The sequence below is a fragment of the Hydra vulgaris genome, chromosome 14 (genome assembly GCF_038396675.1).
Source record: "Hydra vulgaris chromosome 14, alternate assembly HydraT2T_AEP".
NCBI lineage: Eukaryota > Metazoa > Cnidaria > Hydrozoa > Anthoathecata > Hydridae > Hydra > Hydra vulgaris.
In genome coordinates, this window is record NC_088933.1 from 40,681,472 (window position 1) to 40,753,560 (window position 72,089).

The 72,089-nt window shown below is 27.7% G+C and overlaps 1 protein-coding gene across 1 annotated transcript; it reads left to right on the forward strand.

Annotated features, from left to right (window-relative positions):
• Positions 1 to 17,182: 17,182 nt before the first annotated feature.
• On the forward strand, positions 17,183 to 46,144 carry LOC100206806 (eukaryotic translation initiation factor 4E type 3). Its single transcript, XM_065818380.1, has 8 exons — positions 17,183 to 17,439; positions 17,650 to 17,722; positions 35,232 to 35,323; positions 39,538 to 39,598; positions 39,860 to 39,926; positions 40,080 to 40,174; positions 42,430 to 42,490; positions 45,611 to 46,144. Exons 1-8 carry the CDS (start codon positions 17,246 to 17,248, stop codon positions 45,703 to 45,705), a joined length of 738 nt encoding a protein of 245 aa, XP_065674452.1. The 5' UTR covers positions 17,183 to 17,245; the 3' UTR covers positions 45,706 to 46,144.
• Positions 46,145 to 72,089: the final 25,945 nt, after the last annotated feature.

Sequence of the window (72,089 nt, forward strand, 5' to 3'; positions counted from 1 at the left end):
CATTAAAAGTGTACGATTGAGCCAAAGAGGTGTATTTTTATTTTTGCATATCACTTTTGGTACAAACGTATTTGTTATGTAGTTATAATGATTCAAAAATAAGTTGTAACTGTCATTTATATTTAAGTTGCTTAACTCTTTTAACCAATCTATATTTTGAAAATATTTAATGATAAAATTGAAATCACTTTTATGGTAATTTTACATGAATGTTAAATAATTAGTTTCATCTTCATTACATGATAAATTGTAATTAAAATTTAGTAACAAATGGCCTTGACTAACTAATCCAAGTGGTGGTAAATTTTCTATGTGTTTGATTCGGTCTGATGATTCATTTATGACAAGATACAATATATTCTTAGGCATTTTATTTTCTTGGATGAATGTTGGAAACATTAAATTTTGAATGATATTTATATTGTTAATAAGATCTACAACTCTAGCACCAATGCTGTTTTTATTACCATTAATTTAAACAGAACCATCTTCATACCATTTGATGTATGGAAAATTGAAATCACCACATGAATATACCGGTGTATATTTTTCTGCATAACTCATTTTTTGCTGTTTGTATACTTTGAATTATTTCATCATCAGCTTGGCTTGGCATTTCAAGGTTAGTGTTAATTGATTTTTTGGCATTGTAAATAGCTTTTGATTTTGACGGCGGACGATAAGTACAGTCAAGTTTAATAGTTTTAACTCCATACTTGATAAGGCACCGAATTTGTTCAGATTTTCTAATAACCATAGATGAGTTTTTAGTTTCAAATGATTATATATTGTCATTAACATTGCTACACCAACCGCTATTATTTCTGTTTGAAATGTTGTAATTTCTGTTAAATTTGTGTAAATAATAATTTTCAATATTCACTAAAGAATCTTCTTTGAACCAAGTTTCCGTGATAAATAAAATATGAGATTTGTATGTTGAAGCTAATAATGATAATTCAATTACTTCATCTGAATTTAATGAGGTAGCATTTGTATAAAGGCACTTTTAATTGGTTATTATTTTCTTCCTCAAATATTTGATTTGTTTGACATATATTCTTTTTATTACTTTTTGAAAATTTGAGATTTTGTTTTTTTGAGCTTAATATTAATCTGCTACTACTCTTATTGGGATGGGTGGTAATCAATTCGTCTAAGTTCTCCATTTCTGATTCCGTAGTAAAACTTATTTCCATTACTCTCTCCGAAGCGAAGCCTCCTTTCTGAACCATTAACTACATTAGAAAGTTCCTTATTTTTATTATTTCTTTCTTCTCTTAGTGTACGTTCAAATGCTTGCTCAGTTGGTGTCTTGTCCTTGTTTAAATATATTTATTGTACTTTTTAAATCGATTTTTTGCATTTATAAGGACACACTTTTTAGTTTCTTGATCGAGTAATTCTACCATAAGCAAATCACTAGATGGCAAAGATAGAATTATCATAAAGATGGAACTATCATGGGCTATCGTATAATTTATTGTTAATAATTATAGTATTTAGAGTTTTTCTTAAATTACCTTGAAATATGGTAGGCTTTACTAGAATTATTGTTCTCTCACACAGGTGCATACGAACTTACATATATACACATAAATATACACATAAATATACACATTCATACTCAATATATTTTACAAAGTATATTTCAGTAAACAATATATTACATTATTAAAGAAAAACTTTACAGAATTAGTACATAAGAACACAGTATATGTTTATAATATATAATAACTTTGATAATAAAGTATTTTTCTGGAAAACACGAAATAAGAAAACTCAAAATCAAAATTTTAAAAAAACATAGGTATTTCATCAATTGAAAATATAATATTTTTTAGTTTCAGTTCAAAGGAGGGATAACTAAATTTCTTAAAAACATTAAAATTTTTTGAAATTATTCCACAGAAAAGCTCCACGAAACGAGATGCAAAACTTTCCAAAATTTGTATGGTAAGAAGGTTGTCGAATAGCTTTATCATTTCTTAAGATATATTTGTTCTTTTATTTCAAAGTAAATAAACTTTGAAAGGGTTCAGGAGATAAACTGTTTTACATTTATACATGAAACAAAGAACATTGAAAATTTTCAGCTCGTATATAGTAAAAACATTCATGTCAATTAGGAGAGGCTTGGCATGAGTAAAACGATCCCTAAAATTAATAAGGCGTGCAACATGTTTTTGTTGACGATATAGAGGTTCAAGTTTACTTTTATTTGTACTACCCCACGCAACATTTGCATAATTTAGGTGGCAATGGATAAAATGAATGATATAGTCTTGTTTTATATAATATTCCGATACTTTTGGATACTTTATTACCCAAGTTTTCTATGTGTTTTTTCCATGAGAGTTTTTCATCAATATAAACGCCTAAATATTTGGTAAACCTTACTTGTTTTATTAGAGTATTGTCAATAAAAAGAAAAGGCATGTCATTTGGCAGTGAGTGTTTTTTAAAATGATGGTGGAAGAAAATCCATTTGGCTTTATCAATATTGAGAGATAATTTATTTGTCTTGAACCAATCAGAGATTTTAATTAGTTCGTTGTTCATGTTTTCAAATAGATAATTTATGTTGTTGTGAGATAAAAACAGATTAGTGTCATCTGCGAATATAATGGTCATTACGTTTGAGGCTTTATAGAGGTCATTGATGTAAATAAGAAATAGTAAGGGTCCTAGTATTGATCCCTGGGGTACTCCACATGTTATATCAAGCAAATTACTATGCCAATTTGAATCAACGTAGACATATTGCTTGGGATTATTTAGATTTTAATCCATTTTAGAACATTACCAGTTATTCCATAATATTGTAACTTTTTTATAAGAATTTCATGATCTACGGTATCAAATGCTTTTGCTAAATCTATGAAAACTCCCAAAGTATATTGGGAGTTTTCAAATGATTCAGTTATACTTCTTGAAAACTCGATAACTGCATGTTCCGTAGAATTATTTTTTTTAAAACCACATTGGTTGATATATATGAGATTATTATTTAATAGGTGATTATATATTCTATGATAAAAATTCTTTCTAAAACTTTTGAGAAAATGGAAAGAATGGATATAGGACGGTAATTGCTAATATTAGTTAAATCTCTTCCTTTAAATATTGGTATAACCTTTGCTATTTTTAATTGATTAGGAAAAATTCCTTGTCTGATGGGACATGAAAATATCCTAAAAATAATATTTCTTAAGACATCAAATGAATTAATAACAATGTTTCCATTGGTATCATCATCGCCAACGGCTTTGTTAGGTTTGAACTATAGCTTACCATATAACAGGTCGTGCCAACGCGCGGCTTGCGTGAAAAACTGGAGGCATGATTAAAAATATTACTTCGCAGCAATTTACATTTTCAGTAAGGTGATTTTCGCATAAATATAATATTTGTATGATATATCTACTAAAAGTAACTTATAAAAAATGAAAAGATGAATTTATCATTCTTTTTTTTTTTAATTTTTTTTATAACTAACATTGTAATATAACTAACAAAAAACATAACAATTTTGAATTAGCTTAAATGTATCTAAAACTAATTATGTTTAAACAATTTAGTATATATAGATTTATATTTTGCTATAATTTAATATGAGCATTTACGACAAAACTTGTTAATGGGCTTTTTAAGCATTAAAAATAAGTTTTTGAGAAAAAAGAGATAAAATCTTTAGAGAATAAAAAGTAAATACAAGCCTTTTAGATTTTTTACTGCACACTTTTTTACAGTTGTTGTTAAAAACATTGCAAACATTTTTACTTTGCGCTGAGTTTTATCAACTTCTGCTCTGGCTCCTTGTGTAAACGAGGTAAATAGAGTCGATAATTATTATTAAATAAAATATTTGTCATTGTTATTCCATGATGCCTTTGCATATCTAATGAATGAAATTCTGATAGAATCATAAGGACGTTACACAGTGATGACCGACAAGTGTCATTATATACTTCATAAAAAAGAATGTAACAGTAAGTTGCCCATTGACTAATTTGTCACCAGGAATTGTTAAACCTCCTCAATTTATGTTCTTTACAAAATTTTCATACGCTTCATAGAAATAAAAGGTGTCATATGGATTTTCATCTTCACGATAATGTACCCAGCAATATAAACTAATGACATTTTAATATCAACAGTCAATGAATCACACAGAGCAAGTAAATTAAATAAAGTGGCAAATACCCTCGCTTGGTAAAAATTTATATTTTGGACAAGAGTGATCTGAACCTAGATTGGCTAACACATCTGAACTTTTCTCAAACTTTAATAGCAACTTTGTACAATATATAGTTACTTTTTCAAGAACTTGTTGAACGGAAATAAAGCAAGCTTTTCTAATGGATCTGTTCTAAAGTTGCCTAATAATACATACTGATGAGTTGTATCTAAAAGATATTTTGACAATTAAAATTCAACAGATTTAGAGATAAAAATAATCGTCCCTTCATTTTCATGTAGGTCTGGATGACATTTTAACGGGTGATGCGGAAGTTATCGGACAAATCCTAATTTCATTAATTGAGCATAATAATTTGTTTTTGTGGTTTTATGCGTAGACATAAACGTTCTATAAAGTATAAACTTTATTATTTGAAACACAATTATTTAAAATGAGGTTAAATGCAGCTAAACGAGAATCTTTTCGAAAGCGACTAAAAATATTTTTTGTAATAAACCTAATATAAAAAAAAAAAATCGTAAATCATTTTGAAAAGGAAGGATTTGCTCGAAGTACAATACAGTCGTCCCCCGGTTAACGAACCCCCCTGTTAGCGAACTTTCGGTTAACGAACCGAAAGTTTGCCTAAAATCCTCCCCCGGTTAAGAACCGGAACTCGGTTAACGAACCAATTTTCTTGTTGAGTTTTCTTTCAAGTTCAATTTTCAATTTTTTGGTAAAAAATTTGACAAGGATTTTTCATGTTCAATTTTCAATTTTTTCGTAAAATTTTGACAAGCATTTTTCAAGTTCAATTCCCAATTTTTTGGTAAAAATTTGACAAGCAATTTTCATGCACAATTTCAATTTGTTTCAATTTTTAAAAGTGCATAAATCTTAGGTTTCAATCATTTCACCTTTGCCTATTTTATTTATCAAGTTGGACAATTTTTTGAATTTTTTCCCCCATTATTTCGGCAAAATCCACCAATTAAAAATTTTTTAATGGCGGCCTATGGGAAAACGCGTTTCGGTTAACGAACTTTTCGGTTAACGAACTAGTTCGTACTCCGAATTAAGTTCGTTAACCGGGGGACGACTGTATATGATAACCTAAAAAGACTTGAAACTGTTCAATCGTTTTCTGATAGAAAGCACCCTGGTCGTCCGACATCCTGGACTAGAGAAAAGAAAGCCGAATTAACGAGACTTGTCAACAATCGAAAAGGGGTCAGTCAGAGAAAAACAGGTTTTAAATTCGGTGTAAATCAATCGACAATTGGTCGTCATTTAAAAAAAATGAATATTAAATATAAAAAACGTGAAAAGACTTCAAAATACATTATAGAACAACAAATAAAGGCAAAGAAAAGAAGCAGGAAACTACTTTACCAACTCTATAACACAAAATCGCTTCTAGTCATCGATGACGAAAAATACTTTTGTTTTGCAGGGGACAACATGCCTGGAAATTCTGGATACTACACAAACAACAAAAAGACATGCCCAGAAAGTGTTCGTTTTGTAGGAAAACAGAAATTTCAAAAAAAAATAATTAATGTGGATAGCCATATCTGATCTTGGTATGTCCGAGCCATTGTTTCGCACTTCCAAGGCTGTAGCGATCAATTCATCAATCTATATTAATGAATGTTTAGAAAAACGACTTCTTCCATTTATTCACAAGTATCATGGAGACTTTAACTATTTATTTTGGCCAAAAAATTTAGCAAGTTCTCATTATTCTAAAGATTCTCTAAATTCGATGGACCAATATGTCTATTACGTTGATAAAGAATCCAATCCCCCAAATGTACCTCAAGCACGACCAATTGAAAATTTTTGGGGACATTTGGCTCAGAAGGTTTACGAGGGAGATTGGCAAGCTTCAACAGAGCAAGTTTTGATTGATCGCATTAAACTAAAACTACAAGAAATTGATTTAAACTTTTTACAGTTGCATATGAAAGGCGTCAGAGCAAAATTGAGATCAATTGCAGATGGTGGTGTTTTTTCATATAAAAAATAATATATTTTTATTAAAAGATAAATGCTTTATTTAAAAAAAATATAAAAGTAGTTTGTTTTTATATTTATAAATTAGTTATTGACGTTTTTATTTTGTTCGATAACTTCCGCATCACCCGTTAATGCTGACAATGTTTCATCACAAAACACTTTCAGACAAGTGATAACTTTTTGTCTTTCAATTGGCTTTGGATAAACAGAAACTTCCGTTAATTTAGACATTTTAACAATGTTTTTTGTTTCAAGCTTGTACAAATTAATAATATCAACCCACCATGCTATTTGTTTTTCTCTATCAATACAAAATTCAAGTTCTTGAGTTTTTTCTGTGATCCAGTTATTACGTATACTTTTTAATAAATGCCCCCATTATTTTTAATTGCAACAAGAATCAGGGTTGTCTGTTCAAAAAGAAATTCAGCATCAAGTTCTCTGACTGGTAACATTTTGTAAAGAGATTTTGGTCATTTAAACAATTTTACAACCAAAAAGCTCAGTACTGTGTTTGCTAATAGATGAGGTTTGTTTACTGATTTACCAAATACTATGCCACCATAATACTGCAACATTGGTTTAACATAAATCCGGAGAAGTAAAATGCCTGTTTTTTGTCTATCATCTCTAAGATTAGAGAAAATATGTCTAATATAAGTGGGAACATCTAAAGATTTATGTTTAGATGTAATTCTTCCTAAAGTGCGTAAACTTGGAAGTTCAAAATCTTCTCTGATGCGATTGAAGGCTGATCGCGAAAAAGAAAAATACTTAAATGCTCGCACAAATGTGTCAATTGGATACTTTTTTTCCCCAATACATGTTTTATTCATTCACAAAATTTGTTGATATACAACTTCTTTTTTGGGTGTTATTTCACAACAATTTAAAAATCTTAATGCTTCTTGGATATGAGAAAATTTGTTCATAATATAAACTAGGTTAGATGATAAAGTCATAACACTAATTTTAACTCCACAATGAAATGCTTCAAAAGTGAGATCTTTATTTATGCAAAGAAGAAAGAAAAAGCACTTTCCTTTAAAAAGTATGAAGACTGAATATATAATATATCATTGCATAAATAATTAATAATAGCAAAATTAAATTCATTAGTTTTTAACTTTTCATATAAAACATTAATACTTTCTATTTTTTCTTGTGAATTAAATATTGCTAACTCATCCTCTTCTTGCCAGCGGACACTATTAAGACTTTTTGATGTTTTTCTAAGTTCATGGGTACAGTTGGAACTAAGCTTGGCTTTATGCAATCAAATACTGACGGAGCATCACGAGGTCTCAGCTTCCCATAATCAGTAACAGTCGAATAATATTTTGGCCAATGTCTTTCACATACTATTGTGTTATTAGTATCGGAAACATTATCTCTTGGTGTTATAACAGTCCAACGTTTTCGTTCTTCCATGTTTCTTGGAAGTCTAAATGTTTTAACTCTATTTTGAGGATTATAATTGCCATTGCAATTTATTACACAACATCGACGAATCATTTTCTAAATACTAAATTAAACCTTTGCTTTATCCTTCACCTCTCAACTAACTTTTTTTTTTAATTTGGAAGTTAGTTAAAATAATGACGGGTGTTTGATTACTGTAAATTTTATTCAAATATTAAACTTATGCATATATATATATATATATATATATATATATATATATATATATATATATATAGATATATATATAGTCAGTTTAAATTAATTTTATCGAATAAAACTTTAAATGAAAATTATTTTGTTAATTTTATAATAATTATTTATTAATGTTATATAATTATTATTATTACAAAAAAACCACCCCCGTATTTATTTTGTAAAACTGCTATCTAGTTAATCAAATATAAAACTATCTTTCCTCCAGTTTTTTACGCAAGCCGCGCGTTGGCAAGGCCTGTTATATAGTAAGCTATGGTTTGAGCATTTTAAATGTACATTCAAATTCATCAAAAGTATGCTCAAACAAGTTAAGATGTGATGTTAGGGGGAAAGAAAGATATTTTTCAAAAGTATTAGTTGGTTGAATTTTTTTAGCCTGGTTTTGGCCAACAGGTACAAAATATTTATTTAGTTTAGCAGCTATCTTTTCTTGATTAATCAAGAACTCTTCGTTTATTTTAATCGTTTTAGGCAAATATATTTTTGTTTTGTTACTGCCTGTAATTTCCCAAGTGCTTTTTGAACTTAGTTTATATTTTTCTAGCAAATTAGTATAGTATTTATATTTAAGATTTTTTCTTTGTCGTTCAAAGATTTTACCGTAATTTTCATAAATAGTTTCTACTTATATAAATACTTATATACTTACTTATATAAATACTTTCTACTGATTTTGATTTTAAATATTTAATACATAGTTTTCGTTTAACTTTTGAAGATTTTCTTAGTTCCTTGGTAATCCATGGGGATTTGTTGTTTTTTGTTTTAAGATTAATTTTTATTTGTGGGAAATTTGATTTGTATATTTCAAAGAATATTAAAAAAAAATTGTCGTAGACTAAGTTTACATTATCTAGAATAATAAAATGTTCCCAATGTAGTAAAGATAGTTGTTACTTAAATGATGTTAAATTTGCTTCACTAAAAATACGTTTAGTGCGATATTGGTTTGAATGTGGCAATATTTTATTATTAGTATTAATCAAAAAGAATATCGGAAAATGATCCGAGAAATCGTTTTTAATTATGCCCTTTTGAATAGTTTCATTAAATAAATCATTGGTTATTATATTATCTATAAGAGATGTTATATTATATTATCTATAAGAGTGATTCTAGTTGGTTTATTAATTAAGGGAATGGATCAGACATGAAATAAAGCATCATAAAACGTATTGTAAAATAGAAATGTACTAAAATTTTCAATTACGCCAGATGGTGGCCGATAGTAACACACGGTGTCATAATTCGACCTTCAGGTTGAACTTTATCCTACTTAAAAAAAAAATATGCCATCAAATAGATATTTAGTAGAATATTAAAAATTGAACATTTTAAAAATCCAAGGGTGCATTTTTGGACTGGGGGGGGTCCAAAATCCTATGGAAAATATTAATAACAAGAGGGCAGAGGGGCCTTGACCCTCCAATTGCCAAATTTTTAATATAAAATATAAATCTAGCATAAAATATAGAAATAACTTTAAATTTTTTGTTTACATCCCTCTCCCTTCCATCTTCCCCATAAAAAAGCATGCACTGCAATCCTTGCATGCAATGTACCAAAACTCGTATTTTATGGGGCATTGTATGGCTCTTTCGAATAATAATTATAATATATGATGACTTTATTCACCAAAATATACTTTATTTTTTTAATAACTTTATGCTAAATTTATATATCTTTTATCTTTATTTTTTTCAAACATTGATTTTAGTGAACCTAAATCCGGCCTCTCGGTCATTTGTAGGCAGAAGACAAATTTTATAGATAATTATATAAAGGTAAATACTTTTACAGATCTTTATTTAATTAAGTTACTGCATAATATTTATTAAGTTAATTAATATTGTCTTTAAGTTACTATCTTCGTCTTGATAAGAAGTCTGAAACTGCCTTATGCATGTTCTCTCCGTGGTCTTGGTGACTTACATTTCTTTTATATCTTGCCCAAGTTGGTTTAAACTTAGAGTAAATAGTTTCTCCTATTTGTTCTGCAATCTGGCTAGACCACATTGATTTTCTTCACAAAAAGGAATAATATGCGCTAACATGATGTGGACCTTCCATGTTATGGGTAAGGTGTAATTATAGCCTTTTGAAAACTCTATTAGGTAATTGTATGAGTCTTTTAATCTAGCAATAGAATGCTTTACATTGGGACTAAGGAAATCACAGAAAAGGTCATTCACGACACACTTTAAATCTTTGAAACATGTAATTATAGGTATTAGCTGTCGACAATCATTTAGGAATGCCTCTTCTAGATCATGAAGATTATTCAATACCTTGTTACAGTTTACTCCATCAAACCCTCCTCCATGATAGCCATATCTGAGAATGTATTTTCCAGACAGCCACTGATTAAAGTTTGGCCATAGAGTAAAAACTAGGTCGCTGAGAACATTTATAAAACCCATAAATATATGTAACGATGATGGAGGAATTTTGTTTATCACTTTAACTTCTAAATCTTCATCAAGATGAATAAGCCTTTTTTGTATAACATTTTTATACAACTGTGCTGTTTCTTTTTTTACTCCTGCTGCTTGAAACTCTGAAAGATGAAGATCAAGGCTTCCAAACGTTCTTAGATTTCCTACATTTATAGTCTTCTCACTTTCACAATATAAACATGCATGGATGCCACCATGCTCAGATAAATCCATAATCATGTTAGCCAACTTTAAATCCCATGCAATATGAAAACCCAGGCTGTCTAGCTGGATAATATCTAAAATTTGTTTTATCTTCTGATATGCTATAGGAACATCTTCAGCAATAGCAATGAACTGTATACGTTGCACACCAGACCCAATATATTTATCAGATCCCCGACGTTTACTTCTGTTTTTTATATTATTACTGTTAACTTTAAGTTCATCTGCATCAAAGATGTTAACACATATTTTCAATGAAACTCCACCTCCATCAATTGAAACTCGTACAATGGTATTATAAAGATTTAACTCTCTCTCTCACTTATAATGTTCATAACAAAATCTGAAGAATCTTTTACACAAACCAGGTTCCTATCAACCTTTTTATCCCCAACTTCAAATTGCACGGACTGAACACTGTAATAACTTTTCACAGTTAATTCAAGATCTGACAGTAACTTCGTCACTTCTGACTGGACAACTCTCTTTCCTGTGGCCTTGTTAAGAGTAGAAATCAGTTTTCTATTTCCTCTGTTTGAAAGATCAAGATTTATTCGAAGTTGCTTGAATGTTTCAAAAGAGAATTGCTGGATTTGATTTCTGTCTCCTTTGTTCTCAGGACGACCAACTCTTATTATCTGCGGTTTTCCGCAGGTGGCTAAATAAAATAGATCACCTGAATTTACTTTTTCTTTGTTCATTTTTTCCTTTATTATTGAAGAAGCCACCTGCTCTGCACTCTGCATACCTTATTCCAATGCCAATGATGTAAGGTTTTTTACAGCAGTTGATTTGCAGCATTTGTGCTCTAAGCCACGACCTATATAAATATTGTTGATGGTAATTTGACTATACCAATATCATGTAATATTTTAAAATCTTCTGTTTATATTACCTATTGTTGACAGCCATTTAGAGCAGATCTTTAATGTGTTTTCTAGAGAGATAGAAGAGCTCTCATCAATCTCAATTGTAATAATGTCAGACTTGCGCTTCTTAGAAATCCAATCAATCTAAATAATAATTATTCAGAACTGACATTTGAGCTTTTTATGACAGAATTGACATCTTTATAATTTAGCAGATATTTTAAAATTCTATTTTAAAAAATGCAATTAACTTAAACCTAATCTTTTCTATCTTCTGTGTCCATCTGGCTGGTGGTTTCTTTCTTTTTGCAAGCATGTACAAATTAGTTTTGCAATTTCCACATAGAGAAGAAGGATAGGCTGCAATTTCTTTCATGTATCCAGAGTATACATACGTCTGAACCAGTTTTTCAATAGTATCTTGGACTGCAATAAGACTCTTTTAAGTTTTTGTTTCCCAGCAAACACAGCAATAACTATTTATATTCATTTTTTATTTGCTAAAATTATAACAATGCCATGAGTATTATAATACAATTTTTTTAAGATTTAGAAAATTTATTAAACCAATCTTTAAATTTTTGAAGCACTTCACGCCAAAATTTTAATAAAACAAAAAATTTAAATATACTTGCATATTTTATGCTACATTTATATTTTATACTAAAAATTTAGCAACTTGGGGGCCAAGACCCCTCTGCCCTCCTATTAATAATATTTTCAATAGGATTTTGGACCCCCCAAGTCTAAAAATGCACTTTTGGATTTTTAAAATGTTTAATTTTTAATATTCTAATAAATATCTATTTGATGGCATATTTTTTTTTTAAGTTGGATAAAGTTCAACCTGAGGGTCGATTTATGACACAGTGAACAGCTAAGTAAAATGCTTTTGGTTCTTTTGGTTAATATTTTAATAGCTAAAACCTCTATATTGTTGTCAGAATTACTCATGTCATGCCTGATAAAAAATTGTAAATTTTCTTTTATGTAAATAAGCAAACCGCCTCCGCGTTTTTTAACTTTTCGCGCTAATGGTATCAAATAAAAACCTTGCAAATTAAGATCAGTACAAGCATTATCATCATTACACCACGTTTCGATTAAGCAAATTACGTCAAAAATTTCAACAGTTTCCTCAATTACCACCCACATCATCCATCCCCATCACCCGGCGCATTTAAAGTTTTCAGAAATAGTTGACATTTAATCGAAGTAGAGCAATTTCGCTAATAAATTATTTGTTTGTACAAAATACATTCATAATGTTGTAAAAATAAAGAAGGAATAAAAAGAGGGCAATTAAGAATTCTTCAATTTTTGTGACCATAAAAAGACACATCCTGAAAATTTTAAACTGTTCTTTAAAAACACAAAATAAAAAGCTAAAGTTTGTATATTAAAAAAAAATCGACTTATTATTTTTTTAATTTATTGACAAAGTAGTAATTACAATAACATAAGAAAATAAAATTGAAAAAAGTTATCAATCTTGTATAGGGGAAGTTTGTGCACTAAGGGCTTCCTTGTACCTATGACCACCCCACTTTATTTGGAAACTATAAAGTTCTAAGTTCTAAGTTGCTTCTTAGTGAGGTGATTAGTTGTAAAAATATTCATTTTTTTATCCTACATATCCACATATCCTATTTTGATTCCTAGAGACAGTTGCCACGGCAATTTATAACTGGAAAACGCTTTTTGATGGTTTAAAGTAAATTTTTACAATCCTAGAGAAAATTCTTTTCCATCTTGTATAATACTTTATATATTATTTGTTACTTAAGTACTAAATGCGATGTTCAATAAGTTTCCTCGTAATCGGGGTTCGTTAATAAATGACACTTTTCATGAGGTTATCGTTTCTTATACCTTGGGCCATATAGTTTGCTTGTACCAAGAACCTTATGTGAGTATTGATTTTTCTTGATAACGAGGTTGGTTGTTGAATTTTGATCTGTGCAGAATTTTTCTTCTCGCGATTGTTTTTAGACTTACCATTTTAACATTTTGAACTACCAATTTTCGCATTGACTTATTTGTCAGGTTTGCTCAGAGTTATTAGTCAATTTTGTTATTTATTTAAAACAATCTAAGATTAAATAAATTTTTAATCAAATTTATGTCTATCTTTGTTGTCAACTTATTATAAAGTTGAATTAAATTTTCAAATAGCAACCCTAGGTACAATAGCGATTGGCCATAGGTACAATAAAAAAAGGCTTATTCTACCTAGTGCCACTAATTTTTAAATCCTTCCACATGACAAACTTTTATAGTTTAAATCAAGATACTTATAATGATACAAAGTAATTAGTATAGAGATGTGATCATATCAGTTTCACCATTTTTAGGTATTGAAAAAATCCAGTCCGAGGTACACGAATTTTCCCTAATGATGCAAAAATTAATTTATTTTTAAAAGTTTTAAAAATTATTTAGATTTTCATGGATTTTTTTTTTTTTTTTAGTTGTTTAGCGCTGAATGTTAACGCGAAACTTGTAAAACTTATAATAAAAATTCAGCAAAATATGTTTTTTAGCTATTGGGGGAATATACCTTCTAAATTATAAAAGAGTTATAATTATTAAAATAACTTTTAAAATCGACTTTCAGCCACCTATTTTGCGATTTAGGCTCATAGTGCGGTAGATTATAATCTCATCCTAGGTAGAATCAATTAAAAAAAATTTTAATCTATTTTAAGTGCCCCAAGAAGTCCTTGCAAACTTATCACAGCGCACCACGGAAGAAGAATTTGAAAGGAAGTTCACACCTCCTTGCTTACCGATGTTATAACACTTGCCCTGAGGTGGCGTTAAACTGCACTACGGCTGCTCAAAACAAAGAGATTTCAAATTGTGGATATGAGTATACTCTCCAAACAGCATAGCTATTAGAATGGAAAAAGGGAAATGTAGGTAGTTTTTTATAAGTTATAAGTGGTGTTATACTTGTGGGTTTTTTTGTGATGGAATACGTTAAACTTCTGGGTGTAGTTCTTATGGAAGAAGTAGGTGTTGATGTCTTTTCCTATTTTAGATTTACTACTTTATCGTTAGATGGTAATTAATTGTATTGAAATAAATTTTTGTTTCGGTATTGAGAATAATACTTTTGTTTTTGGTTCGCGAGTTGTAGAAGTATCAATTTTTCTAGTCTAGAGTTGTAGAGGTATCTATTTTTCTAAGTTTTTGCGATGGATACTTTTTGCATTTTAAAATACGCAAAATAAATTTGTAACGTAATTTTTTTTAAATTCTATTACACAGTATGGATACACATGAGTCGTTATAGCTTTGCAGCTTTTCATCATTCTAAATAAATATATTTAAAAAATTTTTATAGTTTAAAGTTATAATAAAAATTGAATTGATTTTATAGAAACCGTATTTCAAATCTTAAAAATACTCTTTTCAAGTTTTTTTTTAAATCTTAAATACGAAGTTGTTTTAATATTACGATAAATAGCAGCTTCAAAAAAGTCGATATGAAGGTTGCGAAGGACTCTGATAAAAAAACAAATATAAACTTAATTAACATTAAACTTTGTAAATATTAACTTTAAAAATAAGGGGTCGTCCATAAAGTACATACGCTCATAGGGGGGAGGTCTTCAAAAAGCGTACACTGGTTCCCAGGCCTCCGCCACCCCATTTTTTTAAGGCCTCCTCATTTGGTATAGACATAAACATACTTAAGTTTTGAGTTTGCATAATGTGTGAAGGTGTCCTATCTGGATCTAAAATAAAAAGCTCCTTAAGTTAGCAAGAGGACACAAAATTTGCTGCTTCTCCCCTATAAAACAGTAATACACCCTCTGCATCAGGTAGGTGTTGCGTCGGCCAAGTCTTTTAATTCCGAGTTATTTTGGTTGTAATGCCATTACTACATTCTGCACTAATAAATATTTTTTCTCCGAAGTATTGTTAATATAGTTGTTTTTAAAATTCTTTTAACATGTGTTTAATGCAATAAATCGCTCCAACATTGCAAGAAGTCTATTCCACTTTGTCTTTACTTCCAGTATTAACTTGAGTTCTTTATTGTATTCAATTTTTACGTATTTTTGTAAAGTTATATTTTTGAATTGTGATTTACGAAACATTCGTACAATTCTCCGGACCTTTTAAATTGTTTGTGCAATGCTAATGTTGTCTAATAATTCATTGTGTCTGTTAAATTAAATAAATCGTTGTTTGACTCGTCTATAAATCCACTGAAGTTGTACAGACAAGTTACAAGTTTTTTCCTATTCGTGGTTATGTTATATTTAACATCCCTTTGTTCGTTGTAATTTCTTGTAATAGTTGTTTTTTATTAGATTGATCACCAATATTATGCAGGTTTGGTTTGTGTTCCGGTATATCAAATATTATTATTGAATTTGATTTATAAATTGACTTGATTTTTTTAATAATATTCATTTAAATGTCATAACTTACATCATGTAATAATTAAATTTTATATGTTGCAAATTACAATATATAAAATTTAAATAAATAAATCAATTTATAAATCAAATTCAATAATAATATTTGAACTATCTGGGGCGCAAACCAAAACTGTAAAGTATTGGTGATTCAGATGCAATCTCTATTTTCTTAATTTTTACCGAAATTTAATAAAAGAGATAAAAGGAAGTAAATAATACTCAAGTTTCAAATGATAATATTTTTAATATCTTTAAAAATGGTAAAAAAAATTTAGTTACCGGGAAATTTTATTGAAATCCCGGGGTAATGGGATGATTTTTCACCACCGGGATCCCGTTTGAGAAGCCTTAAAACTGATAGAAAAAACTAATTATTGAAACTAGTAAAGGAATTTACCTTTTAACATATAAATGGAATAGCAATTTATAATTTATTATGCATTTTATTGTTATTACAATTTTATTTTGCCTTGATGTAAATATTATTTAATTCAATTGAATTATTATTAACTTTTAATTCAATTTTTTGTTGTTCACTTAAGAAAAAAAGTGCCTCAAAGGATGTTCAACTTTGAAGAAAATATGCGCTCACAAAAAAATACTTATTATTTGCGATGTTTATTTATTTTTTACCCTTTCCTTTTGTCAGTCAATTTATATTAGGGTACCTTTTTTTTGGTATGTGAAATAACTTTTAGCAAACTTCATAGAAAATTTCAAAATTTTGTATGTTGAGAAAGTTAAGTCAACTGAGAATACTATGCAAAATATTGTAGTAAGTAGGCTTTCTACGAAAATAACCTGCAAAGTGTGATTACCCTTATGGAAAGACAATAAGTAGTTAAAGTATTGCTTTTCTACAATTCAAAACTCAATTTTTATTCCTCAACAAGATTAAAATTTTATTTACTAATCTCTTAGCGTTTGAAAGTAATGAGAATGTAATATTTATAACTCCCCAAAATGAGAGAGTTATATAAAATCTAGTGTTATACGTATAAAAAATCTAAAGTTAGCATTCTAAATAAATGTTGCTAATTAAAAAGTTATGAACTTACATAACTAAAAGCTATGAAAAGATTGCTTGAAAATTGCTTTGAAAAAAAAGTTATATTAAAAATGGCAGTGAAAAATTGAAAACGAAAGAAAAAATGCACTTGAAACAATGCGGAAGATCCCAATAAACGTTGAAGACGCTATTTTGTCAAAACCTAAACCGATATGTTGCGTTGAACGTTTTGCGGCGATTTTTGCCAATAAAAAACTCATTTTGTATTGAATCCTAACCAATCTGGATCTAATTTATATCGCTGATGAATTTTAAGATTAGTTTCTTTTCGACTGTTTATATGTACCAGTTCTCTACTGTGAAATCGCCACTTGCTTTGACACTAAGATATGGCAACTGATCTTGGTAAAACAGCAAGCAAGTCTATTGGAATTCCGGGGGCAGGGAGTGTTTTAACAATACAAAATGATGAATTAGCTTTAATATCGACTCCAAAACTTTCTCCTTCATCTGTAACAACTCTTAAAGACACTGAAAAACTTGGTATTCCTTTAAAAACTCCGTGGACAATGTGGTATGATAGGTAAGTACAAAGAAGTAATATTATAATTCCAAATAAATATTTATTTTATATTATAATTTTTATTAACACTCGGCCCCTTAAATCTGAAAAACAAACTTTGATAGTTTAGGTCAATTCGCAGAGTAAGCAGTTTTACTTTTAAAGTTTAAATTTAATTTAATTTGTGTTCCATTAATTTGCGAAAAAAAAAATGTAATTTTTTAAAATAAGATATGAGAGAGGTTTATCTGCAGCGGAATACCAAGCAAATCTGAAGAAAATATACACTGTCAGAACTGTTCAGGTACAACATTTTATTAAATTACCACAGGTTTTTATATTCAAGGTTTAAATTATTTTCATTTTCAAATTTATGTTAGTTTTAATACTTTTATTGTTTAATTTTATATATTATTTGTTATTATTTTATTCCTGTTATATTTTTTTTCCCTAACTTTAAAGGTAAACAATGTCCTTTTTTTGGGGTAGAGTGTCAAAAGTGTTTTTATTTTTTTACTTCACTCTACTATTTAAAAAAGAAAGCAATGATCACCTTACTAAAGTTATAGAATAGAAAAATAAGTTTATACACATATTGTTGTTTTTATTATTATAATTTTTATTATTATTATTATTATTTATTATTTTTATTAATGTTAATTTTATTATATGTTATTATAATAATAATAATTATTATTATTATTATTATTATTATTATTATTATTGTTAGTATTATTATTGCTACTATTAACATAATCATCATAAGTAGCAGCATTAATTAATAATTATTAGTACTTTGTCAAAAAAAATAAAAACTTGACAAAACTAACAAAACTTTAATTTCTTCGTACAGTATTAAATCTGTTGCTGAACTATAGCTATAAAATAATTTATAACTATAGTTCAACATGTTTTATTAACAAAGTAATTTGGAGTTAAAGCTTATACTTCTGGAGTTGTTAAATAGTTTGCTTAAGATTTCAGAAATAAATGAAACATTTTTGAGGTAATTATAAGATACATCCTGTTCTTGCTTGCTTGTTCTTGTTACAAGAACTTTTTCTTTTTTTTTACAAAAACTTTTTTTTTTTTTTTGAATATGTGTTTTTTGAAAAACAAAGCAATGTAAACTTTTTTTGGTGTCTAAGTTTTTATTGTTTATAAGTAACTTTAGTATTTTTAAAACACAAGTTAAAATTTTTTTTTGATTATAAAATGTTTACAGAAACAAATATAGTGAGTTAAGATTGATTGATTGATTTTTAAATTAATTTGATTTAATTACAATTAATTAATTGGATTTAAATTAAATTAATTGATTTTTAAATTAAACTAAATTGTTTTTAAGTTAAACTTAATTGTTGCAGATATAATTGTTGTAGATTTCTTTTCATTTAAAAAAAATTTCTTTTGGATAACTCACTGTATTTTTATTTGAAATACTGAAGTTTCATTTTATTTTTGCTTCACCTTATTTTTGTAAAAGATTAGCAATGTTTAGACTATGTAATATATTTAGTTAATAAAATGTTTATGTTAACTGTACATATAAAAGTATGAGTCACTCAACTGTAGTTAGATGACTTTAACAGTAAAATGAAAAATACTAATGAAGTTTGCGGTATAATAAAATAATAGCAATCCAATTTTTATTTAGAATTGCCCTTTTAGTATTTAAATTAACAGAGTTAACAATGTCATAGGTTAGACTGTTCCATTTATTAACAATCCTATTAGTAAAGTAATGCGTTCTTGCTTCCGAAATACGAACATTTTGTTTGTGCAATTGTTGATTATGACCTCTTAATTTTGGATGTAAGTTGTTTATTGGATCTCCAATTTACTTTATGAATGTCATTTTTATTTTTTAATATTAAAACATATTGCTCCGTTCTCTTCATTTTTCTAATGACTTCAATCCAAATTCTTTTAATCGATCCTCATTATTCATACCTTTTAAACATCTTGTTTTTGTTGCTCTTTGTTGTACTTGTTCTATTTTATTGATGTCTTTTTTATAATAAGGAATTTGCTTCACCAAATTGGTGAAGCAAATTCCAAGTGGGGTTGTGCCAACGAACAATACAGCAATTTCATTAGGTCTTTATCTAAGTATATAAAACAATGTTTTATTTGACTAAGTATTCTGTTTGCTTTTCCTGCGATCATATCTATGTGATTTTTCCATTTTATATGATTAGATATTAGGACCCTTATAAATCTTGTTCCAAAAATGTTTTTATCATGGTGTAATGATTTTCATTGCTCGTTGGTTGGTTCATATAATGATTATAGCGAGGTTTTTTTTCCCTATATGCATAATTTTGCGTTGTTAAAGTGTAATAACCATTTTTTTCTTCATTTACTAAGGTTCAATAAATCCTGTTGCATTGCATAGTTATCATTGGTATTTGTTATCACCGAAATAATTTTTGTATCGTTGGCATACAACTTGCAGCAATTTTTTATTTCTTGTGATCATCAATATAGATAACAAGTAATAGTGGAGCTATTACTGAGTCCTGTAGCACTCCACTTGTTACTGCCTTCCATTCTGATTTATAAGTACCAAGAGCAACTCTTTGAATTCTATTAGTCAGATATGCTTCAAACCAGTTTACTAAAACTTCATTTTCACAATATGCTTTTAATTTTATTAAAAATCTTTTGTGTGCAACTGTATCAAATGCTTTGGAAAAGTCCAAAAAAGCTATATCAATTGAAAAACCACGTTCCAGAGACTGTAATTAAATCTAAAGACTCTAGTAAATTTGTGCAACAAACAAAGCCGTGATGCGAATCAGATATTAATTTATTTTCAACAAGATGCTCCATCAAAGCGTCTCTTATTATACTCTCCATTACTTTGCATACGACAGACGTTAATAAAACAGGACGATAGTTTGTTGCTTTCAATTTATCTCCTTTTTTAAATATAGGGATAATATTTGCACACTGCCATAATCTCGGAATTATGCCACTTGAGTAGGATTGATGGAAAATAATTGATAATGGAATTGAAATACTCCATTGTTAATTATTTTTAATTGACAATGAAGTATTTCAACTCCAAAATAAATAATTTTCTTTGGCTTTATGAACAATTTCATACTCATACTTTCTGATTGTTGATTTTACAGTTTTTTTTGTGACTTTATTGATATTTTTTATTCCCTTGATTGTCTCGAAATTTGGAATTCCTACACTTGATCTACAGTTTTATTTTCAACTTTATCAATGCTGCTAATTTTTTATTAAGCCAAGGTGCTCTTTTGATTTTATTTGTATTTGATTGCGGGATTTATAGAGTGCATGCTATATCATAACGTTGTAACTATTTATTGTAACACTCTTCTGCCTGCGTTAAGGTTTTCAAAGAGATTGTCCCAGTTGATTTTATCAAAGTAATTGTTCATATTACTGAAGTTCCCTTTATGATAATATATTTTTTAGCATATGATTGACTTACAATTTTATTTCATGGAGTAATATTATAGCAAAAAGTAAGAATTTGATGTCCATTAAGTCTATGTTGAAGTGGTGGGTGGTGTTTTTTTGAAATTGAAAATTCTTGAATTTCTTTCTGTTATTACCAGATCCAAAATATTTTTTTTTATTTATTATTTTCAAGATGAAACGTTGGTTTTATTTTGTTTTGGAACATATAGAATTTATCTAAGCCATCTATAAATATCTGTGCTATTTTATTTTTTCCAGTTACTTTGCCTACAGAATTGGTCCAATCGATTTGAGGGAAATTAAAATCCCCACATAAGAGAATACCACTTGCTTTTTTATTCAATATCATCTTGTTGGCTGCCATAATTGACCTCATTACATTTATGCAGTTGTTTATGTCATCTCCAGTACGATAAATACATCCGCATATAAGTCTTTCTTTACCAATGATTAAAGAACACCAAATCTGTTCAATTAGGTTACTTTGAGCTTTATTGGAAATTTTGAAAGAGTTTTAGTAATATATATACACACTCCACCACCTTTCCGAAGGCTCTATCATTTCTATATAAGCAATACCCAGGAGTATTAGTAATTGGTTTATCTGTCCACCATGTCTTGCATACCATAATTAAATGCAGTGAATTTCACTCAACCTCAATCAACAACTCATTTATTATTTATTATTTAACGACATAGCGTTTGTGTACCAGCATTTTAAATAACTTTCTGTTATCTTGTTTTTTTTTGTGATTCAATCATCAATTTTTTTGTGATTCGGTTTGCATGAAGATGTTTGAATTGATTTCTTGGTTTAAAAAAGTATTTGATGGCTTGTTTGAGCAGTTTTGGACTGATGTAGATGGTTTCATAATATCATTGATATTATTGTGTATCGATTGGTTTTGAGTGTGCAATATGGGCTTTTTACCATTCAACAAATGGGTGTATTGAACGGTCGTTGATTTCAATGGTCTTAGATACATCAATGCAACGGACCCTGTCACTGCAGATGATGAATCGAAGTGGGTTATCAAGGTAACCATGTTTTTCAAGATCGCTGTTTGCTGTTTCTCTTTCAATTTTAAGCTTATTAAACTCAGCTTGTTTCCCAATTGTTCGATCAGGTCTGATACAAACATCCTTGTGTTCAGTTTTGAAAAGATTGGATGCTACTGCTAATACCATATTTCTTGATTCTACACTTTCAAATTCCGTAATAATTGAGTTTGGGCTGTTTCTGGCATTAGAGCTGTTTGTTACATTGGTGGTTGAACTAACTTGATCTTTATTCTATGAGCCGATACAATTTTAGCATTAACTTTTAAACATGATATTATTTCTTTCACTTTTTCTTTAGTTATGGATTCATCTGCAATCTGGTCTGAGGTATCTGAAGGGAACATGCCTACAAATATAGTCTTTTTAGCTTTGTTTTCAGTTGCTTTAGCATTTGCAGATATTGCACTAACAAGCCTGTGTTAGCTTGGGATCCTGGCTTAGCTAAGGCTGCTGCAAAGTTGCTATGTTTTGAAATTTTACTATTAGTGTCATTTAAACAAACTTTTTTTTTTCAAGTATTTCAAGTTTCAATTTCAAATCATAGATTACAACTTCTTTATCAATGACAATTTGCTCCAGATTGTCAATCATCTCCACTAGCTCTGTTTTGACTTGATTAATTGCAAAAGCAATTGGTTATTTTACTTTCTTCTCTTGGTTCGATCCAAGAGCCATTTGATCTTGATATGAGGGCTACCACCCTTATCAGTGGATTAGCTCCTGGTCGTGAATTATTAAATTAATAGTTTACCTTATTACATAGGGACTAAAAAGTTTCAGTATGTGTTTTTTTTGTGTAGAATGATTAGAAATATTTAATAAATATACAATATTAAAAAAAAACTTTAATATGTTAATTTATTGCTGTTTTGTACAGTTTGTAACATTAAAAACATAAAATGCGTTTAAAATAAAGCAAATTAAATACATCGAATTATTCTAATTAATAAATTAGAATTGATGAAATTATTGTCATAAAACATTAAACTTAATATTTTGATAATAGTATGTGTTTGTAAACTTTAAAAAATGATAAACTTATTAGGTATTAAGTTCTTTCTAGATTTAATGCTTCTTGATCTAGCATACTATTAAAAGTATAAATATAATTTTTAATTGATTTTTTTATTTAAAAAGTTTTCAAGATAATGGTTTCATTCAATTTTTCCAATCAAACTGTTTTACAATAAAATAAAGTTAGGGGGGAAAAGTTGGTTTAATCGAATTGTATTTTCATAAGTATAAGTCCAAGTAGAAGCTTAAATATCAATTTTTTTTTTTTTTGAATGGATTTTAAAATAATTTCTTATTTTATATAATTTAGTTTTTATTTCACTGGTTTAATGTTTGCAATAAAATGTGTTTACATTTTATACCATTTATATTATTGAAACCAAAAAATAAAGGTTCTTTTACAAAAATATTTTAATCAAAATAATCTCAAATAGATTTCTTTTTAAAATTAATTACTGAAAAAATATTGTGTATTTATAGAAAAGATTTTATCTTGATATCACTATTGATTAATATAAAATAATTGTATTGTGTTTTTCATATTCTGTTTCAAACTTCTTGTTAAGATAATTTTTATATAAAAGTTTTTTATGCGTTAAAATCATATAAGATATAAATAAAAACATTGCTATGTCTAATTTTTACAAATATATCATTTTGAGCATATAAAGTATATTTATTAGTCAAGTTTAGTTACTTAACTTTATGTTGTTTTGATTTGCTTTATAGGTAATTTTAGTGTGATGTGCTTTATATATAAAGTAAATTATACTTTTTATTGGTGTTTTAATTTTTGTTTTACTATATTTACTAAATTTATATATAAAGAAATTAAAAGTATTACTTTCAACATGATTTTAAATTTCAAAAGAAACGAAATTATATAAAAACTTCAAAATTAATATTTTCAGTTTTTAGTTTAAAAATGTTATTTTCTAGCCAGAGAAATCTAAATAATAATTTTTTTTAATAAAATGATGATTATTTTTGAAGTTTTTATATAATTTATTTTCTTTTGAGACCCACCACAATGTACTTTTGAAAAAATATTTTTTTAATAATTATAGGGACCTGTCTGATGTTTAAGGGTCTTGAGCTACTCCTTAAAAATTTTTTTGAAAATTTTTAATTATAGTCTTATTTTATTATATAGAAAACATTTTGAGTGGTTGAGCAGACATTTTTTTTTAAAGTTGTTTTAAGAACCACCCATATATATATATATATATATATATATATATATATATATATATATATATATATATATATATATATATATATATATATATATATATATATATATATATATATATATATATATGATTTAAATGTTGACATCTTGTAAGAAAGTATATATATATAAACTAATTTAAAACATCAGATAATACGAATTCTCTCAATACTAAATAATTTATTTGAAATTTTCGCCGGATTATTGGCAACGGCATCATCAGCATATAATATAATTACAAAAATTGTGACCATTAAATAACAACAACAAATTTTTTTTTTTGAAAGAAAAAAAAGAAGCCATTATAAGGTCTCTCAGTACTAAATTATTTAGTATTGAGAGAATTCGTATCATCTGTTGTTTCAAATTAGTTTATATATATATACTCTCATACAAAATGTCAACATTTAAATCATTCATAACAGCTAAATACGGAGCTGAAATTTATACAATAACCAAAGAACTACAAGATTTGAAGAAGTCAGTAACTAAATCAAAAAATCGATTTATATTTTTACAAAAATGCGAAAAACATGAGTTAATAAGCAAGAAGTATTATTTTTCATTTTAGATTTGAACTTTTAGTTTGTATAAAAAATGATTCTAAAAGACGATACTTTAATCTTATTAATATTACTAAAAACCTCTTGAGAGATCTTAAAAATAAAATTGAAGACAAAGTCTCTAATCAAGTGATATTTATCACTGAAAAAGCTCGTTAAAATATGTTTATAAAATCTAAAGAACGGCTAATTAAAAAGTTTAAAATACTTCAAAGTGAATTCAATTACAATAAAAGTAATAAGTAATCAACGAAATACACTAAAAACGCGATTTTAAATCTTTGTGATACCAAGATACCTGAAAATCAAATCGATCTTTTGAATCTTGGTCCACACTTTGTACTTTCCTTGAGATCCATACCTTTCATGGACATTATTACAACAACTGAATTGTCTGCCTTAAAACTCGAATGTAATAAAGAAGTTGAAAAAGCGCAAGCCTTAAAGAAAAATGTACTGAAAGAACTTAAAATGGGCAAAAAAATTAATCATAATCTAACAAGAGATCAAAGAAAAGCATCTAAAGAAATTAATCAAGACAAGAAAATTGATATTTATCCATTTCATAAAGGAATATGATTCATAAGAATAGAACATTTTAAAGCAATTGAAAAAATTAGAGAACAGATTGGCCCAACAAAAATTATTAGTATTGATCCCACTCTAAGTTATGCAATTACAATAAATTCTTTCCTTTCGAAGCTTAACAAAAAGCAACGTTTTTCTAAAGATGAATATCATATATCCGAGTGATCCTGTTCCACCACGTTTGTATGGGATAATTAAAGCTCATAAACAAGACAAATCTTATCTGATGAGAATCGTTGTATCAACTATTGGCACACCTTGTTATGGAATTTCAAATTACTTGGTTAGAAGAATGCAACCGGTCTTAAATGAAAATCCTATTAGGTTAAAAAATTCAAAAGAATTTATTAACAAAATTAAGTTGTGGTTAATTGACAAAGATGAAATACAGGTATCCTTTGATATTGTGAACTTATGCCCATCAATACCATTAAAAGAAGCAACTTTGGTACTTTTAAATCAATTAAATAAAAGCGTTTCTCACAAAAACTCAACTAAGCTTACTTTAACTTAAACAAAACAACTAATTGAACTTTGTTTGTTTTGTTGTTATTTCTTGTGGAACGGTAAGATTCATGAGTTGGGGAATTTAGGCCCAATTGGATTGTCTTTTATTGTGTTTTGGATGAACCTTTTTTACAATACAATGAGGAAAAGGCAATAAAAATGGCAATGACAATGGTTCCTTTTATTGATATTAAATCCTTTCATAGATATGTAGGTGATAGCCACGCTAGGTTTTCTGACTTAAAGCAAAAGGAACAGTTCCAAACAATCCTTAATAGACAACATCCTTCTTTAAAATATACTATTGAAGTTGAAAACAAAATTAAGATACTTAACTTTTTGGATATAATTGTTATTAATAATACACATGGAAAATATGAGTTTAAGGTTTTCTGGAAAGATGCTATAACCAATATCCAAATCAAACCTCATTCTAATCACAATCCCAAAATTTTAAAAGCAATATTCAATGGATATATACACAGAGCATGCTTAATATGCAGTGAAACCCATTTTACAAGATGAGATCAAATTTTTAATTCAAGTGTTTACTGAAAATGGGTACGATGAAAAAATGCTTAAAGATATTTCTTATCATGTTCAAAAAAAATGTCTAGCAAATAAAAATGAAATTCTATCAAACTCTAATAACCTTCCTACAATTTCTTTACCATGGATGCCAATAATATCTCCCAGACTTAGAAACACTATTAACGTCTAGAAATAAATCAAAATTACCACGCAACAGCCAACCTGGAACCTATTTAATTAAGTTCAAATGCTCCAAAGTGTCGGTGAATTAAAACTTCAAATAAGAACACGGGTTCAATAATACCAAAAATTTTTGACTGAAGGCAAGTTAAACCAGGCTGCATTAGCTTTGCATAAAGTAAATTGCGATGAGGATATTGAATGGGATAGGGCAGAAATACCTAAAGTTGAGGATAAATAATTTGAAAGAAAAGTCCGTGAAGCCTTGGAGATACAAAAACATCAGTGTTCTCCAATGTACAGTGGTATGAGTTTGGATAATGGACAATATGTTAAAACAAATTTTTGGACTTCATTTTTTTCATACTTAAGTAAAAGAAGCCATTATAAAGGTGACGTCAAAATTGAAAAAAAATTTTTTGTTGTTATTTAACGGTCACAAATTTTGTAATTATATTATATGCTGATGATGTTGGTGCCTATAATTCGGCAAAAATTTCAAATAAATTATTTAGTATTGAGAGAATTCGTATTATCTGATGTTTTAAATTAGTTTATATATATATATATATATATATATATATATATATATATATATATATATATATATATATATATATATATATATATATATATATATATATATATAATTTATTACATTTATAGCTATGATGATATAAATAAAATCATAATGTAAATACTTTCTCACCTGAAATAAACCAATAGCATAAAACTGAAATGCAATTGACAGTTGTTGTACTGGTGAAATGTATTTATATTGTATGTATATAATAAAGTTCATGTCTCACATTTAAAAATGATATTTAGCTTTCTCAATTTGCTTTTTATATCTAACAATAAAACCGCAGCTTTCAATTATTTCAATTCACCTCCCCAAGGCCACACTATGTGCCGCTCTAATACAAAATAAGGAAATAGACTTTTAAATAATAATTAAATTTTAAAAAATCAGCTCAACATATTGAGCTGATTTTTTCACAAGACATTGAATTTTTGTTTATATCTAAATTTAAAAGAAAAATATCCTATTTTTATAAAAAAAAAGTTTTCTGTATTTTTTTTGGTTCATCCGGACTAATTTCTGACTAATCCGAAAAGTATAATTAACATCCCAAACTATATCATTAACATGATTCAATAATACACAATATCATTAAATATCTGCTATCATCTGATTGTAACAAAATCTGCTATCATCTGTGGCTATGAAGATAGCAGTTTTTTCAAAAATTCAATGCAGAACAGCTTATCAGTATAACAATTTAGTTCATGATTTATGAATGATTTGAATAAGTAGATTTTTCTAGATTAGTTAATTACTAGTTAAAGTTTATTAAATTATTTCTTAAAATTTTTTAAAAACAAAAAACAAAACCTTGAATTGTTATTATAAATTATATTGAGATTTCTTTACCAAAAAAAAGTTAACCAAAACAGTCTAATAAAAATACTCTAAACTATTAACAATAGCATAACATTCAAAAAAGCACCTAATAGAGGTACATATCCAATGTCACAAACAAATAATTAACTGTATCCCTAGTGTTTTCTGCCATGAAAGTTATACATGCATGACTTACTCGTGCAGGTTTGCTTTTTTTTGTTTCTGGCTTCAAAAGCACTCTCAGACAAAGAACCAATTGGAGGATACTTAAAATACCTAATAAAATAAGCTCCATGAACTATATGTACAGATTGTGACGTAGGTATGGTTTTTCTTAATGTGTTATTAGTAATGATTGCAAATAGATATTGAAATTTCTGATTGAAAATTTAAATATCCGGTCTTGTAGCCATGCTGTTCATATCAATGAGTAAGTCTCAAAACAACTTATTTATTCTGATTTAGGTGTTCTTTGTGTCACACTATAAATAATTTAAAAAATACATTTAGGATATACAACACCAACATAAATGTCAAACTTATAATTGTTTTGTGAACACAAAACATATTTTTGTAAAAACTATTTTTGTGTGTGTCTCTATATATATATATATATATATATATATATATATATATATATATATATATATATATATATATATATATATATATATATATATATATATATATATATATATATATATATATATACATATATATATATCATCAGTATACAAGGTAGATAAACAAGTCCATTTTTAGTAGTATGGTGTTATTTATACCACTATTTAGTATTTTAAAATCTCCAATGTTTGATTTACCACACAAATTTAATAAATCAATTATTAATGATATATAAAGATTTTTTATTTCAACTATTACACAAAAACTTATTATTTTAACTATTATGCAGAAACTTATTTGTTCATTATCTCAAAATGATGTTTTTGGATTTTATATATATATATATATATATATATATATATATATATATATATATATATATATATATATATATATATATATATATATATATATATATATATATATATATATATATATATATATATATATATATATATATATATATATATATATAGATATATATAGATATATATATAGATATATATATAGATATATATATATATATATATATATATATATATATATATATATATATATATATATATATATATATATATATATATATATATAGAATATATATATAGAATATATATATAGAATATATTTTATAATTTATAATATGTATATTTTTTATAATTTAATTTTCATAGCTTATTTAACAATGATAATAACAACCTGATATATAAAACATTATAGTCACTAGAAATATTTACTTTATTGATTTTTGATGTTTTATATTTAGTTAGAAACAACTTTTCTTTTTCAGCAAATTTTTATTAAATAAAAAGCCAGACTTTCAAAAATTTTAAAACTCACTGTGTAACCAGTGTAAAGTGATAAAAAGGTGGACTACAAAAATATAGCACATGCAAATACATTTTTTACTTGTAAAAATATGCCTTAAAAATGCCTTGTGAAAATGCCTTGGAGGAAAATCATCAAACAAAAGTTTGCTGAGATTAAAAGTAACCATTTTAAAACATTAGATGATGCTTCACTTAGAAGTTATAACTTAAAGACTAGGAACAAATGTACCGCTCTGCATCCAGTTTTGTTTTTTATACTTATTAATTAATCAGTTTTTAATAAAACCCACTACAATGAATTGATTTTATACCATGTTACTACAGAGGTACCAGAGTATTATTTCACTTCTAAAAAGTCTATTTATCACAGAAAATTTATAATAAATAAAAAACTAGCTACCTCTGTAGTTACATGGTCTATTCAATCAATCTTCACGGACACACAAAAACTATGATCCAAAGATTTTTTTCTTTTCTTGGTTTTTAATTTATTAAATGTATCATTTATTTGATAATATGCAAAAAAATTGAGGAAATTTGGAAATCATTGTATGTAATATAAAGATTTAGTGCTTCAAAGGACCAGGTAGGATTCAAACACAGAACTTTTTACTTGTGAGGCAAGCTCTTCAACACTACACCACTACCACGTAAATTGAACCAATCACCTAAAAAAAGGTGTATTAAAAAAATTGTTACAAAGCAAAAACCAAAAGTTTATCATGGTACCCTAATCTCCCCTACTTACTTACTCTTTTTTCAAAAAAACTATAAATTAGAGTTAGGTCTCAGTATTGACTAGGTTATTGGGTTTGGGCAGGTTCAATCTAGATAAGAAAGATATTACTTTTTTCAACAACAAAAAAAAGTTTACATTATTATTTTTTTTTTTTTATTTATTTTGGATTGAAGTCTGTTTTTTAAAATAATATATTAGGACAGTGACAATTTAAATTTTTTTTTTAGTCAAATTTATTTATCAGTTTTGTAAGAAATGGGACTTAGGGATTAATGATGGTTATGCCATAGTTAAGAATGCTAGCAGCTTAAATTCAAAAATAGTCAAAAACATTTAATTTTAAAAATTCATCAGCCTTGAGTATTTTTACTCAGTGCAGTATAAAAATTGTTAATATAGCATCGAGACTACAATCAGGGTTGTCAGATGGCATTATAGAATACCATTTTGACATTATTTTTGATAAGTTTAGGCTCGTGGCATTAAATGGCATTTAAACCAAAATTTGTAAAAGTTGTAAATAAATGCAAAAAATTCTAAAAATACCTTTAAAACATTTCTTTTTTTTTTTTCTTGTTTATTTAACCATAAAAAAAATTACCTTTGGGCTGTCGCGATATTATGTACTCTAATATATTTTTTATGTTTGAGGAAATAACTTAAGAAATTGCAGAAATCATTCACATAAGGTTAGTCTAAACTATTTATTGAAATATATATATATATATATATATATATATATATATATATATATATATATATATATATATATATATATATATATATATATATATTTAGCTTGCACCTTAATGTGATAAAATAACACTGGATTTTAAAATTTTTGAATATAAAATATTTTCACGGGTCAAGACCCTTGAACATTTAATTGGTCCCTAATATTAAAAAAAAAAATTTATATAAGTATGTCTTATTGGTTCTCAAATATAGCAAAATTATATAAAATTTTCAAATATAATCATCATTTAAATAAAAAAAATGATTTTAGATTTTACTGCCTATATCCTCCCTAGTTCTACCTTTTCTCAAGTCACATAAATTAAGAAAAAACAAAGAAACAGAATTTCAACAAAAATACTTGAGTCAGTGGTGCGGTTCAAATCCTACCTTGCCAGGGGGGCTAAAAAAAATTTTAAATATATTTTTACATTTTGTTTTAAATTTTTTGGAAAAAGTGGGCACAAGGTTCCCTGTTCCCCCATTGTTGCAATTCCTATCATATAATTTCTAATTATTTCTAGATAACATTTTTTTCGAACTTTCTAATTAAAAAAAATTGTTAAAAAGACTATTGAATCTTTCAAGATTCCATAAAAATTTGAAATAAAATATGAAAATATAACTTTAATTATTTGGCATTTCTCAGGGCAGAATGGCATATTTTTTTATAACATCTTTTTGCATTTTGTAGAAAGTTCTGGCAACCCTAGCTACAATTAACCTTAATAATTTCAGTTTCCAAACTTGAAATTATGTTAAATTACATCAGTTGATATTTTCAACCACCCTCCAAGTATTTTAAAATATTTACTAATTTTTTTAAATTTGCTTATTTAAATTTTCTGGCAAAGTAATTTTTCAAAACTTTGCTTCTATTTACAAAAAAGTGTTAATGAAATATTTAACAACAATTTTTAATTTTTCTGAGTATAAATAAAAATGTTAAAACTAATAGAAGCAATAAAAACACAGTTTATCTCTCTATTAGTAAAAATTTTGTTGCCAAAATAGGATCTAATATCTTTCTGAAACTTAGCCTACATTTTTTTAATTTTATAATAGAATAAGTTTTAAAAACCCCTATTTAACTGTGGGTTATTTTAAGTTATTTTTAAAAAAATGCATCGGTTTTGTTAATTTACTAAAACATGTCTAAATTCATCAAGTCATTTTAGAAACACCATAAGTCATTTTTAAACGAAAATGACCCAAGCACGATATCATGTTATCTGAAGGTTGATAGTAAATTATCGGGGCCCTGACTAAAAATAAGGCTTTCTTCAAACCTGGCCCCGGCTAAACAATAAGATTTAGCAGGGGTTGATAGCCGCAGCTAGAAAAAAATTTATAATACTTTATATATTATAATTTTATGCTAACATTTACTATTTATCAAATACTGGCATATATTTATATATTTTCAAACTCTAATTTACTTCCAACAAGATTGCAAGCAACCACTATTAAGTTATGAGTTACTTTAAAACAGAGAATAAGTAAAAATACTAGGAAATGGTTAACTGAAGACTTGAAAAGTTGTTAATTGTTTATAAAAGAAAAACATGAAGATGGCTAATAGTTATAAGGTTTTTTTGATGTGCAAGGAAAAAAACTGGATTAATAAAAGTTTTTATAGCATGAAGGAAGTTTTTATATCATGAAAGGATAGATACAGTAAAAGGATGCAACTTGTTGAAGTAGAAGCAAGAATGAGTTTTGGTTTATTGTAATAGAGATTATAGCTTGTTTGAGCATTGACCATGATTGTATATGTAGGAAAAAGAAAGAAACGCAACCTTACAACAATGGGAGAGTAGCTCAAGCTTGGCAGATAAAGCAGGTCTAATTTATTATTATTATTATTATTATTTTATGTTAATTCACTATTATTATTTTATGTTAATTATTTTATGTTAATTCACCTCCCCAAGACTAAAAATACCACTACAAATGAGGAGGCTACTTAATTGTGGCTATAACCCTCTCTCAACTATATAACTCCAAAACACAAACCTTGACAACTAAGGCCGCTGCGCAGAGAAATAAGTTGAGTGCAGTACTACCAGGGACATAGTGGGGATCAAACTCGGTACCTCTCGCTTATGACTCGAGCACTCTACCACTACACCACGATCCCATTACATTTCCAATGTGCTTTTAGACTTTGTCTGAGAGTAAGAGGGTTGTTATTTATCAATATAGGAATACCAACATTATTGCAATTTTTTTTTGCAGTAAGTAAATGAGTTTTGTTGTCTAACAAAAATAATTGCAGACTTACAGTCCAGAATTTAAATCCATAAGCCACAGCAAGCCTTAGGCTCTTACAGAGGAGAGATCAGATTAAAAATCAGGGGCTTGTTCTAAGCAATCAAAAAGTGAGACTTTAATAACTTTAAGTAAAACTTTATAACTTTTGTCAAGACAAGAGTTATAAAGTTGAGTCAACAACAAAAAGAGCCACTTTAGATGTTAAATTTTCATGAAGATTGATATTGTAGATAAGAAACAATACAGGAGCAAAGGTTTAAGTGTACCACAAGATAACCCTTAAAGTTACTTGAATTAAAAAAGAGTCTCGCCCTTCAAGAATAACTTTATTACTGCAGTTAGTAAGTAATAATTTAATTATCTCAAAACCTTTATATAAAGAAACTAAAAACAGGGTTAAGACTAATCGAATCGATGTATACAAAAACGTTTTAAGTCATAAAAACTATTTTTTCAGGGAACGAGAAAAAACTTATCAAATCCAAAATTGTTACTTTAATAAATTCAAAAAAAAATCTGGGTGCTTTATGACATCTTTAAATATTAGATTTGTTAAAATATATATCAAAATTTGTGATATATATATGTGTTATACATAGTTAAAGTTGTCTGACTTAAAAATAGTTTTTATGACTTAATACGTTTTTGTATACATCGATTCAATCATAGGATAGTTAGAGTGGTCAAAGTGTTTTGAAGAGTTTTGAAAAATTGGAACCACTTATTTAGCACTTTTTTTAAATTAAATATTATATAATTAATGAGATTAAATGTTAGGCTTACTTTAGTTAATGACATTGTTTAAGACTAACCAAAAGTCTCTAGAACCTAACATCTGATATAAGATACAAGATTTAGTAAACTGAGAATAACAGAGCTTATCATCAGACAGGATCTTTTTATATTGGCTTTTTGGAATAATAAAAAGGCGTTTGTTCTTGTAAAAAAGATGAAATAAATTATTAATAAAGCAACTGCTTAAGATGGTGAAAAATATGGAGTAGAATGAGGTATGACTTATAATTGAAGAGTCGGAATAAAAGTTTCCAAACTATCAGGTCAGAAGGAATAAAAGCTACTGAGATGCGCTTTGTGCATACATATTATAGATATAAACATATATGTTTGCTATTTATTTAGATGCTAACATACAATATCCTTTCATAATTGTATAAACTTTAGTATTTATATGGTGTAGTATTTGCCGAAAGAGAAGATGATGATGATGATGATGATGATGATGATGATGATGATGATGATGATGATGATGATGATGATGATGATGATGATGATGATGATGATGATGATCATAATGATGTTTATATATGCATATAAATGCAAAATGTAACACAGGGTGGCCACTGGTCATGGAAATCATGGAAATGCCTCAGAATTTTATTTGGTCATGGAAAAAGTCATGGAATTCGTAAATTTCCATTGAAAGTATTGGAAAATTCATGGAACTTTTTAAAATTATCTTTAAAAAGTATAAAAGTACTGATTATTTTACTCTAGTGATTATTCATAAAATTATCTTTAAAAAGTAAAAGACAAGTACTGAATATTTTACTCTAGTGATTAATCATAAAAGTTTATGATCAGTCATGGAAAAGTCATGGAATCTCATTTTCAAATTTGAGTGGCCACCCTGTAACATGAATTTTGAATAAAGAAATATACTTTAGGATGTATGTTTATGCAGCCCCGGTCACAAACCCGGCTATATTTTATCAAACCTGGCCCCGGTCATATATCAATCCTGGTTGTTTACTACTTACTTGATTCATGTTAATTGATACGTGTTTATTTAAGAAATCATAGAAGTTAGACCTTTCCTTTTTAGTCTTATAAAGTTTTGACTGGAAAGTCTGACATGCATGTAAATAACATGGTTCTGTGTTTCTGAAATAACCGGTTCAATTGTGTTTTCTAGAACAAAAATTGTTGTTTTTTATTTACTACTATTTGCTATTTTCTATTTTTACTTTTCAATTGTTTAATGTTTGTTAAATTGTTAAATGTTTTATTTCTTTGTAGTTTATAATTATTTGTAGTTTTTGTTTGTTTACATTAGGGTTTTTGGAGTGTCTATAATCATATACCGCCTGTAGGTAGCATTGGATGGGGAAGCTACCATCTGATGAGAGATGAAAGACGACCTATATGGTAAATGTTTAAATTTTTGTTTATTTAAATTCCTTTTAATAAATTAATTTTAGTATAGCTTTGTAAGTTGTATAATTGTAATTATAATTTATTTAATTTATTTAATTTTTTATGAGTTTTCTGTTTTGTTTGTTGTTGTTTTTTTTACTCAACAATTTTTTTGCATATATGCATCTTTTTTTATTCCTTGCATTCATTTTCAGTTTTATTTTTTTTACACAAACTAAATTTGTTATTTGCAAAGTCAGGTTTTTTAAACATATCATGCACTTTTTTCTATAATATGTATCTTTTTCATATATTTTTGTTTTATATAGTTTTTATCTTTTTTCCATGTAGTTTGTATCTCTTTTTGTGCTTTATCTTTTTTGCATAGTGTACTTTTTTTATTTTTTTTATTTTTGTAATTCACCTCCCCAAGGCGAAGAAGGCCACTACAGATGAGGAGGCTACTTGTGGTTATAACCCTTTTCCAACTCTATAACTCAGAAACACGAACCTTGACGAACAAGGCCGCTGCGCGGAGATACAAGTTGAGTGCGGTACTACAAGGGATGTGGTGGGAATCGAACTCAGGACCTCTCACTTATGAAGCGAGCGCTCTACCACTACACTACTACTGCTTCTATATATATACATAACCTTTGTATTTTTGTTAAAATAACCATTCAAATAACTTTCAGATTTTTATATTATTTTTTAATTTCTTAAACTTATATTTGTTATCTGAGTATTAAGCATACAGCTCTTTTGTTACTTATGCTTTCATTTTGTGACTGTCACATATACAGGTCTGTAGAATGTACTTTTTGGTGTTGGAGCAATAAAATATCAGCAACTCTTGTATTTTTATAAGTTTGTATTAGTAAGAAATGGGCTTCTAGGGCCTTCAAAAAATGTGATAGTTTTGCATGGTTAATAACATGGGTAATATTGCTTTAATGGTGATTTAGGTGAGTTTTTGTTTTTAATCCAGGATAATTCTGTAGGAGACTAAAAGTTACCACTTCAATATCTGACAGCATGATACGTTGTTTGGCTGTCAAGAACATACAGATTTCAAATTCTTAACTACCTCCTAGTTTGAATTTTCCCCACGCAGTTCAAAGACGCCTTGCCAAAAACTTAAATCTTCTGTTGTACCGTGCTGCAAAACACAAAATAAATGTTTTTTGGCCATCGAATCCATTCTTCAATCCGCAATATGTTACTTTTTTTGTTTAACAATTATGATATGGGGTGTGATCTCTGTCAATGATTTTGCTGGTTTATGCTTTTTGCAACAAAGTTAGACTGTCAATTCCACAAATTATTTGGAAGTTTTAAAGAACATTGTGCCTGATTGGTTTTAAATTAAAAAGATTTATGGTTTCATGCAACTTCTACATGCAACAACAAAGCAACTTGCCATCAGACAAAATTTCTCAAGACAAGCTCTGAGAAAATCCAAATAATATTCTTTCTCTGTGGCTATGCTATTCACATAATTTAAATCTTATCATAAGCTATTTATAAAAATTGAGAGCAGGATTTTCCAGGTAGAATCCAACTTCATTAGTAGGTTTCATAAAATAATGCTTGAAAATTGTGAATCTCTTAATGCTGCAATGCTGCAAAGAATAGTGGCAGTTCTAAAACTTCAAGGGTATAACAATTACAAGTACCAAATCAAACTTATACTGTGACTTTTATATTCTTTTTTGTTCATTTATAGTTGTTTTTTGAATTCAAATATTTTCTAGTAATAAATGCAAGTGAACAACATTTCTCAATTAATATTGGGTGGTTAGATCTTTTTGGTTATAGGTGTATAAAAAAAAATATCAGTATCAGCGCAGAAAATAACAGCCAATCAACAGTCAATGACCACCTGAAATAAGTAAAATTGCTATTTTGACCTCCCAAATGAATTCTTGCCAGTCATGGTTGACTGATTGGAAAAAAAATTAGAGCTTTTAAATCAAGATTTGACAAAAAATCTGAATATTATTTTGAAAATGCATATGGGCAATTCCACGGTGGAAAATAAAAAAGTAGTCAAATTTTACGCTCTTTTTTGTCAAATTTTAGCAAATAAATGTTGATGTAGACCCATGAAAGTTTATTTAAAATATACCTTTAGTACTAAAATTAATTTATTTAAGCATTTTTATGCTTCCAAGAGTTACAGTTTTTCTCTTTGTCGCATGATAAAAAAGTTAGATTTATTAAAAAAAAAAGTAAAGTTAACAAATTGTAAAATGTTATTTTAACCATGAATTTATTTGCATAATCGTAATTAATTTAGCATGAAAATGGAGCTAACGTGTTCAAATTGTTGTTGGTCAGATTTTATATTGTATAAAATATATATTTCAAGAAAATAACAAAAAAACTTTTGCAATTTTCATTGTAACGTAAGTTAACAATAACATGCGGTAGTGGTGTAGTGGTAAAGCGCTCGCTTCATAAGCGGGAGGTTCGGAGTTTGATCCCCACCACGTCCCTGGTAGTACCGCGCTTAATTTGTTTCTCCACGCAGCGGCCTTGTTTGTCAAGGTTCGTGTTTCGGAGTCATAGAGTTGAGAGAGGGTTATAACCACTATTAAGTAGCCTCCTCATCTGTAGTGGCTTTATCGGCCTTGAGGAGGTGAATAACAAAAAAAAAAACATAATAAAGTTTTGTTTTTTCTAAAATTTAGTTAAAAAACTTAAGTTTTTTTATAATATATGCGAAAGAATATTAAATGTTACATTTTTGCATTTAAAGTTTTGACTAAGGATGCTTAGTTAAAGCACATTTTAATTTTAAGTTTGTGTAACATAAGTTAAAACTACATGCATTTACTAAAGTTCTGGCACTTTTTCGTTAAGAAAATAAATTATGTCATTAAGTAAACATTTCGTTGTGTTGGTTAGGAGAATTTAGAAAAAAAAAGTTGTGTTTTTTTTTAAATCTTAATTAAAATTATTTATATTATTGTTATTTATATTAAGAATTATATAAATATTTTCATTTAGACATAAATAAAAAATAAAAAATTTATTTGCTATTCTCCAAATATAAAAAAAAATCAGTTAGAACCTTTTTTAATTTTGTTTTAGTAAAGCAAATCCTTTGTAAATACAATTAAGAGAGGTCCTCCATAAAGCATGTCACCCTAAATTTGTCAATTCTTAACCCCTTCCCTCCTGTCACAAATGATCACATACCCCTCTCCCTCCTAAACTGTGATAGCAGTTTTTACATCAAAAATATTTTAAAGGGTTTAAATGTAAATACTTTGCAGCATTTTAAAAATGCAATCTAATGAAAATAAGGCAATACGCATAAATGTAAAAAGTATAAGTAAAAACTTCGACAAACCAAAGATTTTCTTATTTAAATGACTCAAATAAGTATTAATAAAGTTGTAACACTAAAACGATTTTTTAAAGTTGCTCTTGGTCTTGCGGAAAATTGTTTTCGATTTGATAACATTCACAAATGTTATGAAAAATCACTCAGGATTATATGTGTATATATATGTGTGTGTATATATATATGTGTGTGTGTATATATAGTAAAACCTCGTTTTATGCAACATTAGTAATTTTTATAGTAGTGTTTCATTAAACAATTGTCTTCTTAGTATTAAGTATTCAGTTTAAATATTATCTGCAAACGAGAGTTAATAGCATTATTACTAACTAATTAATACCCCATTCATACTGACGATAAAACACAGCAGCTAGTTGTTATTTATTAACTTCGGAGATTGAAGTCCTTATTTTTTATTGTTATATGAAATTATTGTATGTAATTAAGAACATAATCATAACTGTACATTGTATTTTTTTTCCTTTTAACCTTTTTAATTACTTTGCTGGTAGCAATAAAAATTTTATTTTATTTAAAGTATCAATTGCCCATTTGCACTTTTTAAAAAAGCATTGGTTTTATTTAAAATTATTATCATCAAAATAATACACATTCATTGATTTTCAAACATTGACTTATTTTTGTATTTATTAAGTTCATCAAGAACTATTACAAAGATAAAAACTTAAACTAACAAGCAAAAAATTTCACCATCCAAAAAAAGCAATTGACCATTAATTCCTTGTGTTGGATGGTCAAATTGGTTGCTAGGCTGCAATTTCTTAATTTCCACGCTGATTGGTGTACAATTTTAAAAACTTTTTTTTGTATAGATTTCTTGTATAATCTTATTTGTACATTTTTATTATAACAGGGAAGATCCTGAAAATGTTAAAGGCGGTTATTGGAAGATGAGATGTCCAAAAAATAAGACGGTAAGTTTTTCGTACTGCTTTTATTCATTATTTTGTTAATTATATAATTCATATTGTTGTCATCAGACACTGTGATTATCCTAGAGCTATTTATTATGCTATGCATGTTTAGTTTTTTTATTATCATTATTTTTAAACTGTGCTTTTATTTTTATATATTATAAATCTGTTTTATAAGACATCTTATGTATGTATGATGTATTTTTTTATATTATAAATACGTAAAGTTTTTTTTTTTTTTTTTTCATGTCATGTAAGTAGGCATTAGCATGGAAAGATCTTATTCTTGCATTAATTGGAGAGCAATTTACAGACTATGTTGGAAAAGGTAATTTTGTTATATATATATAAATTGTTTGCATTTGGTTTCTAAATAGAACTAGAAAGTATATCTTTTTTACTGGTATTATAAAATTTATTGGTATTATAAAATTACATACATTATAAAAGTATTTTAAAAATTTTTACAAATATTTTTTAGATGATTGCATTGTTGGTGCAAGTGTAAGCGTTCGTGATCGTGATGATATCCTACAAATATGGAATGATAATAGCAGTGCTGTTGGTTCTGCAAAGGTTCCTTTTTAACTTTTTATTTTCTTTTTTTATTTTAGCAAATGTGGTAGTGTAAGACTGCTTCCTATGTATGCAAGATGTATTGTGTTTATTTTAAGGTTTAAAAATGTTTTTTTTAAACATAAAAATAAACTATTTTAATGTTTAAAAAAAACGAGCTATTTGATTATTTATTTTTGTTAAAAATAAATAATCAAATAGCTCGAAAGATTGTTCATGTATATTATTATTTGATTATTCTTATCATTTATTTACAGTATAAACCAAACAAAAATTTTAATACATACTTTATTTTTCTGTTGTTCTTCTCATGTTTTCTGTCAATTACTTTCTTTTTTCTTTATTTTTTTCTTTATTATTAGTAACTGATTTGGAGAAATCAGTTACCAATCAAATTTCTATGGATAGGTTCATAATCTTTATAATGTCTTATTTTATTATATAGCGCAATATTTATTTTGCACTTTTTAATGAACTATATTTGGCTTTCATATTTTTAGCACCCAAACTCAATAACCAGTTATATTGGACAAATTTTTGCTATTCAATATCCTGACATTTTGTCTCAAATAAGCGATTATTTAGGAAAGTTTTCTGTCTGTTTATTTTTATAATACTTATTTCCTGAAAAACAATTTAGTGTTTTTATATAAACAAAAAAGCATGAACAAACAACATAAATTTTATAGATATAGACTAAGATAATAATTTTTACTAGTGCACATACATCAGATGATATAGGATAGGCATAGTGAGTGTGCATACATCAAATGATATAGGATAGGCGCAGTGAGAGTATGTACATTGACTGATATAAGGAATTGGGTAGTGAGTGTACATACATTGGCTGATATATTCTGCGGCCGTGGCGCAGTGGTTAGAGCGCTTGCCTTATAAGCAGGAGATCCAGGTTCGAAACGAGCTCTGGATAAATTTTCGCGTCACGGTAAGGAAGGAGGCGTGAACTTCCCGGTTAAATGCACTTCCGCGGTGCTCTGTGACAAGACCATTAGGACTTCTTGGGGCACCTAAAAAAAAATACATATAAAAATATAGGGATAGATTTAAGTTTTAATTTGGGAAGGCATCCTTTAAATCAAAAGAAAATAATGAACCAATCAGAAATTTATTATTATAATATTTCTTTATCTAGTTTTTGCATAGGATAAGTTTTAGCCATGCTAATAATTACAAGAACTGGTGTTTAAAGATATGGTTTTAAGTTATATGTATGTTTTTGATAACTGTCCTTTTTTTTTTATTTAAGTTTTTGAAAAGTATTAGTTTGGAGGAATAATTTGTTTCTATCAAATGCAAACATGTCGCTTAGTAAACTAAGATTTACAAAAACTTTTAGTAAAATATATTAGAGAGATGAATCGAAAGACCTGGAAAAAGGGGTGTCTAACAAAGAGGTTGTCCTAAAGTATGGTATCTAGAAGGACACCATATTAACCTGGGTTAAGAGGAAAAATAAATAATTTATACAGATGAAACTGTTTACTGGTAATTTTGAATGCATAGGCAATATTCATGTAGTTAGTCACAAAAAAAGTCAGCAATTACAAATTGATTGCATCATACCAAAAGAAAAAATTAAAATTATAAGCATTGAAAGAGTTGAAGAATAAAGAATCTAATTGGTTATTTTCATAATTTCAAAAGAATGGTCACATCTATTTTATAAAATTATTTTAAATTTAAATGTAAACAGATTAAGCACTTGCGTCAACAATAAATTTTTTGACTAGGTAATCCAAGTTAAAATTCAGTTTTTCCGTTCCTATTTTTAAGAATAGCATAGGCTTTAAAACCATTTCTTGAAAATAATCCTCTGTGACAAATGTCATTGAGAAATGACACCCAAATCCCCATGAAAAAAAATTTAAATGCTGATGAATTTGGACTATTTTGCCATAAATAACATAATTTTTAAATAGTGAGAAATTGTAAATATCTTAGTAATTTGGAATTAACAACTAGATCTTATTATCTATAGCAAAAGTTTAATCATATTTAAAGCTTGATTTTACAGATAGCAAAATAAATAATAAGTTTTATTTTTATTTAATTATGTAGCATGTGGTAAACATGTCTAGGATATCTAAATAAAATCAAAGACCATAAATTTTTCTCTGAGTTTCATAACTATTACAGCATATCGTGGTTTTCATGAACAGTTATATTATTAACTATATTTTAACTTTTTTGTGTGTGGAATTTCATTTCTTACTTATTTTATTAAACGTTTTTAGGTACTCACAAGACTCGCAGAAATTGCGCCAGGATTTGATACAACAGGAGCTTTTTACAAAGGTTTTTTAAGAATTTTGTTTTTAAGTTAAAGTTTGGATGTATGTTTAAAAAATTAAACTACCTTTTAAAGTTGATAAAATCAAAATATATCTGGTTTTTATGTTTTAGAAGGCTTTGAAGGTTTTGAAAGGCTTTTTTTTTAAATAAACCAAATAGTTCTGCATGAAGATACACTGGTTATATAAAATATGTGTAGCATACAATGCAAATTATTGTATATGTATCACTATATACAGGGTGCTAGCCAAGAATATATTTTTTTCAGCGTTTTTTTGACATTGGAAATAATTATTGTTATTAATTTCCAAAATATTGAGAGTTTTTATTAATATTGTCCTATTACTCCAAAAAAAAAATAAAGGTCATTAAATTTTGCGAATTCTGCGTTATACGCGGTGCCATTGAACTAGCTAACACCCTGATATAAAGTTTTGTATTTGTATTTAGTATATTTATATGCAACGTGTGATCTATAGTATTATATAATAATATAAAACAGAAGAAAATGGTTCTAGTTACAGTAAAAAAACGCATTTTTACAGTTACAGTAAAAGAAAGCTTTTTTACAGAGCATTTACAATAAAATAATGATTTTTGGCTGTTGAAAAAAGAGCTAATAGCTTAAGCAGCTGCACTATTCAGCACGTATAGTATTTTATTAGAGAAAAAGATGCAACCTTATGGCGATCGGATTGTGGCTTAAACTTAGCACCTAGAGCAGGTTCAACAACATTTACTATGTATTTTTGAACTTCTCCATTAGAAAAACCACCCCAAATATGGCAACATTGTTTCATACAAGGACAAATAAGAAATAAAATTTAAAAAGGCAGAAAATAGAATCAGGAGGAAAAAACTGTCAACCACAATAAAAAGAGACAACCTCAGCAGATGCTAGTTACACAAATTGATTGTATACAGTGGCGAGCAAAATAATAGGTGTGAATAATAAATTTCACTTAAATTGACATTTTACAGTATATTTTATTAAGTGACATCTAGGAACTGATTGCTACACAAACTATGCTTATTTTATTATAACAGAGAGCAGTATATTTCCAATTTCTTACAAATTTATGAGGGGAATACCCTATTTATATATTTAACCTACAAATTTGGTGGAGCAAAATAATAGGTGTGTGTTTATTTTAACCTGTTTGCTGTAGGATTAAAAACATTTTATTATTTTTATTTGTTGTTGATACAAAGGTAAAGTCAATATTTATGCAACTTATATAAAATAATAACATATCATATTTGTATTGAATTAGAATTAGATATAAAATGGGGCGAGGAAAACATTGCACAGCGATAGAAAGAAAACTTATTAGAAATTTAAGAAAACAAGGAAAAACTTACAAGGAAATTTCAGTTACGATGGGATGTTCTCAAAATAAAGTTATAAATGCCTTAAAACTAGAAAAATCACGTGAGAATAGAGGAAGACCACGCAAAACGTGTCAGCGTACAGATGATCACATTACAATTATTTCAAAAAAAGACCCATTCAAGCCAGCAACAAAAATTTTAAATGAAATTAATGAAAATATTAGTGTTTGGACAGTTAGAAGAAGGCTTTTAGAAAGTAAGTTGCCAGCTCGAACTCCGAGGAAAGTACCATTACTTGGTAGAAAGAACATTATGAATAGAAAAATTTTTGCAAAAAATCATATTGCTTGGCGGGGACCAGATATGAGCAAAAAATGGCGTAATATTTTGTAGAGTGATGAAACTAAGATTAATTTATTTAATTCTGATGGAAAACAATATGTAAGAAGACCATCAAAGCAAGAACTTTCACCTCGCTTCACTGCGAAAACAGTGAAACACGGCGGAGGAAATATAATGGTGTGGCGTTGCTTTTCCTGGTACAGTGTGGGGCCACTTTTTTGGATCAAAGATATTATGACCCAATATACATACGTAGACATACTAAATAATGTCATGTTGCCATTTGCCGAAGAAAATATGCCGATAATTTGGCATTTCCAACAGGACTGCGACCCAAAACATACATCCAAAGCTGCGAAAGAGTGGTTTATGACCAATAATGTAACAGTTTTAGAATGGCCACCTCAGTCACCGGATCTAAATCCTATTGAAAATTTATGGACGCAGTTAAAACTTAAAATTTCTGGACAAAACCCAAAAAATAGAAAGTAACTGTGGATGATGCTCCAGGAGGCTTGGTACAGCATTCCTGTAGAAGTTTGCAGAAAACTAGTGGATACAATGCCGTCAAGATGCACGGAAGTATTAAAAGATAAAGGGTATGCAACAAAGTATTAATAATTTGCAACCCTATTGACTTCCATCTTCATTTTTTATTTAACACCTATTATTTTGCTCGGTGTGGAATTTATTTTTTTTTAATTAAAATAAATTATATATATTTAATAACTTAATTTTTATTAATTTCTGTTTATTTATGTAATAAAATTAAAGTTCTAATAAAAATTCAAATTTTTATTTTATTTGTTTCAAAGATATTCTCGTATTTGTTAATTTTTTGGTAGGCACCTATTATTTTGCTCGCCACTGTATATACACTCTATGAGAGGTCAATATTGATTGATAAGAAAAGATGTAATCTAGAAGACTTAGTAAGAGTGTTGCCATTTATCATTATGAAAGTATTAACAGTGTTATGATTATTATTAGCAGTAAACTTTTTTTTGTTCTGATGAAAATTCACTAGCCACTGCAAGCTCTCTCAGAAAAGAGATCAGATTCAATATTGGCTGCCTGTTCTGACCAATTAAAAAGTGATCACTTTTTGTCTAGTTAGGAGTATATATTGGTGCCATGTGCAAAAAGCGCCACTTTAATGGTAAGATTAGGTATCAGGTAGATCAATACAGGTGAGGAACAACACAGAATCAAGATTAGAGCCTTGTGGTTCCTTAAATGTTACTAATAAAAAATGAAAGTGTTGTTCATCAAGAACAAAGATATTGATTAGTTTTATTCGTGATTTTTTCTACTTACTTTTATAGAAATAAAAGTAAATGCAGTAAATATATTTTAAAAAACAAAAATAGTTCTCAGTAGTTCTGTAAATGCTTCTTATTTTAAACCTATAAATATTTTAAATAAAATTTGTACGAAATTTTCTTTTAGCTCATCAGTCGCATCAAGCATTTGAATCTGGATCCTGGAAGAAATCTGACGACAACCCATTCAGCAACTTTCGAAATTCTATATCGTCACGGTAGTCCACTGTGAAATGTGTATCCTAATAAATTTTATTGTAGAAGATTCAGATATGTTTCTTAGAACAAATAACCGATTATTTGTTCTTTTTTGTTCTTTTTTTAAGAAACTTTCTTTTATATACGCTTATTTATAATTTACCCTAACAGGTAATAAAAAAATAGTTTGTTTTTTAATCATTTTTTTATTTTTATTATGACTATGTTAATATGTATAGATCTCCTCTCTTATTTGAGTTCTTATTTGCTTTAAATCCTATGTTGCTCGGATTCCGACTAATATCGATTGAGTTTCTATGTTTATATAAGATCAATCATTTTTTACTTTTTTTTATATATACATATTTCTGTTTGCTTTTTGTTATTTTTTTTTTTTTTTTTGTGTAAATTGTAAATTAATGTAAAAATTAAGTGCATAAAAATTAACGTTACAATTTTTTATGTTAAATATTTTTCATTTTTATACACCGAAAACTGCGCTTAAATGCGTAGCGTGTTGCGTGTAACAGAATGTGTTGAAAGTTGTGCTTAAATGCATAGCGTGTAATAATATGCATAGCGTGTAATATGTAATAGCGATTAAAATCACTAACCCTTCTTCCCTATTTACCCTAAATAGGGTAAATAGACAAGAAGGGTTCTTGATTTCGCACTATGCGTCGCTCTAATACAAAATGAGGAAATACGCTTGTAAATGAAGAAGCATTCAACATATTGAACTGATTTTTTCGCAAGACATTTTACGTTAGTCAGTTTACTGAATTTTCTTTGGTTCATACGGACTAATTCCTGATTAACCCGGAAAATTACGTATCTTGATATTTTTATTCAAAACAGTAGGCGCCGATATTTTATAGAATTTTACATACTATAATATAAATCATTAACACGATTTAATAATAAACAATATTGAATATAAACTTATTAAAATCATAATTAACTCTGCTATTATCTGATTCTTCGCTCTTTAGTTTCTTACAAAGTTTTTCAACGTTCTAATAGATGTTTTTAATGACTTGAGACTATGAAAATAGCCGGGTTTTTTTAAAATAAAACGCAGAACAGCCTATCAGTATAGCATAGTTCATGAAATGCATCTTTCTAGATTAATGAATTACTAGTTAGAACTTACTAAATTAAATCGTTTGTTTTTTTATAGAGACAAAACTTTGAATTGTTATTATAAACTATATTGAGATTTCTTTACCAAAAAAATTAACAAAAATAGTCTAAACTACTAACAATAGCATAACATTCAAAAAAACACTCAATAGAGGTAAGTAGTAGAAAAAGGCGGGTCCTAGGCCGAAAAATTTTTAAACCTTTAAGCCATCCATAATCTCTACAATTATTCAACCATACTTTCATCTATAATTTCATATCATATTTAAGCTATAACTCTATCCATAATCTCTAAAATTATTTCAACCATATTTTCATCCATAATTTCATATCATATTTAAGCTATAACTTCAACCATAATTTCTGAATCAAAATAAGCTTTATCATAATCTATATATAAATTATGATTACATCATAACCATATTTTCTGAACCAAAATATAAAGACAATGGTAACAACCATAATATATTAATATATTATGGTTACAAACTCTGAGCTATTTTTTGTAATTTTGTAAATTCAAAGAATTTTTCAAGCTATAATTTCATAACTGAAATCTCATTGAGGTCCTAAGCGTAAATGTAATCTAGCTACGCATAATAGTAAATTACTTTATTTAAATCAGAAAAACTTCCAGATTTCCTAACTTGCTCATCACCAGAGTTTATTGTTACTACTAATCTTCTACCATTAGTAACGCTAGGCATGGAGTCATTTTTGCCAAAATTTCTGTAAAAAGAGATAGAAGAGATGTTGTAGAATCAATTTTTGGTTTTGATAGATACAATAGTCCAAACGATCTATTAGCAAATGAAGTAATACTAATTCCATTCCATGAAGATAAATAAAAATCTACTAAACTAGATGAGCAGTATATACATCTGCTTTTATTGTCATATCCAGGAAATATTGTATAATTACTATAGTTATAGGGTGTCCAAGGTTGAATAACTGAGTCATTGTTTTTAGGAGAATTGATTGCGTCATACATGCGTACTTTTGATTCCCACCAACTTCCAGATTTACCTATAACATGCATTCTAATATACTTTAAATAAACATTATTTCTATTACTTGCAGTGTTCAATAATATATATTCATTACCATAAGTTGTGTTCAAATATCTAAATGTGGATGAGTATAGTTAAGATCTGAAATAAATGGGGGTATTAATGAAATATTTGCTTGTTGTGTTGAACTTATTGTAATAAATGGTTGCAACGAATATGTAAGTGGATTTCCAGTTTTATTGTTTAATTCAATTTTTAGATTAGTTTTAAATGGTAAATCAAGTGTAAAGCATCCTCCTAATTCAATATTAGAATGCATATTACAACCTTGTAAAGAGTTAGTATAAAATGGTCCACCAAGTGGAGCGAATAATAAATCACAAGCTAAACCTGTAGTATTTATTTCTTTACTTTCTATGCAAAGCGTATTATCTGCATATATCCTAATAAACACGTTAATTGATACACTTCCATTAGGATTTGTTCTTTTAAATTCTAACCATAGTTTTCTAAGAATACCAGGACCACTATTTTGAATAAAAATTGCTGTTCCATTAGTACCTGTATTTAGTTCAAGAGTCTGGGATTTTACTCCCATGCATGTTAAACTTGAATTTGGTACTATTTCTAAACTGCTAGCATTAGGTATTATTGTGTCAACATAATACTTTGAAGCAGCATCATTTGGATTTGTAGGTTCTGCTACATTTATTAATTTGTTTGTATTCATGTCAATATCACTAGTTGCATTATTTTGCCCATTTCTCCTAATGAACATACTATCAGCTTGAGATGCTGTTAATCCATTTGAAACAACTCGACTTATAGTTGAATAAATTGTTGTACATCCGAATTTATCAACAGGCATTTTATATATAAAGAAAAACATTTTTTATTTTTTTTAAAAAGTTACCATAGATTATTAATAATATTCTGAAAATAATGTCCCTCATCTAGTTTTTTTAAAACATAAAAACACAAGTGTCCACAGAATGAAGTATTTCCAAACTGAACTCTTTCACTGTTATAATAAACAGGACTTTTTAAATAATTAACAATTTCAACAGGAGGTGGTAGACCATAAGAGTCAAAACTTATTTTTTTATCACCGTCTTTGTACCAGCAAATCCCTGAGTACTTGAATCTCCTGTATTTAATATTCCACATTCTTTTCTTTTTGTATTTTTGGGTAATTGATTTCTTACAAATACACTTCTAAAATGTTTTATTTTTAGTTTTTTTGCTGCTTCTAACAATTGAAAATTTGTTAAAGGTTCATTAGGTAGAATTATTCTTTCAACATTGATAAGTTTATAATTGTTATTTTCCATTTTTATATATAAATTGTTTTTTTTCTCAAAAAAACAATTTGACTTTTTGGGCTCCCCTATCCCCCCACCCACCCCTTGGCCTCCCTTACCCCCACCCAATGGGGGTATTTGACCTCCTTATTGACCTCTTTATTTACCTCTTTGACCTATATGACCTATAAATTATTTTCTTTTATTTTGTAGTTTCCATATGCTAATGTGTGTATGCTAATATACTTTTCTTCGTTGTTTGGGATACAGCTCAATTTACCTCCTGATAATTTCTTGATAAATAAGTGACTATCATAACCAGATAAATTATGAAATAGTACTGGGAAGAAATCTGGAATTTTATATTTTAAATTACAACTATTATGAGCATTACCTCTATATTTTCCAGTAATGTGACAGTGATCACGTACTTTATCATTATCCAAATCTTTTCCGCAAATGTGACATTCAATTGCTGCATCGAAATCCTTCTTATTTTCATGTGTATGTACAATATTCTTTTTAAATTTAATCCTATTAAAAAATATGATATCTTCTTGTAATCTGTCAACAAAGATTTGTGCAACATCATCCGTTTCATTACATGCAGTAAATGAAACTGGATTGCTTTGGTAAGAACTTTCATCGAAACATTTAATGTAGTAGCAGAACGAACTTGGTATATGCTTTTGATACTGTTTAGTATAGGATTCATTAGGATTAGGTTCACAAGTACTGATAGGTTTGATGAAACTTTCAAAGTCAGCATATACTACAAATGGTACTCTCATCGATTGCAGTTTAGTATTGTGATTAGTAAATTGCATTGTCGATTTTGGTGGTGGAAGTTCAATACGCACTGAATCATGTGTCTTACAATACGATTTGTGTTTAGGTAATGATTCTTCAGAATTAAACCCAAATAAGCAATTTCTCCAATAGTGAATAATACATTTTTTCTTGGATGTTTGTGAAGAAAGTAATTTGCTCAAACTTTTTATTAAGCAGTAATGATTGGTTTCACTATTTGAGATTAATAATAAATCTATTAAATGCTGACGATCATTATTCTTTGAAACACGTAAAGGAAAACTGAGTTCTCGTATCCGTACACATTCACACTTATATCTTTATTGTTATTCTCAAATTGTGTGGTATGATTTAATGATACTGGAAATTCTATTTTTTCCCAATTAATTTTATTTTATTGCATTATAAGATCTTTATCAACTCTTTCAGGATGATTATCTGTTGGATTTAATGCTCTTGTAACACAACACTTGAAGCATTCATTATCTTCATTTCTTATATTAATGATTGCTTTTTTATCTGCTAAACATTTATCAAGTTTAATATAACATTTAGCTTTAAGAGGATTATACTCTTTTGTATTTATATCCATCTTTTTAACAGAAATAAATCTCCAATTTGACACTAGCTGTTGAAATGATGATAAATTTTCTGATAAATGATGATAAATGATGATAAAATTCTCAACTTTGCTGTTTCATAAAACTCATCTAAATCTGTTGGTTCTAATACAACAGTACTCTTCAATGTAGATGGAACAGTTGTGGTTATAGTTTCTTCTGTTGTAATACAAGTTTTCTCCATTTCACAAGTGAGAACTATATTAACTTTTGATTTTCTATTTTCGTTTAGTATTTTAATTGCGCTTTTTTTAGCAGCATTCATGAAAGATATAGCATCATATCCTTTTACTCCTTTAACTGAAAACTTATTTGTTACATTCTTAACAGCTGATTGTGGTAGTTTAAATTCTATCGGATTTCAAATTCCAAATTTTTGATACAAATTTAAAATTAAAGATTTTAATTCATCAACTTGTTTATTCACAACCTTTTTAATTGGTTCTGGAACATATGATACAATCCAATCTGCAAGAGAATTATTCTTTTTATTTATTTCTTTTCTAGTTTGTGTAATAGGTTGAAAAGGTGACGGAGCTAAAATTGTTGATGATATATCTGGAACAGGCACATCAAGTAGATACTCTGTATCCATCTGTTCGACTGATTGCATCTGTGTGTGCGATAACGCTCTTATGAGATCATCTTTTCTCATTCTATAATAATATTTAATTTTTCACTCTTTAGCGATTTGTTTTAATTCTTTTACCGTTTTATTATTTTCCATTTACCGTTTTATTATTTTCCATTTACCGTTTTATTATTTTCCATTTACCGTTTTATTATTTTCCATTTACCGTTTTATTATTTTCCATTTTTATATAGCAAGATATTTTTTTTTAAATTTCATTTTCTTTAAATAATTTTTCAAAATACTTTTTCTTGTCAATATATTTCATATGAAATTTAAATTCATCCCCCCCCCCCCCCCCCCCTCCTCGTATTCTACAATAATAAGTAGCATTTCTATATTTCGCAATCTCCTGCTTTTTTGTAATTGTCAATGTTCTATATATAAAAGGTGACGGAGTTAAAATTTCTGAAGATGTTATATCTGGAACAGCCTCATCTAGTAGATACTCTATATCCATTTTTTATATGACAAGATTTTATTTTTTTAATTTTTCAGAATTTAATGTTTCAATTGCGTTTGGATTTGAAGATAACCAATACCAGTTTACTTTATCTTTTAATTATCTTTCAACAATTCAATAGCATTTGGATTTCTAGATAAAACATCCTAATTTAGTTTATCTAGATTAGCTTCTAATAATTCAATAGCATTTGGATTTCTAGATAAAACATACCAATCTTTTTTATCTAAATTATCTTTTAATTGTTCATTTGCATTTGGATTTGAAGATCCAAGAACCAATCCTAATTTATTTTTTCAATATTCTTTCTTAATATTTCAATCGCATTTGGATTTGAAGATAACTGATACCAATCTACTTTATCTAAATTATCTTTTAATAGTTCAATTGCATTTGGATTTGAAGATAACCAGTCCTAATTTATTTTTTCAATATTATCTTTTAATATTTCAATAACATTTGGATTTGAAGATAACCAATCCCAATTTATTTTTTCAATATTCTTTCTTAATACTTCAATCGTATTTGGATTTGAAGATAACTGATACCAATCTACTTTATCTAAATTATTTTTTAATAATTCAATCGCATTTAGATTTTGAGATAACATAAACCAATCTACTTTGTCTAAATTGTTTTTTAACAATTTAATCGCATTTTTATTTTTAAATAAATTATCAGATCCCATTTTTTATATATAAAGATTTTTTTTTTTTAGTTTTTCAGAGTTTAATATTTCAATCTTATAGCCATTATCAATCTTCCCATCACGCATTTCAAAATATCTCTATCCCTGCCAAGTTCCACGCATTGCACTATATAAAGATTTATATACTGTTTCTTCTCCTGTTTTCATGTTTGTTAATTTAATAGTGACTGGTTTTTTCTTAATTGTTCTTAATCTTTCATATTTTGGATCTATTTCTTTTTTCTCTTCTTTTACTGGATGTATTCTAGCTCTTCCAACTGGTCTTTTCTCATTTACTTTGCATGGATCCGAAGGATCTACTTCTTTTACTGGATGTATTCTAGGTCTTCCAACTGATCTTTTTTCATTTACTTCTTTCACTTCAGCCATTATAGATTCTTTATCTAATAACCCATTTTCCATAGCAATCATTAGCAATGTAGCGATATTGTCAGATGTTTTTGAAATGCTATTTTCTTCTAATAAATTTTTTAAACTTTTCTTTGTATAATACATTTGTATTATATAAAGATAAAATTTTTTTTAAATCAATTCAAAAAAAAGTTAATAAACAACGTTCAACTTATTTCCGTCTGATTGAAAGTGTAAAAACTTATCAGATATTACAACAGCAAACGCTTCAGTATCTGCTGGAACTGGAACTTTTATAAAGATTAACTCTCTCTAAATCTGATGGAATCACATGTGGAATGAACAATGATATTTTATCAAAATTAACTTTTCCTGCAGCTGCAAAAGCGTTTCTAAAAATTGCTTCGGTATCACCTTTTCTAACAAGAGTTAGTGTATGTTTAAATCCGTAAATAACTTTGTTGTAATCTGACTCTATTTCTTGGTTTGATAATTGATATGATATTTGTCTAAATAAGTGCATAATACCATTATTTGTGAGTGACACTGCATCTGCATTAACATAAGCTGTCCCATCAAGTTTAAGAAGTCTTCCTTCAAACAATAGATAAGCCTCAGATGGAAGTGTGAACAAATCTTGTTGGTCAATGTTAATTCTTATTTCTAACAATATTTAGATTTGTGCGAGCTACTGGTTCATATACATGGAATTTAAATCTTTCAATTCCATCATCCACAGTTGGGATTTCAGTAAAATTTAATACATCAGAAGTTGCCATTTTTTAAATATAATTTTTTTTTAAAATGGAAAATAAACATAAAAAAATTAAGCCAATCGAAGACCGCGGCCTTTTTTTACTAGATCTTCTATCCTTATAGCTGTTGATTTTATTGCAGACCCCATCATTATATTATTTATATTTGGTGTAACACCATCAGCTTTTTTATTTAAATTTGAGATTATGTCATTAATTTTATTATTAATGACTGTATTTGGTTGTGAAACTTTAGTAGATGCTTTTCTAATTAATTGTTTTCCTTTTTCAACTGCGACATCTTTAGCAGCTTCTATTGCTGATGTTGAAAGTTCTTTCCCTGCTGATTAAGCAGCAGTTATTGCAGCTTTTCCTAAATCGCTAGCAGCTAACCTCTTCAACATAGCTGATAACACTCTTGTTACATTTGATGATGCTGCTCGTTTAAATAAATTTATTAAACTGTCAAATATACCACTTCCTCCAACAATTTGCTTCTTAACATATCTCTTATTTTTAACAAATAGCATTTTTATGTACGCAATTTTTTTATAATTTTTTTTACTCATATTATCATATTCATATTATTATATTCATATTATCATATTGCTAGATTATTTTGTATTGCTTTATACTGATCACTATTCATAACACCTTGTCTTAACAGTTCATCTCAAAATTGCATCAGCTTCATTTCTTGATCCAGTATTACCTGCTCTCCTGCGTAATTCAAGCCTATCAAGGAGTGCAATAGGATCGCTAGGGAGAATTATTGGTCCTATTCCTGTTCCTATTCTTCTTCCTATTTCTGTTCCTTTTAATTCAAGCATTCTAGTTCTCTTTAACTCTCTCCAAATGGGAGCTTTTATTTCTTTGTATTTTTCACTCCGAGATGACTTTGGTTTTCCTGAATCAGTAGTAATTGCATCTGTTTGTATTATTATATCTTGATAATTGTGAAGATCGTCTATATTATATATTTCCTTATTAGGATTAGACTTTGTTAGTAATTCCCAATGACCAGTAGTACCAATATATTTTTTTCCATTTATATCTATATCATCATTGTTAATTAATATTGGAACTTTTCCTATAAAAAATTTACCCTCTTTAGAATGTATTCCAAATGTAGTGTCTGTAGACTTTTTACTATAAGTATACATCCTAAGATAGTCTGTTGCAATTTTTCCTAACTTAAAAAATTCATCAGAAGGCATTATTTCTTTAGATCCATAAGTAAGTATTTCAGGATATGCATTTGAAAAGGTAAGAGCAAATTGATTAGCTTGATCTTGCAATTTAGATATACCCTCCTTTATTCCAGATTGACTATCAATTAATGGCTTGTACAATTTTGACAAGTCTATCTGCAAATTAGAATCTCCAATCTTTTCACTAAGATCATTCTGCTGTATTCTTTTTTTACTCTCTGATAATTCTTTTACAATTTGTTCTCTCTTTTCAGTGTCTGTAATTTTTAAAAATGACATTTTGTTTTTATATAAAAAAGATTAAAAACACAACATAAACTTTTATGTTGTGTTTTATGTTTTACGTTTTACGTTACGTTTTACGTTTTAAGTTACGTTTTACGTTTTACGTTTTACGTTTTACGTTACGTTTTACGTTACGTTTTACGTTACGTTTTACGTTACGTTTTACGTTTTAGCAAACTATTTAAATAATCAATATTAAATGTTCCACAATTATTTTTAATCTCAAAGTCTTTATAAATGATATCATTTGTTTCTAATAATCCTAATATAAGTGCCATTGATAAAATACTTCTTTTTAGTTTTTTTTCTTCGAAATCACACTCTAATTGAAGTGCATCTATAATTCTTAATTTATCCTGTTTTTTAACATTATTCCATTGTTTAAGTGATTCTTTAATGTCTCTTTCTACACAATAAAAATCACTATCTTCATTCCAGATAAGTTTATAAAGTTTATTTCTCTCATCATCACTATAAGTTGATGGTATCTGAAAATTTCCATAATCAGTGATAAATATAGAGTGACTTCCTGAATCAACAATAAAACCTCCTTTTCCAAATCCAAGAAGTTCCAAATATTTTTTTTTATTCAAATCTCTTTCACGTTTACTACATTCTAAAAAGAAAGGATATAAATGTTGCATATCTTATTATTTGTCAATAAAATGTTAAGTGACTATTTTTTTATTAAACCTACTTTGAATTACTTTAATAGCTTCTTCTCTCCCTTGATCAATTAGTGACAACTTTGTTTGTTCATCAATTTCATTTTTAATTTTTATTCTAATTTGCTCCATCATTGTCTGAAATTTTTCAAGTTCACCAAGTATAAACTCAAATTCCTTGTCATCTATATGCCCATCTACTAAAGCTTTAGAAAGTTAATTGCTTATTGTATTTAGTTTTGAATCAGCAAGCACTTTAATCTTTTCATGCATTTCTGCTTTTAAATTCATTTTTTTATTAATTTGTTCGCCTATTATTGATAACACACCTGCTCCTAATGCTGCACCTTCACATGCAATAACTACTGGTGCTGCAATTATTGTTGATAAAAAACCAATTCCAATAGTTCCAAGTGCCATAGTGCTTGCTAGTAATGCATTATCAATTGCAGAAATTATTTTTACAGGTCTATGATATTTGTTACTCAGCGTTATTCTCTTTTCTCTCTCACGCTCTATTTCTTTTTAAATCTCGCCAATTTTTTGTAATCGATATGATTGATCTTGGTTTTTAATAGATTTTTCTTCAGGTGCAGGGTAAATATTGTTATTCTCAGTAGGTATATTTGAATAAATACTACTGTACATTTTATTATTGTATTCCATTTTTAATAAAAAAATAAAAAAATTAACACAATAGATTAACAGAACAAAAACAATCTCCTTTTTTAATTATTACATCATCAACTGAATTATTATTGATAATTACTACAATGTCATCAACAGACTCTGCTGTTACAGAATTTTGTAAACTTAACATTTTTAATTTAAGTTCATTTTTTAATGAAACTAATGCAACACCTTTTCTTATAGATATACCAAACTTTAAAGAAACACTTTTTTGTAACTTAAAACCTATTTTAATATCTTGTTGTGCAAATACATCATATCTTCCATTTATCAATACTAGAGTATGTTCTAAATCTTTATGTGGTTTAAAAACTATAGGGGATAGCTCAGGTTTTTTATATTTGTTTATCAATCTATGCACTGGCATGCTATTTGACATTTTATTATATATAAATTTTATATTGAGTTTTTACAAAATCATATTCAAAAATGGAATATCAGCAAATGGTGAATTTGGTCCTAATAATAAACCTGATCCTGTGGGAGTATAACCATTTCCAGCACGTAAGTACAATCCATCACCTACAGAACTTCCTTTACTCCTTGGTCTCAAATATAAACCAGATCCTTCACATGTTAATTTAACTCCTTGTCCATTCTTTTTCATGTACACAATACCATTTCCAGCAATTTTATTATTCATAGTTGATCTAGCTGCTGAACCTACTCCTGAAAGCAGTCCTGTTGCAAGCGATGGTATAACTCTTGATGCTAAAGTACCAAGAAACGGTAAAAGTGCACCAATAAATCCACCCTCTATTTTAGAATTGTGTACTAGTTGTGTTTTACTTAAAATAATTGATACACCAGTACCTTTTTCATATGCTTTTCTAATTCTATTCAATTGTGTTGTTGTTACAGCTAATACATGCTCACCATTTAGATCTGAATGTGATAACTTAATACTAGCTCCATAACCATCTTCAATTGCATTTTTAATTTTTTCTATTTGGTTTTGTGAAAGATTTACTTTAATATTAGTATATTTACTCATTTACTCGTTTTACTGCATTATAAAAAAAATAGATTTTTTTTTTTCTCTTATATGAAATCTAATAGCTAATTTTTCTCTTCGTAAATTTATCAGATTTCCATCTTGATCAACCAATTTAGTCTCCATCTTTGAATTTGTTTTTAGTGTTATTGGTATGCAAGTTAAGTTTAATGGCTTTTGAATAGTTTTATATCCAGGACCAACACTTGGGAAAAATAAATATATAATGTTTTCTGTTGTTCCATTTACATAGGATGATGCTATTATATCATTTGTTACACTTATACTATTAATACTTAAAATGTTTACTATATTATCTGATTCATGAATATGAATATTATTCTGATCCTGTTGAATATACTTGACTGTTAAAACCAAGAATAGATCTATTTGAATTTATAGGTCTAAAATCAACTTTATAACCAGCTTCAATATTTAAAGTTGTTTTCAATGTGTTATTATCTGCTGAAAATATAATACTAGTTTCAACTCCATTAATAGTCTTACTATTTTCAGTAATTTTTTCCACAATATACTTATTTATATCATCAATCTCATAACTACTTCTAGAATGTTTATATCTATCCAAAATGCTCCATTGTCTAAACTATATCTAAAATTGTTATAATCTTTATCTTCACTTAGTTGTATAATAGGAGCAAACTTCTCTTTTATATGACTACTTTTATCATTCAATATTATATACATTTGTATATACAAAAAAATAATTTTAAACTTTAGATGGAAAATAAAAATTATCTAATCCACTTCTATATTTTCCATTCTCTATTTTAGAAGATAAATCTATGACAACAAATCCATGAGGTTCTGACCAAGCATGCTTACAAAATCTTTTAAACTCATCTTCGTTTATATCACTAGAAACATGATCTCTATAAATATGACTTATAAAGATTCTTTGAATCTTGAGGAAATAAGCAAATAAAATTAGCATTTTCTCTAATAGTTTGTCTAGGTAACATAAAATAATTTTGTGCAAGATAGAAACAATCTACATTACTATGTCTTCCTCTTATATAATATTTTTCACACTTATTTTGTTTTGTTAATTGCAAATCATCAAATATCATCAAATTATTCTTATTAATATTAAGATCCTCAGGATTTGGTACATCTTCATCTGTTTCAAAAAACTTACACTCCATATCTGCTTTATCTTTCAAATTTTTTGAAACTTCTTTAATTACAAAATCTGGATTTGCATTTAATTTTTCTATTTGGTCTTGTAGCCTTAATAGTTCATTAATAATTCCTTTTGGCAATTTTTTTTCAAAAGAGCTTTTTGATATTTTGTATTCTGGTTGAAAAAGAGACTTTCCAAAAACTTGTAAATTATTATAATCTAACCAACCAGGTCTTAAAAGTAGATTTAATAATAAAGTAGTTTTTCCACAACCCGACTTTCCAACAATAATTCCTCTTATACTTTTAGGTAACAACTTGTTATTACTTCGCTTATTTTTATTTACATTCCATGAATAATATATGATGTCCATTTTTATATATAAGATTTTTTTTATATATAAAAATTTCTATATATATAAAAATGTACTGTGTCAAATGTAGAAACAAAACAAATACATTAAACTTGCAAAATGTTTCGAGTAAAAACAATAAAAATATGCAACGTGGAACTTGCACTATTTGTGGAACAACAAAAACTCAATTTGTATCATCAAAAAAAGGAGGAGATTTAGTGAGTTCAATTAATTCAATAACTAAAAAAATAAAATTACCATGGGCAAAGTTCCCTGGTGAAATGCATTTACCTGGAATGAACTTTGCTGGTCCTGGTACTAATTTAGATGAACGATTAACTTCTACTGACGCATATAAAGAATGGAGTAAACCTATAGATAGAGTTGATAATGCAGCTTACCTTCACGATCTTGCTTATAAATAATTCGATGATACCGCAAAAAGAAATTTAGCTGATAAAATTATGATCGAAGAAATGGATTCTATAAAAAATCCAACAATACGTGAAAAAATTGAACGAGTTATTATAAAACCTATTATAGCATCTAAAGCTAAGTTTGGGTTAGGTCTTTCAGACCCATATAACTTAGGTGTTAAAACTAATCAAAAAAACTACCAACGATCAGTAAAAAATTAAAGATTTTCCATGGATCCAAAGGATCTAAAAAAGAAGAGGATAAAGAAGTAGGTCTTTCAGACCCATGCGAATTAATTCATATGGGTCCAAAGTATCTGAAATAGTCTGACAAACTTGCAAATGAACTTCATAAACCAGTTGTAAAACATTTCAGAAAAAGAAAAGTGATTGTAAATGGAATCGATGAAATATGGGCTGCTGATTTAGTTGACATGCAATCTTTCTCTGAATTCAATGACGGTATAAAATACTTATTAATGGTGATAGATGTTTTTTCAAAGTATGGATGGATTGTTCCATTGAAGAGTAAAACTGGAGTTGATGTTGCTAATGCTTTAAATAAAATATTTAGAAATTCTTCGAATTTCCAAGAAAGAAAGTGTCAAAAAATATGGGTAGATAAAGGCTTAGAATTTTATAATAAGCGTGTTAAAGCGCTAGGTGTTGAGTTATACTCAACTGAAAATAAAGAAAAAAGTTGTGTAGTTGTGAACGTTGGAATAGAACAATGAAAGATAAAATGTTTAAGTACTTTTCAGCTAATTCTACTAGAAAATATATTGACGTTTTAGATGAAATGGTAAATAAATACAACATCACAAAGCATTTTTCAATTAAAATGACACCAGTTGAAGCTAGCGATAAAAAGAATGAGAATATTGTTTGGTTCATTCTAAATGGAAATGTACGATCAGAGTCTGTAATACCAAAGTTTTCAATTGGTGATAGAGTTAGGATAACTAAAAAGAAAGGAATGTTTGAAAAAGGATAGGCACCGAGATGGACTGAAGAAGTTTTTACAGTGTCACAGGTTCAGTTCACAGATCCACCAACGTATAAAATAACTGACAATAATAATGTAGAAATACAAGGCACTTTTTATGAACAAGAAATGCAAAAAACTGATCAAAGCATAATTAGGATTGAAAAAGTTATTCGTAAACTTAAAAACAAATCATTGGCGTTTTCAGCCAAGAAAGTTAGAAATGTATGACTAACTCGTACAGTTTTGCTTAGTACTCTCAGACAAAGATTGGAAGAGACTTAAAATACCTACTAAAAGAAGCACAATGAATTATCCTTTTATGTACAGATTGTGACATAGATATGATATTTTTAAATGTGTTATTAGTAATGATTGCAAAAAGATATTCAGATTTCTGATTGAAAATCCATACATCCGGTCTTGTGGTCGTGCTATTCATATCAATGAGTAAGACTCGAAACAACTTATTTATTCTGATTTAGGTGCTCATCTTGGTAAACTACAGATAATTACAAAAAAACATTAAAGCATATACAACACCATCAAAAATGTAAAACTTTGAAGTGTTTTTGTGAAACATAGTAAAAACAAGTGTGTGTATATATATATATATATATATATATATATATATATATATATATATATATATATATATATATATATATATATATATATATATATATACAGAACTTGAAAAATTATTACGGATTTTTCAGTTTTTAAACAATAACCAAGTTTTTAAATTAAAACGATTAAAACATAAAAATAAAGTTACATATTATATACTTCAGGTATATCAAAGTTTTTACTACTTGGTTTGACCACCTTGGCAGCTTTCAATGCTCTCACTCTCTTGGGGATGCCTATGATAACTTGGTGATTGTTTCGCTGTGGAACCAGACATAGATTAACCTCTTTAAAAGCTGTGCTTTTGTAGTAATTAGAACTTTGTGTATTTCGTCCTTCAAAATGAGTTCATATCTGGGGAATTCCCAGGCCATTCGAGTACAGAGAATCCATTGACTCGGAACCATTTCATTTATAACTTGCCCGTATGGCAAGGAGCACAATCCTGTTGATAAGTTTCAAAAAAATTACAATTTTCAAAAAACATTACATTAATAGCCATGATCAACATGTTAACGTTAAATAAATTTTTTTAAACTAAATATATTAAAATTTTTTTGTATATTAATAAGAAAATATGATAAAACTGAAAGAAATCAAGAAATCAATATTATCAAAAATCTAACAAAAAGCTAAATTAATGATTATCTTGAACCAATATTTTTGCACCAAACTTTCATATTCAACGGCCATCCACGCCTGACATGCTTCATTTTGTTCGTGATTCTTGGCTTTTCCTTGGTCTGTATGCCTTCAGCTCCTGCTCCAACAATCGATTATTCACTATTTTATGGCTTACATTAATGCCCTGACTTACTAATATATCTTTTATGTTAAATATCTGTTAGATATCAAAAAGATATCTAACAGATATCTTTTTGCAAGATCTCTGAGGGCCTTTACTTTTATATCTATCTCAAGTCTGGGGGTAGTGATTCTTTTACGGCCGCATTTTCCAACTCTTCCAGCTTCAACGTTTGTACCCTCATCCAGCTTCCTTTTTACTGCAATAACTGTTTGTGTTGAAATCTTCAATTTCGAAGATTTCAACACAATCTCCTTTTGTTTTAGGCTATTATTCTCCAACAAAACACAGATTCTTCTATTTTTTTCTAGAGCTTATTTTTTTATTCCCATCACTTCAAAATCGGTCAAAAATGTCAAAGAATTTGCTGAACAAATATTTTTTTATTTTTTCAGAACTGAAACTTAAAATTTGTAAAGTCCAAGTACATACTAAGTATACCGTACACCATAGAGAGTAAAAAGAAAGTAACGCGAACTCAAATAACCTATTTCAGAATTTACGGGTAAGTTTTAGTAACTTTTCTTGTCTAGCCCTTAAATGACCCTAAAAATAAAAATAAAAACAGATCTAAATGGATTTTATTTGACAACAAAATAGTCTGATTACTATATATAGTATGTCATTAAAACAAAAGAATATCATTGACCACTGAAAATTCTTTGGCTGCCTCAATTAATGGAAATTAGTTACAATTCTAAAATTCCATAATAATTTAACCAGTACTATATATGTATATATATATATATATATATATATATATATATATATATATATATATATACACACACACATCGATAGATAGAATAAATGTACCGCTCCGCATCCAATTTTGTTTTTATACTTATTAACTAACCGATTTTTGATAAAAACCACTACAGTTGAATTGGTTTTATTCCATGTTACTACAGAGGCAGCAAAAATATTATTTCACTTCTAAAAAGTCTTTTTATCGCAGAAAATTTATAACAAATAAAAAACTGGCTACCTCTATAGTAACATGGTCAAATCCATCAATCTTTACGGACACACAAAAACAATGATCGAAACTTTTTTTTTTCTTTTCTTGGTTTTTAATTTACAAAATGTATCATTTATTTGATAATAGGTAAAAAATTGAAGAAATTTTGAAATTATCGTATGTAATATTAAGGATTAGTGCAAGCTCGGGTTTTTTTTACTCCTGAATATTGAATTTGAAATTGAAATTTGAAATTTTTACCCTTAAATATTGAATGCTGAATCATCTCTAAATACCCGCACTTAAAAATGCAAATTTGAAAAAATTTAAAACATTTTGAAAAAATTTGAAATTTTTTTTATTATTCAATGCTTATTTGTTTCGGTTAAAAGAATATTTAAAAAAAGAATTAAATATTAAAATATTAAAATCTTTTTCAGAAAAGTAAGTAAAATCTAATTTCCGCTTCTCGACGCATAGTGTATCGCGTGACGTAATTTGTGAACGGCTTTCTTTCGCTAAGATTATTATTTGTCACTAACCGTTGGTTAGTGACAAAATATAATCTTTCTGTTATCTCAATGAAACAGGTTAACGGTTCTGTTGTCGCAATAAAACAGGTTAATGCATTGTTAGATATCTGAATCACTCTAGATTCCATTGCATTAGTTATTTCATTTGTAAGCTCTTTTACAGATGGTGTTCTAAACAACTTATCTGCCATACTCATACAAAATTGTTCTCCAGAACTCTCATCGAGACTCTCAAAAGTATTTAATAAGTGTTTGACCAAGTCTCCTTTTCCTATTGGCTAAAAGTTAGCATTGGTTGTTCCAACTGTTCAAAAATTGTCAAACTAGCCTTCTCTCTATTATTTTAGTTTTAAATAAATTTTTTGTACTCCTAATATCTCAGCTTAAGCCTAACTTAAGATGAGAATCTTAAATCTACTTACTCTCTCAAAATCAAATGCATACTTGATACTTATTGTACTTATAGAGATTACAAGTTGTAAAAGGTAGAGGGGGAAAGTTGGTTTTACAACTAAACATAAAGTAACGGACGTTATAAACATAAATCATATAATAAATAGGTCTGAAAATCAACATAAAGTGTAAAATTTGATACCAATATAGAATAAAATATCACTTATTAGTACATATTAGTATATATTATTATATAGTATATATACTTATTATTTGACATTTTATAAAAAAATCTTTTTTTTATAACGCTTTGTAGCATAACTCAAATTGACACCTGTAACATTGCGAAACAAAAAACATTGTTTTCAATTAGCATAGAAGTAACTATTATAATTTAAAATAAATGAGGATTTATGAGCTAAAATTCTTTTTCAATTTTAAAATAATGATGTTTTTGCATTAATAAATTTACAAACTTACCGCAATCAAGTACAGTTTGCCGCGTCATTCCCTTACGGCAAGTCGATCTACCATATTTTGCAGTGCCTACCAATAAAGTAAGTCAATACTTGTTCATTTTTCTTCACTTATCTACAACGGGTAGTCAATATATGTGCACTTTGGAACGTTGTTGTTTCAAAGTACCTTATTTTAACTTGTTAAATCAAATATAACAGTAATATTAAAATTTAAACAACTTGTAATAAAACGTTTTAGTAGCAAAAATAAAAACAAGGCTGCCTAGTTGAAAAATGGATTTAAAAAATTATTTGAAAAGAATTTTTTCAGAAAGTTTTTTTTTGAAAATTTTAAAGTAAAAAAAAAAAAAAACAATATGAAAAGTATTAATTTTAGTTTTATCTAAAATTTCAACAGAAAATGGAAAGAGTAGTATTTGATATCGAAAGCAGTTATGATAGTGACTTTGAAGCTCCAAACAGAAAAAGCGGCGAAGACTTTTATGAATTAAGTACACGGTTAGTAACCCGATGTAACTTTTTTGTGTGACTTTGGCCATTTACATATTAAAATAGCTAAATTTATAAGCTTCGGAAAAGTTTTTTAAATGTTTAAACATATTTAAAAGTAAAAATATCTTTTAAAAAGATATTTTTACTTTTTAATATGTTTAAACGCGAAGAACTTAACTTTTTAATGTTTTAATTTAACCAAAACTGCACAAGTTTCTAAACGAAATATTGTAGAAAAAGCTTCTGGAGACAATGCCAATAATGTTTATGTAACACACACTGAAAAAAATTATGTGATAGACATGAATGTACAACCTACGACTGATGCTGAATTAGTGACAAACAAGTAAGCAAAATACATACTGTATTTGGCTATATATATTATACTACTATGTTTTTTTATCATTTTATGCCTTAAATATAGCTACTGAAAAGAGACATTTCTTTATTACTTCGTCTGATTGCACAACCACTGCTGGTCCAAAAAGAAACCTCAAGGTAAACAATGATAGTGATACTGCAAATAGAGAAATTGATAACCATGCTGAAAGAAAAATATTTTTAAAAAAGGCGCCTTTTTTTTCAAATAGGTACACCAATAGATATTTTTTTTATGTAAAAGGAGAAAAAGTCCATGTTTGTAAAACATTCTACCTAACTACACTGTTAATTTCATAAAAGCCAGTTTACACAGCTCACAATACCAAAGATGTTAAAACAAATACTCCTGCACAAGATCTACGAGGTAAAATCATGAAAGGCAAACGTACACCGCACAGTGATGCCAACTCAGCTAGGGGTCACATAAAATTTTTTCCAACAGTTGAGTCACATTATTGTCGTGTAAGTACCAATAGAGTATACCTTGAGTCACACCTTAATGTTTCAAAAATGTATAACCTTTACAAATAGAAATGTATAAACAAAAATATTAAGTCAGTAAAAAAATTTATGTTCAACCATATTTTCTCCAACGAATTCAATCTTGGTTTTCACATTTCTAAAAAGGATAGGTGCAACCATTGTGAGAAGTTTAAAGTTGCTGAAAACACTGATACTATGTCTGAAAAATCGAGAGAAGACTTTGAAAGACATCAAGTTTTTAAAAAAGAAATGAGAGATATACGTGCTGAAGAAAAAATGGATTAAAATGTTCCGGTTTTACTTTTCTTTACTTTACCTTCAAAATATTATTTTAACTCCGCATCTAGAAATTAGTTCCCTTTTTTATCTGAGAAAGCTAAGCGTTTATAATTTGACAGCTTATTTTTCAACAACTAAAAAAGTGTACTGTGCATAATGGAATGAATTAATGGCGGGAAGAGGCGGCAATGATCTTGCCAGTGCCTTTTACAAAATATTGAGTAATATGGCAGAGGAAAATGACGTAAGTGACTCAAATTTGTTACAGTATATTATAAAATGATGTGCTACATTTTTTAAGAGACAATCCTAACATCAACTCAATCACAATGAAATATTGCCTTCCAGGTCATTCATGCGTCCAGGAGGTGGATTATGCCCATAGTGAAATTGAAAAACTCTAAGGGAAAACTGATTTTTATAGTCCAATTGGATTGATTAAGATGTGGAAACAAGTTAGCAGAAAAAATCCTTATCGTATCATTCAAATGAAACCAAATGACTTCAAGGATTACTCAGTAACAGCGAAGCTGTTTAATTAAAAGTTATTTCCTTTTTTTAACGTTGCCGTGCTAAAATTTACTCAAGCATTTCACATTATACATTTTAAATCTAGCTATGATCGCAATGAACTTATGAACTGTGCTAATGTCAAGTTCAATGAAAAACCTAAAAGAAAGAATGCAGCAACAAGTCATCAACTTCCACTGTTTTGAATGTAAAACCAAAGATTCAAATTTGTACAAAGGAACTTGCAGACTTAAAAAAAAGTTGCATTTCCGTTTATCCCTCTTGAGGACAGAGATTACTATCGAGTTGTTCTTTGCCTATAAAATAAACAGATACCATGAAAAACCTTTAAGGGTTGCACTTAATGTAAGGGTTGCACTTAATGTAAGTTGCACTTAATGTTTTAAAATGTACCAATAATGTAAGTTGCACTTAATGTAAGTTGCACTTAATGTTTTAAAATGTACCAATAAAATGTAGTACAAAAAGAATGAGTAAACAAAATGTTGTAACCTTGTTTTGTGACTGAAATAATATAGTTTATGAAAATTAGCTTTTTATTATATTACAGTTTCAGTTACAAAATTTTAGGTAACTAACTGCCTCAGTCACAAAGTTTTAAAGTAACTAACATATTTCTAACTACCGTTATAACAGCAGTTAGAACCTTGTCATAGTGAGAATATGATTAATTGACTATGGCGGTATTTATTTTTATGTGAAGAGTAAAATATTTTTAAATAAAAAATAGTAATGCTTATAGTAAAGGCCTATGTTATCATGACAAAAATATTATCGGTGGATTTTAATAAATTTTAATGGTAGAACATAACAATTTTGAACATTGATTTACTCAAAACTACTCGTGGATCAGTTAGAACCTTGTCAAATCAACGCGTCGAATTGCAAAAGTTGTTTGAACTTTTGTTTAAAAAAATTATAGTTAAAATCAAATTGAATAAAATCCTGGTTAAAGTTTTTTAGAACTATTTTGTTCTAATCAAATGGTCCGCGAAAAGTAATGCAAAGTTTACTAAAATTTGTTTGAAAAATCGGCTCCTTTATAAAATCATCACTGATAATTTGATAGAATCGATTTTAAAATTTATTTATTTTATCTATGACAAATATAAACCATGAAAGGAGAAAAATTGATTTTAAATTTGAACATAAAGCAAAGAATATAAAAACATTAATTACACATTTAGTGCGTTCATTTTTTTAATAGTCTTAGGGTGAGTAAAACGTTCACTAAAATTTATTAAACGTGCAAGAAGATGAAGAGATTTAAATTTGGTTTTATTGTTATTATCCCATGCAACCAATATTACTTAATATGAATTAAAGAGAAATATAACTAAATTAGAGTTTTCTCAAAACAGATATTGAAACCTAATTTAAAATTGTAAAACATAAAGTATTATGACTGATGCTTGCTTAAACATGTTTTAACATCGAGATTTTAAAAGATATTTTAAATTAATTGACATCAGAATTATCAAGATTTAAATTCATTTTAATAGTTTGATAAAAAGGATTATATAATTTTTTAGATTTGATGATTCCATTAGTTCTACTGTAATAGCGGGTCCAGGACTCCAGGAAACTTACAGCTTTTCTTCTGGTAATATTTCGTTTGCTCTTTTGATTTGTTTCTTCTTGGGTTTCTTTTCATTGTTACTTAATTGTGGCTTTGGAAAAAAAGAATACAACAATATATAAAAAGAAATATATTCATCCTGTCCAGAGCTTGAAGATGAGTAACTTCTAAAGACATAATTTCATTAAAATAGTATAACACATTAACGACATCATTAGACCCTTTTTTAACTGTCTAATTATAGAAAAAAAGTTAAACTTCATTAGTTCCCAATTTGTATATGTTAAAAGTGTTCATTGAAAGTTTTAGTTTGTATTATGTGCAATTGGTGGCAATATTATGGCAAAAAAGATCCTTCCAAAAATCTAATTTAACTAGAGCAAGGCAAATCAATGAGTGTTCTTCATGTACATCATTCTTTTTATGTACTCCATGAACAGCCTTTTCTTCATGTACTCCATGAACAGCATTCTTTTTATGTTCTCCATGTACAGCATTCATTTCAAAAAAAATTTTCCTTTATTAAAGCTCTCTTTCATCTAAATCATTTTGTAATTCATGTTGAGGATGAATATTTAAAAACTCTATTTTAAGTCTATCGCATGTAGAACATTTGTTCTTTTTTTTTTTTGCGTACTCAAAAGCGATGTAAAATATCTCATTTTAGTTTATTTCTCATATAAAAAAATAATATAAGTAAAACTTAACAGTATTATCGTAAATAACTGTTTTTTTACGTTATAAATAAATATAGGTACCAAAAGGGGCGGATTTAGGTATGTGGTGGTCCCTGGGCGGAATATACTGTGGGGGCCCCTTATAAATAAATAAGGAAATACATTTTTTTACTTATTGAATAATATTTATTATTATGTTTAGTAGTAGTAACACTAGTAACAATTAACTACTATTTAATAATAAATAATTATAAAAACAATCAAATCGAGTATAACTAGTTACTAGTTATACTCGATATTATGATAATATTACTTAATATACTAGTTACCGTAACTAGTATATTAAGTAATATTATCATACTATTCAGTGTAAGTAATTAAATGAAAAATAATAAATAAAAATAATAAAAATAATAATGTCAAGTAATTAAAATTAAATGCCGGGAACTATTCTTAATTTTATTTGTACAAACTTATCAATAACGTTTTGAAAATCAAGTTTTCTTAAAATATCAGACTCAGAGCTCATTATCGCTAGTTGATTGAGCCAGTCTCCGTCCATAGAAGTACGCAATCTATTTTTTTTATAGAATGATCTTTCACTACTGCTGTTTGTAATCATAATAACAAGATAAATACGAAGAACTATTTCAACATAAGGAAAACAATCTTTTACTTCCCTATTAATTAATATTTTATACATTAAATGTTCTTGACTAATATTGTGAAATTCACTGCTTTCATCTTTAAAATGTTTATAAAATTCTTTAAATTGAATAAGTTCGTTTCCTAAGTGTTCATCAATATCATCCTGGTAAATTCTAACAAGTTTAATTGCTTTATTTTCAATTTCTTGGTTACTTAGTTGTTCTATTTTTCGAAGAAAGCCAAACCGTTGGTATACCAATTCATAAGCAGACAATCGTTTATCCAAGTTAGAAATAAACGTATCAATTACAAGTAAAAAAATTTGAATTTTGAATTTTTGAGAAGAAGTTAAATCTACCTCGGGTGTTTCATAAAAATTTATTGGATTTAAACGGATATTTCTTTGCCGTTTACGGTGTTTCAAATAATCTGTTGTTTCCGAAATTTCTGCTCCTTGTTTTTCATTATTGATCAAAGTTATCACGTTTAGCTTGAACAAAATTCTTTAAAGACTTAATAGCAGATATTGCAGTATTAAGGTCTAATGTCGCATCTTGCAGTAATTTATTAGTTTTATCTACTCTTTCAAGGATATTATTCCAAAAAACCGTGTAAATTCCAGTTTCAAGTGAGCACAATTTGTTGTATAAACAATTTGCATCGCAACGCGTTTTTGTTGTTTGTTCAAACTCATCAGCTATTTGAATTAAAGTACTTTTAAATTGTTTATTGCCTAGTATAAGAGCTTCTGTTGCATCAGATCTACATGACCAGCGTGTAGTATTAACTCGTTGTGGTACATGGATACGGGTTTAGGTATTTTCTAAACTTAGACCTTAAACCAGTAGTTCATAAGGTTTTGTTGATGCTGTAAAAAATACATATAACTGCAAAGTCAAAAAACTCAACAGCAGCAGTACAGCACTCGGCTGCTGCTTTTCCTACCAAATTTAGGGAATGTGTAGCACATGGAATCCAGGAAGCTAGTTTATTATTTTTCAGAATTTTTGATTGGAGACCATTATATTTCCCAATCATTGCAGAAACATTATCATACGATTGGCCTCTACAATTTTTTATGTTTAAGTCATATTTATTTAAAAAGTTTATTAAACCATCATACATATCTTGAGCTTTATGGCTTTGGTTTGGCATAAATACCAAAAATCTTTCCACTGGTGTGTCTTTTTCAAAATATATAAAAACTAATTTTAATTGATCTGTATGACCTTCATCAGGTGTTGAATCTAATGAAATTGAAAAGTATTTAGATAATTTTATACGAGAAATTATTTCATTCAAAACATATTTCCCATTATTTCTATTAATTCTTCACAGATAGTAGAAGATAAATAGTTAGTGTGCCCACTTCCATATTATTTAATTAAATATGTGTAAATATAAATAAAACATTTTTTCTGTATTCTAATTTAAATATCATAGAATTTTGGGGGTCCCGAATTTGTGGGGGCCCCTGGGCTGCAGCCCATTCAGCCCTCCCCTAAATCCGGCCCTGAGTACAAAGTTATTCAAGAGATGTAAAAATTTATATCATGCTTAGTAAATAAGTTTACATATAACTTTCTTTGGAAAAGGAATCACCTTAGTGACTTTCTAAAAATAAAGGTTTTTTATAAAATTTAAAAAATTAACAAAAAATAAAAAACTGTTCTTCAAAATCTAAAAAAAGTTCGGTACTGCTCAATGCAACTAAGGGATGGTACACGTTTTTCCGAACAAATATATAAATTTTTTCAATTACAATTTATGTAAGTTTTTTCATCAAAAAGTATGACATATTTGCTATGTATGGAAAGATTATTTTAACCCCTATTATAATCTAGTAAAAGTAATGCGACTATAACAAATCATCAAGCGTAGTTTTATTTAGAAAAGATGTAAATTTCAACATAAAGTATCTTGGGGCTTGGCTATAGATAAGTCTATGGATTTGATTTTTTCATAAAAGCATGTATTGGTGTTCATTTTCAATGAATGTAACTTGACATTTATGATCAGACATTATTTGGGAAAATTATCCATGAAAAACTATTTTTTAATAAAAATTGAAGTTATTATTTTTAATACCACACCTAAATGAGTATGTTTAATAATAATGTCCGTTAGATTCAGATAAACTATGGTAGTGTTAACTTTTCTACAAAAGTTGTTTTTGCATAAATAATCGTAACTTTTAGCCCCATTTAAAAAACTGTTTTTGACATTTAGTATCATTTTTAGAAATACTCGGGTCTTATTTGGCCATCTTGAAAATTAACTTATTCCATTCATAATGCGTAAACAATTAAAAAACAGAAGCGGTAAACTTTACAAACAAATTACTTTCATTGTCAAACTCGTTTCGTTTTTATATCAGTAGTAAACTATAATTGACATTTGATTTCTTTTATTTTTATAACAATAATTTAAAAGTAACATAAGTTACTTTTAACTTATTGTTATAAAAATATTTATATCTTTGAACACGAAGTCGATACAAATAGCTATTATGGTTTCTGTAATGTATTGAGATAAATACTTTTTGTTGTTGCAAAATGAAATATATATTGAGTGTTTATGATGTAGTAAAGATGTAATGATTACAATTATTAGGTTACTACATAATGATGTAATGATTAAAGTTACTAGGCTAAAATAAGAATTTCTAATATTTTATTTTCTTAATTTTTTCAACAACAAAAAAATTATATAATTTCAATATTTTTCAAATTAGTCAAACATAAGATAATTAGTTTTGACCCAATTAACACCGATAAACAAATAAAATTCTTTTGTGGAAATCTTGTTTACTAGGTGGATTTTTAAGACAAATGAAATATGCTGATTTCAAACCATTTTTCACCATCAAGTCAAGTTGTAAAGATATTTGGGTTCAAATCTTTAGTATTTGGGGTAAATCATTTATCAAGCAGCCGTGGCAGTCGTTAGAGCGCTTAGTTCAGAAGCAAAAGATCCAGGGTACAATACCAACTCTGGTT

Excerpts from the sequence above, each read along its gene's own strand:
- LOC100206806 (XM_065818380.1), top strand. The coding sequence starts at position 17,246 with ATGGCAACTGATCTTGGTAAAACAGCAAGCAAGTCTATTGGAATTCCG. Across the intron at positions 17,440-17,649 it reads TGGACAATGTGGTATGATAG|ATATGAGAGAGGTTTATCTG; the intron begins GTAAGTACAAAG and ends TTTTAAAATAAG. Across the intron at positions 42,491-45,610 it reads AACAGGAGCTTTTTACAAAG|CTCATCAGTCGCATCAAGCA; the intron begins GTTTTTTAAGAA and ends ATTTTCTTTTAG.